The 72089-nt window shown below is 41.5% G+C and overlaps 1 protein-coding gene across 1 annotated transcript; it reads left to right on the top strand.

Annotated features, from left to right (window-relative positions):
• Positions 1–29601: 29601 nt before the first annotated feature.
• HNRNPLL (heterogeneous nuclear ribonucleoprotein L like) lies at positions 29602–61227 on the top strand (the record flags this gene model as incomplete). Its single annotated transcript, XM_084792391.1, has 13 exons — positions 29602–29961; positions 37948–38066; positions 39384–39621; positions 40537–40624; positions 41404–41498; positions 41585–41657; positions 45687–45758; positions 50776–50993; positions 53936–54057; positions 55222–55423; positions 56969–57026; positions 57114–57212; positions 60204–61227. The coding sequence occupies 13 exons, from the start codon at positions 29602–29604 to the stop codon at positions 60257–60259; spliced, it is 1800 nt and encodes a 599-aa protein (XP_084648517.1). The 3' UTR covers positions 60260–61227.
• Positions 61228–72089: the final 10862 nt, after the last annotated feature.

The raw sequence follows: 72089 nt of genomic DNA, 5'->3' as shown, positions 1-72089 counted from the left end.
TCAGTAATAAATTGTGTTATAAACACTAAATTACATGTCTCTAAACTGTGTTTCTACCCACAAACGAAATGTCTCTTAAAATGAGATTGTTCCTCATAGCTGTGGCACCATTTTAAATTAATTCTTCCATGGATTTGTCAGCTTTGCTGAGAAGTTCAAGGCAAAATCTCTTGCAGATTTCTTAAGTTGTCAGCTACTGCATGTCCTTGGTAGATCCTTTTCCTATTTTAGCCAAACCACATTCTGCTTTGAGAAAGATCAAGCTCAAAGCAAGGACACAGCTTCTTCAGTGTCTTTCATGAGGTTGTCACCTGGTGCAAGTCAAAGGGATCATTTGAGATCTCAGGACTCTTTACAATTCCTTTTTTTTTTTTAATTAAAAAAACTGTATTTATTTTATGTGCACTGGTGTTTTTCTTGCATGTGTGTTTGTGTGAGAGTGCCACATCTTGGAGTTACAGACAGTAGTGAACTGTCATGTGGGTACTGGGAACCTGGGTCAGACCACTGAGCCATCTCTCCAGCCCCAATTTTTTTAAATTCTGTCTCAAAGATTCTAATCCTCTAGGGCAGTCTTTCTTATATTGATGTTACTTTATTAATGTTAAGTTGATGTGAAATCTTACTACTTTGAAAAGATATTGATTATTCTGAAATTAATTTTTTTTCTTTGAACTGAGCATGGTGGCACATGCCTTCAACTCCAGCACTCAGGGAACACTTGAACTCATAGAGATCTACCTGCCTCTGCCTCCGCCTCCGAGTGTGTACCACCACCGCTGCCATCACAGCCACCCGCTAACTTACAAACTGATTTTACTTTCAGTTGTTTGTGATAAATGTAACATAGAGGTTTCTTCCCCCAAGTCTTTGTGTGTTTTGATTGTGAGGCTGTGATCCTTGGAGCACTGGAATATTTTTCTTTTTCTTTTGATGCTGGGGACTGCATGAGCCTTTGTGCATATGAGACAAGGGGTCTACCTTTGAAGTATATCCCCACTCTTCTTATTTTAACTTTTATTTTGAGAAAAAGTTGCCTAGGCTGGCCATGAATTCACCCTGTAGCACAGACTGACCTTGAACTTGCTATCCTTCTACTCCGATGCCCTCTCCCTACCAGGTGAGATTAAAAGCCTGGGTTGTGACTTTCGTGGTCCATCATGGAAATTTTTGAAGGCTGGCTGGATTTATGGTGCAGCAATTAAAAAAAATTGTGTTTGTCACATGCTTGGAAGTGGCTAATCTAGACCCACTTAGGCTAACTTTATAGGTTGGGAGGCTTTATAGATTCTAGGCCCTGTAAGTGGTGTGAACATATTGAAGTCACTACCAGTCTGTGGTTTGTTTAGGGTTTCTTAGAGCCAAGGAATATGTGGGTCTCTCCAGTTTTCTCTGCTAGGTTACTCTTTTTTTCTTTCTTTCTTTCTTAGATTATCTGTGTATTTGGTTTTGGTTACTGTGATAGACTCCTAGGGATGGGGAATCACCTAAGAGAGGTAAGATTTATTTTGGAACTTTTTTTGTTTTATTTTGCTTTTTGAGACAGGATTTCTCTGTGTAGCCTTGGCTGTCTTGGACTCGCTTTGTAGACCAGGCTGGCCTTAAACTCACAGCGATCTGCCTGCCTCTGCCTCCCGAGTGCTGGGATTACAGGTGTGCAGCACTGCCTGACTTGGAACATGGTTTTATAGGTTTCTGTCCATAGTTGTTTCTTGGTTCAAGCTTAGGCTGAACACCAAGGAGAGAGAGAGAGAGAGAGGGGGGGGGGGGAAGGGCAGAGGGAGAGGGGGGGAGAACAGGAGGAATGAGCACATAAGAACAAGGTATGACTTCTCAGAGTATTCAGTGACTGTGGCACCAAACCTGTGGGGGACATTTCAAAATCAAGCTGTAATAATCCGTTTAGCGGAGTCTTGTTTTGTAGGGCTAGGGGTAGAACCCAGGGCCTCCCGTGCGTGCTGCTACTCTGCTCGGTAGCTCTACTACTGAACTTCAGTCCCATGCCGCACGTCCCAGCTTGGTCATCTTTATAGCATTCCAGCTGTGGGTGGAGATTTCTCTTTTTCTTGTTTTATTGTTGCTATTTGTTTGCTTGTTTTTGTGCTGGAGACTGAGCTAAGGGCTTCAATCATGCTACACACGGCTCTACCCTTGAGCCAGATCCACAGCCCCGGGGAATCATCCCTGCTTTGGTGGAAACACTCTAGCTTTTCTTCTGCTGCGGGAAGATTTATGTGCAGATGCTGAGACACCAGGGACCAGCAGATGCCCCCAGCTAAACACGTAAAGCCTTATTTATCTAGTTGTTTATGCCTCATCCCTAGCTGAATTTCCTTTCTGTCCTTCCTGCGGGCCAGACAAGTGCTCAAAACTCTGTCCCAGGCATGGAAAGATTTTAATTGTTCTTCATTGAGAGTTGCTCTGAGCAGACAGGCTCCTGCGACTCTAGAGAGGAAAGGCCTCATCCCTATTTAAACTTTCTTCTAAAAAGTCAATGTTTCCTGGTGCTTTCATTCTTTAAAAGTGATACAATCAGCTTAAACTTTTCGCATAACCACAACCCCTCCAATGAGACTGTGGTGACTGTGACTGTGGCTCCTAGCGTGACTGTGGCTCCGCTGCTAACACCAGCTGTCGCATATCAGAAGCCATTTTACTCCTTTTTGATCCTAAGGAGAAATTAGGTTCAAGATCTCAGGCCCCAAGTGCCTGAAACCAGGAAGGTCCAATGCTTGCTGCTTAGAACAAAACAACAGATGATAAATGCATGTTCTGCTTGGGTTAGAAATAAATGATGTTCTATTAGAGTTGAGACCACAACCTGCTGCTATGTTCCTTACTCCCAGAGAGCTGGAAAGCCCCCAAGAGCTCGCCTACCCTAAGTCCCAGCCAATCAGCTTAAAATGCCTTGTCTAGCCACATTATGCTCAGAACATAGTCGATTCTCCTTATGTTTAGCTAATCAAAATGATGTGAGGCTACCCTCCACCTGGCTTCCCACCTGGTTACTTGGTTGTTACCTGGTTACTGGTTTTTTTTTTTTTATATAAAAAGCCTGCCTTAGGCCGGATGTGGTGGCGCAGGCCTTTAATCCCAGGACTTGGGAGGCAGAGGCAGGCGCATCATTGTGAGTTCGAGGCCAGCCTGGTCTACAAAGTGAGTCCAGGACAGCTAATGCAACACAGAGAGACCCTGTCTCGAAAAGCAAAGCAAAGCAAAACAAAACAAAAAGGCCTGCCTTAGAAGCAGACCAATGCCATGATCTGATTACTGAATTTGGACCGTGGGCCTGACTGGTCAGTTCTTGTTCAGCGTTCAAATAAACTTCCATCAGTCTGAGTCTGGTGTTCCAATGGTCAGTGTGGCTATTCCTGCACCCTAACAAAAGGTTTCTTTATTTGTAATTACACATAGATATGTGTGGATATATATAGCTCAGTGCAGGTATCTGGGGAGGGGGGGGGGACCAGAAGTGTCAGATTTACTGTGATTGTGACACTTGTGGGTGCTAGCAATTGAACCTGAGTCACTGGGAAGAGCAGCCATCTCTCCAGCCCCAATATGTTCGTATTTTAAATTATGAAACATTTAGGATATACAGAGCTAGAGATATAGCTGAGTGATAGTGTGCTTACATAGCCAGTACAAGGCCCTAGGTTCCATCCGCAGGACCAGAGAGAGAACGGGGTGGGGGGGTGAGGGTGGGGAGGTGGCGGGGAGGGGGGGATGGGAAGAAGGGAGGCAGGGAGGGAGACAGAGAGACAGAGAGACACACAGAGAGAGGTTAAAGGAGGAAGATAAATCCAAACTACAGACTGTTATGACTCACTCTCCAGCTTAATAATTGAAACATCACAAACACGTTGATAGCTACAATGTTTGAACGGAGAAATCAGTAGGTGTTGAGTTGCTTTCTTTCTCCCCCCCCCCCCCCAAAATAACAGGGCGTTCAGAACTCTGGCGTTCAGGCGGAAAGATGTGGATTCTAATCTAATCTGAAGTGCTCAGACACACGGTTTAGGACTCTGCTCACACAGCAGGCCTCTTCATCTTCCAACTGTCTCCAGGAGTGAATCCTGCAACCCTATTTCTGCTGCACACTGTCTGACTGAATATTTGGGTTAGATTAAAAGAAGCAGTGAGATTAAATAGGTTCTGTCTCCTAACACTCAGAACTGGGACCACTTAGAACCAAGAAGTGTGCAAGCTTGGGGGCAACTGTCTGGAGAAGCAGAGTGTGTTGCCTGAAATAGGGAAGAATGAAACAGAGGAAGAGGTGAGAGCCCTTGAGGAAGAGGGAAAGAGAGAGCCGAGAGTGAGGGAAAGAAGAAAGACGAGAGAGACAGAGAGGGCGAATGAGCTCTTAACTACAGAAATACTATGGTGTGTGAACTCTGGGTATTTTATACCTGTTGCTCATGGATGTCCAGTTTCTTTCTTTCTTTCTTTTTTTGTTTTTTTTGTTTTTGTTTTGTTTTTCGAGACAGGGTTTCGCTGTGTAGTCCTGGCTGTCCTGGACTCGCTTTGTAGACCAGGCTGGCCTCGAACTCACAGCAATCCACCTGCCTCTGCCTCCCAAGTGCTGGGATTAAAGGTGTGCACCACTGCGTCCAGCAGATGTTTAGTTTCTATAGAATCCTGGCTGTGGGGATTCTACTGTGTGGAATCCTCAGAGTAGACCAGCCTAGCCTGAGACTCACAGACACCTGCCTGTTTTTGTCTCCTGAGTGTTGAGATGAAAGGTATTTGCCATCATGCCTGGAGATTCTCTTCTTTCTTTCTTTCTTTCTTTTTTTTTTTTTTTTTTTTGACTTACAAAATCAAGTTTATTAAACCTAATTTCAGATGGTAAGAACTTCACAGTATATTTTCATAAATATACCTTGTCCTTGTCCTATTGTATGAGGTATAATTGAAAACACATAGTTATAATTAAATTAGTTTTTGCAGTAAGTGGAGAACTGAGCAATAGTATAAAAAAAAATCTTAGGCCAGACTTAATTCTTTCTTAATGCCTAGAGCTACATCTTTTCCTTTCTGTTCCTTGCAACATTCTTGCATTTTTATCTCCTTGTGTTCTGAAACTCCCTTTTTGCATGGAGGCAGAGCTTGAGAGCACCCAAATGGATTCCTGTTGCTTGGGCTGAAAGAATGTCTGGTCCTAAAGACAATAGTTTCTCTCTCTCTCTCTCTCTCTCTCTGTCTCTCTGTCTCTCTCTGTCTCTGTCTCTCTGTCTCTCTCTGTCTCTCTCTCTCTCTCTCACACACACACACAAACTTTTTTTCCTTAGGCAAGGAAACAAAAACCAGACATCATTATGTTATGACAACATAAATTAAAATCATCAGGGGATTTATTCATAATCTTATCACCCTAAAAAATGAACCATCTTTATTTTTTCATATCCACTCTCTATATCTTTGGTTGAGACTGACATATTCTTTTAAATGACAAACTGCCAATGCAAATTTTTGCCAATCCAAGTTATTTTTGAGCCTTTGAGAGAAATTTACGGCTGGATGTGGTGGTGCATGCCTTTAATCCCAGCATTCGGGTGGCAGAGGCAGGTGGATCGCTGTGAGTTCGAGGCCAGCCTGGTCTACAAAGCAAGTCCAGGACAGCCAAGGCTACACAGACAAACCTTGTCTTGAAAAAAAAAAAAGAAATTTACATACATTTCTGGGGAGACAGAGCCATGTAAGAGTTGTTTTTAAAAATTCTTTGAGAGAAGCCAGGCGGTGGTGGCCCTCACCTTTAATCCCCACTGAGGAGGCAGAGGCAAGAGAATCTCTGAGTTTGAGGCCAGCCTGGTCTACAGAGTGAGTTGCGGGACAGCCAGGGCTACACAGAGATACTCTGGACTTGAGTCTGGTTCCCTGTACTCACACGCTGTTGTTCCTGGCTCTTCGGGGCGTCACGGGCCCTCTACCACAACCAGCAGATCCAGAGAAGGAAAGGGAGGCAGATGTGCCCGATGAGAACAGACTCTTGGGAGACAGGCGTCAGTCTAATTGGGAAGAACAAAAGCTATTTATGCCTTTGGGAAGTTGGTAGTGGCTTTTGGGGAGTGAGTGCACATCATCGTCTGGGGCTGCTGTGCTGGAAATGCCTTATTCGCAGGAAGAGGAATTCCAGGGGCATGTTTGTGACCTTATAAGGCGAGGGGAAGTTTAACCTGCTGGTTCTTCAGCTTCGTCCTAGCTTGGCAAGTGACAGTATTGTATGAGGAGGCTTGTTTGGTACAAGTTGATGGAGTCTCTGTCCACTTCTGGGTGTCCCAGCCTCTCAGCTCTCCCTAGAAAACAGGGCAACAGTACTTGCTTCCCTCTGCTTTTACTTGCTAAGGTTTTAATTCCAGCACTCGGGAGGCAGAGGCTGGTGGATCGCTGTGAGTTCAAGGCCAACCTGGTCTACAAAGCGAGTCCAGAACAGTCAAGGCTACACAGAGAAACCTTGTCTTGAAAAACCAAAAAAAAAAAAAAAAAAAGAACGATCTCATAAGGCTGGAATGTTTGAGTACTTGGTACCAAGTTGGTGGACTTGTTTGGGAAGGGTTAGGAGGTTAGGAGGTGTGGCTTTGTTGAAGGAGGTGTGTCCTCAGGAGGCAGGCCCTGAGGTTTCAAAGGCTTGTGTCATGCCAGGCACGGTCTCAGTGGCCTCCTTAGGGGCTGACTTGTGTGCGCTCAGCTCCTGCTCCTATCCCTGCAGCCTCTGCTCTGTTACCACCTACCCTAGCTCTCTAGGACCCTAAAGGCAAAATAAACTCTTGCCTCTATAAGTTGCCTTAGTCATGGTGTTTGATCACAGCAACAGAAAAGTAAATGATACAGCTGGGAGTGGTGACATGGGCCTTTAGTCACAGCACTGAGGACACAGAGGCAGGCAGATCTCCTGGTTTATGGAGTGAGCTCTATGACAGCCAAGGTTACAAGCAAGAAACCCTGTCTTGAAAAGCCAAAAAAAAAAAAAAGTAACTGCTACAGTTGCTGTGAGAATTACATGAGGAGGATAAATGTAAATTCTTTGTTGTTGTTTTCGAGACAGGTTTTCTCTGTGTAGCCCTGGCTGTCCTGAACTCGCTTTGTAGACCAGGCTGGCCTCGAACTCACAGTGATCTACCTGCCTCTGCCTCCCGAGTGCTGGGATTAAAGGAGTGTAACATTCCCCGCTTCTCCCCTCCCTGCCCCAGGCTTAGGATACTTTTGGAGGCAAAGTTACAAAGCATTACTTGGGGTACATGATAGTTTGCTCAGAAAAGACGGTAAGAAGACCTCAGGGAGCAAAATAATTAACAATCAAATACAAAGCACCAGACCATGCATGCTGTAACAACGCTGGGACAGAGCTTGTGTAGAGAAACCCTCACAACTAAAAGTGCATGGACAAAGCTACTGCCTTCATCAGTGGTGGGGCAGTCCCCCCAAAGAGTCAGGGGTGGGGACTTTTGCACTTAGGGGTCATCATTCTAAGAAGAGCTGTGCAAGTTTATCCCCGGGCCACCATCTTGATCATGTCCCTGGGCATCTGCCCTTATGACTGCAATAGATTCCCAGAGAAATGGCAGGCCACGTGTAGTATGTTTCCGGCTATAAGGTGACACAATGAGGACATATATAGCTGGCATTCAAATGAGGACATATATAGCTGGCATTCAATCTGGCTTCCTGTTTCCCGTCAGGATGTGAGTCCTGAAAATGCAGGAGTCATTTCACACCCTGAGTGGGACAGTGAGACGCTCACAGGAATGCCATGCTGCTGTAATTAGAACATTCAACCAGGTCCTGCAGCTGCGTTCTTCATGTCCTTACTGTGTAGCAACAAAACAAAAACTCGCCCAGCTATTTAAACCATTGTAATCTAGGACTGAAGCTATGCACCACAACCCCTAACCTAGACTCTTTTTTTTGAACCAGGAGATAATTAAGACTATGCTTAACTACAAGTAACAAACATTCTAGGGCAGCCAGGACTACATAAAAACCCTGTCTCAAAAAGACCAAAAAAAAAAAAAAGTAAATAAATAAAAAATAAAATAAAATAAATAAATCTGAGTTCTTCCTCTGGCAGATCTACCTGAAAGATCACAATGCTCCATACCATTGTTCCATCTGCATCTCTCAAGCCTCTGGCCAGGAGACCATGCCCTGGGGTTGCTTTACCTGAAGACAAGCTAAGGAGACGGAAAGGACCAAAGAGATAAGCTTGGAGCTCCAGAAGCCCCTCCCCTGATGCTCTTGTTTGAAGAATTTTAGTGCTAAGCCTGCCAGCTTTTCTGAGTTCGGATTTAAAAAAACGTCATGTGTCCTTCTCCTTTTTTTACATTTCTTTTTCTTCAGTGTGCATTCCCTGACATTCTTTGCTTTCTTGCCTTTTCTCTAAAGACAGGCGTTTCCCCTGCTCCCATCGCTACAGCTGCTTGCCTGATTTAAAGGGCATGATTCTCTTTTCTCCGTCTTCCTCCTCCTCCAGCTCGCCTGTCCTGTGGTTGTTGTTTTCTCTAAAACTCTAATAAAATGGGGGTCGAGAGAGATGGCTCAGCTGCTAAGAGCACTTAGCATTATTGCACAGGGCCTATATTATATGTGGTTCCCAGCACCTGTATCAGGGCTCACAGCCCCCCATAACTCTAGTTCTGGGGGATCCAGTGCCTTCTTCTGGTCTTTACGGTATCTGCATGCACATGGTGCACATAAAGTGCAGAGGTACACGTATACATAAACAGTATGCTTTTGCTAATCATGGTAACAAGCACGATGATGCAAGTCTTTAATCTCACTGTGTAGCTCTGACTGGCCTGAAACTTAATACTTAGCCTGGTTTTGAACGTACAGAGATGCACCTGCCACTGTGTCCTAAGTGCTGGGATTAAAGGCTGCCCCACCACACTGGGCAATAATGTTATAACTAGAGTTCATTCATTACAGAAGCAAGATTGTTTTGACTTCTTTGGGTCTAAATACCACTCATCCTCAAGAATCTGATTTTCATTAACTTTTAAGACTGACTCATGCAAAAGCTGTTTGTAGGATTGTAGGTGAAAAGACTCTTCTGTAAGATGACTGAGTGGTGAATCAGCCTTATTGTTAAAGACCCTCTAATGTTACAATTTGGTGGCTTTGTCTCTGTGACTGTCCAGTTTCCTCCAAGAAGAACCACTATTTGATTGGGTGGGGAGGGCAGGAGTGGAGATATGCTTGGTTGCTGAGATTCTGGAAACAAGAAAAGGACATTACTAAAACCTACCTGGTTCAACAGTTGGACGCAACCTAAGAGTCCAGTTTTCAGCTCTGTGATTTGTGCTAGTCCTGCCTATCCTTAAATGTCAATGTCCAGATATTCATGTTTATTTGTTTGTTTTTTCAGAGTACAGCTGCCTGTTCTCTTGTGTGGAAGGTGAACAGAGAATAGACGATTGGGTTGGATGCTTCGGAGTTGATGAGGAGTCCTGGGTCTGAGGTACAATACTTTGTGTGCTCGTGTGCTCTCTCTCTCTCTCTCTCTCTCTCTCTCTCTCTCTCTCTCTCTCTCTCTCTCTCTCTCACACACACACACACACACAGTCCAACACATCTTTTTAACTCTAGAGTTACATCTTCACTTCTACCTTCTGTGATTCTTCCTATCTTATTTTTAATTATATGTACAAGTGTGTGTGTGTGTGTGTGTGTGTGTGTGTGTGTGTGTGCGTGTGTGTGTGTGTGTATGTGTAGGGGGTTATGTGCCTAGGAGGCCAGAGGCATCAGCTCCCCTAGAACTCTAGGGGGACAGTTGTGGGTCACTCAGTGAGGATGCTGGGAACAGAATGGAACTCAGGACCTCTGCAAGACCAATATGTACTCTTGAGCAGCGAGCCATCTCTCTGGCCTCCCTTTCATGATTTTTGCTTCCTATAAACACTGAAACTTTTACTTCCTAGCCCGTGTCTCACTGAAATTTCTGTGAAGTTTAAGTTTTTCTTTCTTCCCGTTTAGCAGGTCAGTTATCCACTTCTCTATTCATTTACGTCTTCTGTAAATCTGTCAAATGTTCTTTGATTCTGTTTCCTCTGCACTTTCTTGTTGAGTGATAAAACATTTTAAAAAGACATTTGTTGGCTCGATGTGATGGGGCTAGTCTTTAATCCCAGTACTTGGAAATCAGAGGCAGATGACTCCCCATGAGTTCAAGGCCAGCCTAGTCTACATAGTGAGTTCTAGGCCAGTCAGACTTTCACGGTGAACCCTGGTCTCAAAGGAAAAAGAACAAAGGGAGCTGGAGAGACGGCACAGTGGTTTGGGAACACTGGCTGCTCTTCCAAACGACTTGAGTTTGACTCTAAGCACCCACACATGCAGTGGATGCAAACACGGTTTTATTCTGATCCCAAGTGTGGGATGTGAAACACACTTGTGTGAGAGTGCGTGCTGTTTGCCAGCCAGAAGAGGAACTGCCTCTTGTGGGGACATGGTCTTTGCCAGCTGATAAGCATCCTGGTACGGACTCTGAGAGGAAGATATCGACGAGCCTCAAGCCAGAGGCTTGGCTTTTGGCTTTTGTATTGCTTCATATTGCTCGGCTGTTCCTTGCTCTGCTTTGAGATCTCCTAGAGAGAAACGCTCCAGAGGACACTTCGAGGTTCCAGGTTCCAGCTGCTGTGGTTGAGGTCACTTTTGGTGAATTTCTGGTTTGCTGTTTAACAGGTCTTCTGGAATCCTCATGACAAGGAATGAAATGTGCACAAGGAACTGAGTCTAAAAAGGTCTACTCCTCCTGCCCCCATTAACCTCTTTTCTTTCCTATCTAGAATAGGTGGGTTGGAAGAGAGGTATAAGCATTAAAGAATATGTTTTAAATCCCAGCACTTGGCAGGCAGATCACTGTGAGTTCGAGGCCAGCCTGATCTACAAAGTAAGTCTAGGACAGCCAAGGCTACACAAAGAAACCCTATCTCAAAAAACCAAAAAAAGAAAAATAAAAAGAATATGTTTTTAAAGGATCAAAGCCTACACACATGGTGTCTCACAACTGTCTTTAACTATAGTCCCATGAGACCCGTATCCTCTTCATGTAAAATGAATAAATAAAACTAAAATAAAACAACAAAAATTACATTTTTTTTAAATTTATTTGTGTGTGTGTGTGTGTGTGTGTGTGTGTGTGTGTGTGTGTGTGTTGGTACACACGGCACACATGTGGAAGTTAAGGGAGTCAGTTCTCTCCCGCCAGGTAGGTTCCAATGATGAAACTCAGATCCATGGTGCCTTTGCCTACTGAGGTGTCGTGCTGGCCCTTAAACATTAAAGGTATATGTTCTCTTTCTACTATTTTCCTGGTGATTAGGAGGGGGCGTAAGGTGCCACTCCTGTTATTTTTTTCTGTTCCTCTTTTGCCTGTTTGTTTGGGGACAGAGTCTCACTATGTACCCAGACTATCCTGGATCTTAAAATCCTTCTACCTCAACTTCTTGAGTTCAGAAGCTGATGTCATCAACCCCCAGTTTTCCTTCCCTTTTCTGATAACTCTATATGTGACAGGGAAAGAGAATATGTCGCTGATGTATGTGCCATTGCAGTGTGTCTGTAGAGTATGTGTACTGTTGTGTGTGTCTACCAGTCTGTTTATTTATATGTCTGTAGGTGTGTGAAGATATGAGTGTGTCTGTAACTTGTATATGTGTGTGTGTACATGGTGTATGATTTTGTGGTCTTGTTTTTGTTTTTAAGACAGAATTTCTTTTCTGTAGCCCTGGCTGTCCTGGAACACTTTTTGGAGCAGGCTGGCCTGGAACTCACCTAGATCTGGTTGTCTCGGCCTCCTGGGTGCTTTTAAAGGCATGCGCTGCTGCCACCACCACCTGGCTAGTGTGTGACTTTGAATCCCAGGATTTATGGTAGTGAGCATGCCAATAATTGGCCCAAGAAGGGCTGAATAGGTCAGCAGATTGTGGCAGGTACTGGACTCGCTTCTTGGAGAAAGAAACCCTTCCCTAGAAGGGTTAACCAAAGAGGAGTTTATTTGCTCAGAGAAATGGAAGGCTCATGGGGTAGATTTGACAACTTTGGCCAAAAAGAAATCTAAGGAGACCCTATTAAGATGGAGGAAGAAAAGTGTATATGTATGTGAGCTCACAACAAAAGGACCCAGAGTGTGGTGGGAATTTAAGCAGGTGTATATTACCCATCATCTGAGTTGTGTTGTGCTGTTTACTCTTCCTCTACTTCTGGCCAGGAAATCCCTCTTTATGATAATGACAAAGACCACTGAAGTGACATAGCAGTTCCGCCAATGACTCATAGATGAAAGAGCAATATCTTAGTTTGTCTTTATTTGGGGGGGTCAGGGTCTCACTATATAACCTTAGATAGCCTGCAACTCACAACACAGACCAGGCTTCCCCCAAAATCAGAGATCTACCTGCCTCTGCCTCCTGAGTTCTGGAATCAAAGATGTGCATTATTATGCCAAACTTTATCTATCTATCTATCTATCTATCTATCTATCTATCTATCTATCTATCCATCTATCTTCTACTTATTTATAATGTCTTCAAGACAAGGTTTCCCTGTGTAGCCTTGGCTGTCCTAGACTGGCTTTATAAACCGGGCTGGCCTGCAGCTCACAGGGGTCTGCCTACCTCTGCCTCCCTGAGCACTGGAACCCCAGGTGTGTGCCACCTCCCCCTGTAGCCAACTTCATTTTTATTGTTATTATTTTGATAAACGAGTAACATCAAAAAGAAAATGTACGCTGGGCATGGTGGCGCACGTCTTCAATCCCAGCACTTTGGAGGCAGAGAGGCAGGCAGGTCACTGTGAATTCGAGGCCAGCCTGGTCTACAAGGAGAGTTCCAGGGCAGCCAGGGCTATTGCACAGAGAAACCCTGTCTCGAAAAACAAAACAAAGCAAAAAAATGTAGAGGCTGGGGAAGGGGCTCAGAAGTTAAGAGCGCTTGTTCTTGCAGAGGACCTGAGTTCTGTCCAGTGGCCTCATCAAGGCTCACAGCTGCCTGTAACTCCAGTTTCAGGGGATTTCTCCATGCTCCCTCCCCCCGCCCCCCTCCTCTCTCAATTGTACTGAATAAGCAACTGATGATCATCATAGTGTTATGTGTATTTGTAATGCTCGCATTAGCCCACAGTTGGGCATGGTCATCTAAAAATGTGTCATGAGAAAAATACTATTTAGGTCAGCCTTGTCAAACTACTTCTTAATATTTATGTTTATATCTATAGTTTTGAACTGTCATTAATCTTGGTCAGAAGTGCTTCTTTTTGCAATGTCCAGTGGACATGTCAGTGCAGAGACACAAAACTGGTCACAGTCCTGAGAGTAAATGACAGTGAACGCTCAGCCATAGGCGGGTCATCTAGATTGACTTTTCCCCATCCATGGCTCAGGGAACGTAGTGAAAAGAGTGGATGGGGAAAATATAAAAGGCAGGTATGCAAAAAAGACCATGAAATGCTATTTTCTGATTATGGCATGGCTGATGTACACATTACCTCACAGCAGCTGGGGTTGCCTGCATAAGACCTGTTCAGGATCAAGCCATTCAGACTCCCAGCAGAGATGGGAGGGGCTTCTAAAGCCGCAGCCCTGGCTAAGGATTGGCTGGCAGTTGAAGGCTGCTGAGAGAGGATAAATCATTCTTTGGGGGGGACGGAGCTGTGGGGTAGGTTGCTCATAACTCCCGTGGATGGTCTCATGTTCATTAGTACAGTCACTACTAATTGGACTCACGGTGCTATTAATAATGATAATAATAATGATGGTGACAATAAAAGGAACATAAAGTCTAGAGGGAGATGTGTCAGTGGGCCCTGGGAGGAGTCACAGGGAGATAGTAGGGTGGGGTGGAAAAGCACAAAATAATATTGTTTACATGTATCAAATTTTCAAAGAATAAATAAAAATATTATTAAGTTTTACTCAGTTCTAAGTGCTGTACTTTTGAGAGTGACTGTTGGTACCTCCAATCTGCTGTCTTTCTGAGCTTTGATCAAAATGAACAAAAATAACGAACCATGTGCTTTTATCTTCTTATGATCTTACTAGCTATTCCGATGGCATCACTACTGGCCTGGTAGAAACCCCGAATGGGGAAATGGTGGTGCTTTGTTTTATTTTGGCTTTCAGTTTTCAAAAACTTCTGCTGGCTTTCATAAAATGGAGCCCTCTGTTCTTGGGTGGATGATGGCAGGAAAATAAAATGAAGGGTTGTAGGGATCAGGATTCAGGTCCCAGGGGCTCAAGACAGTGTCAGAGCTCTTATCTCTGAGCTCTGGAAGCCTCGCTCAGCTCCATCCCGGGTTTACCTCCGCAGCTTAGCAGGAGTGCAGTTGCAGTTTTTCTCAATAACTGACTAGCAACATCTTGTGTGTGTGTGGGGGGGGTGTCGTCAACGTGCTCTGCTAGCTCACATGTGTGTCTCTGAGGAAATCACTGTGAGTAGGAGGGGGTGCAGCTGGATTGAGTGGGTCGCTTGCTCACTCTTGTAAAGATTGTCTTATGGTCCCAGGAGAGAGTTCAGCCTCAGCTGGGATGTATGACTTGGGTTTCTCATAGAAAAAAGACTTCTTTTGTAAGGGGAGGGGGAACAGATAGGTTTTTTTTTTAAGCAGTTATTTATTACAAATTCACTTAGCGAGGATGAACTAGAGACTGTCACTCTAATACTGGCTAGCATAGTCTAACCGATTGTGGCATTCAATACAAGACACGCTAAACTTTCAGAATGAATGTATGAATTTATTCTATGTAGTTTTATGTAAATTGTAATTGGGAGTAATGATCATAGTTCCTGAAGAAGTGGTGCCATCAGAGGCTTGCTCTTTATGCTTTATAAACACAAGGTTAAAAATATAATAGCTGAGCCAGGCATGGTGGCACATGCCTTTAATCCCAGCACTCGGGAGACAGAGGCTGGCGGACCTCTCTGAGTTCGAGGCCAGCCTGGTCTACAGACTGAGTCCCAGCATAGCCAGGGCGCCACAGAGAAACCCTGTTTGAGAAAAGGAAGAAAGAAACAAAGAAAGAAAAAAAAATAGCTGTAGTGTTGTTTATAGCTTATTTTATTTAATAGAAAGGGGGAGATGAAGGAGAGATAAATATGTTTTTTGTTTAGATTACAAGTGGGGGATAAGAAAAAGACTTGTGAGAGAGCAGGTGATGTTTATCCCTTAGAGGTCAAACCACCATGTGGGGGAGATTGGTTGTTAGCCAGCTGAAAAACATCCTTGAACAAATTTTAACAGGAGGTATAAATGTGAGCCTAAAACAAGAGGTGGGGCCTTTGGAGACTTGGGATAGTTTGTTTTGGCTGTTCATTGCTCTGCTTCGAGAGGCTTCTAGAGAGAACCACTAGAGGGAAGGCTTCGGGGCTCTGGGCTCCGGCTGAGGTTCCGGATTCTGGTTGCTCCAGGTTCCAGCAGAAGAAATCCTGTTGATTACGCCAGGAGATTTGTTCCTCGGAACTGATATCTTTACAGTTTTGTTATTGTATTCTTTAATCTTCTTTTCCTGTTGTTTAGGTTAGTCAGGTTATAAGTGAGGTACTCTTGGTTAATAAGTTCTTAATAAAATATATTTGCTAAGAAAATTGAGCCTACACTGTAGGACTGAGGATTTAGCTCAGTGGAAGAACACTGGCTAAGAAAGGCCAAGAGCCTGGGTTCAATATCCAGCGCATGCAAAGAATAAAAAATAAAAAATAAAAAATCCGGGAGCTCGGAGATGTCAGCGGCTAATGGTAGAGAGAGAGTTTAAAGATAGGAAATTTGTCCCCGTTGGCTTGAGTGCCCAGCCTGTTCTGAGCTGGCCTTCACCTAAATGCCCTTTGTTATCAGACTCTTCTACTCCAGTTTGTAGAAAGGTTTTGTGCACTAGAAAATAACTTAATGGTGTCTGCTTACATAAGCTATAAATAGGGATGGACTTGTATTTTACTTACAGTGATGCAGTATTCCTAGGCAGCTTTTCTGGAAAGCCTCTCAAGGTATATGAACTGTATGGGATCTAGAAGTGGGGGTTGGTGAGGGTTTTTTTTTTAGTGAATCAGATAGAATCGGCCTGTTCCCACACTTAGTCAAAATATAGGAACCTCTAAAGTCCCATAGAAAACAGGCGTGGTGGTGCAGGTCTTTAATCCCTGCACTCAGGGAGGCAGAGGCAGGCAATCATTGTGATTTCCAGGCCAGCCTGGTCTACAAAGTGAGTCCAGGACAGCCAAGGCTACACAGAGAAATCCTGTCTTCAGCATCTGTTCCCTGGCTCTCCGCGGGGAATCAGGGAGCTGGTTTCTTGCATGCTCTTTGGAGCAGGAGCAGGTCTGTTCGTGTCCCTGTGCTTTCTCAGTTCCCTGAAGATGTTCCAAAGAGGCATTGAGCCCATCACTTTATCACATTATTGAAACAATGGGCCTCCAGTCCCATACCACTGGAATTTTTCTAGAACATCTGCTGAGAGCCAGCTGTGCTGTTACTCCACACTGTGTAAAGCTGCTGTTGCTGTTTTGTTTTTGTTTTTGTTTTTTGACACAGGGTTTCTCTGTGTAATAGCCCTGGCTGTCCTGGACTCTCTTTGTAGACCAGGCTGGCCTTGAAATCACAGAGAGCCTCCTGCCTCTGCCTCCTGAGTGCTGGGATTAAAGGTATGTGCCACCACACCTGGAGGCTGCTGATGCTGTTTTTAATCACACTGTTCATCACCCTAGAAGGCTCCATTTTAAGCTGATGCACGTGCTACCGTGCATCACAGACTGTTTCCTGGGAATAGGAAAGGAGCCACCCTTTAGGTTGGATGGGGTAAGTTGTGACTGTAGGGGCACGTGGGCATATCGAGAAAACCAGGCCCAAGTACTCATCAGACACCCCAGACCCAGGGAAGACTAACTCCAGGCTGGTCTCCAACTCACTGAGCAGCCAAGAATGGCCTCGAACCCCTGATCTTCCTCTTGCTGGGGCGAGAGATGTGTGCCTTCACATCCAGCTTATGCAACTCTGGGAACTGAACCCGGGCTGCGTTAATGCTAGACAAACAGTATACCAACTGAGCTGTGTCACCCCTCCCCCGACCCTTCAGACTTTTTGATTAATTAATACTAGGTCTTAGAGCTCAGGCGTTATGGATGCTAAGGAAGTGTTCTACCCAGATCTCCAGATTGTTTATAACCTCCATTTTCCCTTCATCCTCAGTTTCTGAATCCTCAAGCCTCGAGGCACACAGGCACCACACACCCGTATACCTGCTTACTGACTCGAACACCTGACTGAAGAGAGGGTGTGCCAACTACTTAGCCCATCTCCCCATCAAGATTTAGGCTAGCCTGGCATGGTGGCACACATCTGGAATCCCAGCAGAGGCAGATCTCTGTGAGTTCGAGGCCAGGACAGTCAAGGCTACACAGAGAAACTCTGTCTGGAAAAAAAAAATTTATGCTCACAACTACCTGCTTCTCAGCCGGGCAGTGGTGGCACACGCCTTTAATCCCAGCACTGGGTAAGCAGAGGAAGGCGGATCTTTGTAAGTTCGAAGCCAGCCTGGTCTACAAAGTTAGTCCAGGACAGCCAAGGCTACACAGAGAAACCTTGTCTCGAAAAACCAAAAAAACAAAATAAAAAAAACAAAAACTACCTGTTTCTCATAATAACACTATAAAGATTTTGAAAATGGTTAATCATGTGGAACAAGGGACAAATGGCTCTATGAAGGTTGACAGTGGGTTTGTACTTTCTCATTCCTACTGTATTAGAGCCTACATCCTTTATTTCTGTGTTATATACTTGTATTGCTCAGCGCCTATTCATAACTGAAGTTTTGTTTCTTGTTTTCACATCCATTAGATGGGAAAATGAACACTGTGTTCTGCAAATGTTACAGGCTGTAATCCTTAACACTTGAAAAAAAATGAAATTAGAAATTGTCAATATGTTTTAAGTAACTTTCCAGTTGAAGCCAAACATATGTTATGTTCTAACTTGCATCCAGTGATTAAAAATCAAAAATTTAGTTTTCTTTCTTTTACATAATTCTCTTAGAAATCAGTGGCAAATCTGAATTTGGGGGTTCTCCAGGAAATATTCCTCAGAAAGAGGAGTTCAGTTCACATGAGTCAGTCTACCCTTCTTCAGCTGAGTCACACAACAGTTTGGGTTTTATGGCTTTTCTTAAAAATGATTTTGCAATCATCTAAATCAAGTTTTTTTGTTTGTTCGTTTGGTTTTGTTTTTGATGGTATCATGGTGGAAAGATAAAGATGACTTACAGAAGTGAAAAAAATATTTTTTAACTCTTTTAAACTCCTCAGAGATGTGATCATGGCAGTACTTGAATTTTATTTTAACCCTAATATTAAAATATTAAAGAGAATGTTTTAAAGCTTTAACTTCATAATCTTACGAAAATCTTTTTTATGTGGAGGAATGTTAATTCAGAACACGGCTGCTCTGGCAAGAGATCACATCCAAAGACCTTCTATGTTTGTGTGATCTGGCTGGAATACAAACAGGCCATTAATCTAGGAGACAGAGGCAAACGAGTCTGAGTTCAAGGCCAGGCAAGTGTCAGGTAAAGAAAAGCTTAGGCCCAGGTGTGGGGGTACATGCCTTTAATTCCAAACAGTGAAGGTAAAGTTAGTTTCTAGAAGGAAGCAGCCATGTTTGAAAGTGATATTTAATTGAGTGGCATAAAAAGTGATTAATCAGAGAAAGGTTTGGCAGTATAGGACATGCCCAACTCTTATGAGAAAGAGAGGAAAGGGAAGCTACTTAAGGGGCAATGCAGTGGGTGGAGCGAGCAGTTTTACTGGAACAGTAATAGAGAGACAGGTTGCAGAGAGAGAACTCAGGTGAAGACTGGATGAGCCAGAGAATGAAAAATAGCCAGGGCAGTAAAGCAGATTGCCGGAGTTCGTTTGAGGCCAAGCAGAGGCCGAGAGAAAAGCCAGATTGAAAAAAAATTAGAAGCCCAAATAAAGTAGGTTTGTAAAAGTTCACAGCCTACCTCCCACTAAACATTCTATAAGTGTAGCTCTCTAGCGGCAAAGATTGAACTCATCCCCAGTGTCAGTGTGCCAAGGTTAAGAAACCCTAGTCCACACACATGCACCTGTGCCTGCATGTGCACACACACACACACACACACACACACACACACACACACACAGACTCAAACACACTCACTGACTCACACACACATATTCACAGACACACACACAGATAATTTTGAATTCTACTTAATTTTTTCCATTAAATAGCATGGCATGAATACACCTGTGTATCTGTGACCTGTGACCTGAAATGTAGCCCAGGTTGTCTTTTAATCCACGGCCCCCACATTCGGGGATTACAGGCATAAGCCACCACACCTGGCCTGTGGTAGGCTCAGCTGTAAAGATGAACACGGCAGCCTCTGTGGCTATCTGTATCCATCCCATGTGTCGGTATCTTTTTTTCTTTTTCTTTTTTTTCAAGACAGGGTTTTTCTCTGTGTAGCCTTGGCTGTCCTGGACTCACTCTGTAAACCAGGCTGGCCTCGAACTCACAGAGATCTGCCTGCCTCTGTCTCCCGAGTGCTGGGCTTAAAGGCGTGCGCCACCACACCCGGCCCAAGTGTCCGTATCTTGAAGAAGACTTAGACAACCATCGTGCTGTTTGTGCTCCGCCACTTAGGTGCTAGTTCAGACACAGTGGGAAACAGAAATGAGGGTGATGAAATCTCTCCCTGAAGTCACACTGTCTACTCAAAAAGCCCAAATGCTTGAGCGACACTCTTCCCCATCACCATTGCTTCCCACTTAGAAAATCATAGCACTCCAAACTCTAGTCAAAATGTGCCCTTTGTTTTAGAAGCTACTTACCGTGAATGCTTTTTGTTAAACTTAATGCTTATTAGGTCTCTACTGGATACAGTACAGGAGACTTACTTTTGTCAAAGTACATTTTACTGAGGGGAAATTTTTAAGGATTTATTTGTTTTGTTTCATTATGTATGAGCATTTTGTCTGCACACATGTATGTGTGTCACTCACACACCTGGTGCCTACAGAGGTCAGAAGAGGCCATCAAATTCCCTAGAACTGATTTATGTATTGTCGTTAAGTTACCATGTGGGTGACACAGTCCCTACAAGAGCAACACATATTTTTAACTACTTTTAACCATTTACCTAGGAAGACAAATGAAAAAACATTTTTTTTTCTGAGACAGAGTCTTTAACTATAATGACCTGGCTGGTCTGTAGCTCTTTCTATAGGCCAGACTGGCCTTGAACTCACAGGGATTCACCTGCCTCTGCCTCCTGAGTTCTGGGATTAAAGCATTGCTGTGTTACTACTATACTTGGCAAAATTGGCTTTCATTTGACAGGGGCACATAGGTACTAACAGATTAATAACTGATTAATATATTTTAAATAGTTAGACAGTACATGTTCAAACAGCATACAAAGACACCAGCCTGTAGCTCCAAGCAATCTAATTCCCTTCCCTTAGGCTCACCATAGATATATGCCTGGTAAAGACTAAACTTATCAAAACTAGGCTGGAGAGATGGCCCAGCCACCAAAGGCTGGGGTCCAGCCAAACTATAACTGGGAGATCTCAGAATAAACTACATTGGCAAAATAGTGTGTCCCTCCCATGTAACATGAACTGTGCGGGCTAAGTGAGGTATGAAGCTACTCATAAAAATCATCCAGACACCTGACGCTTCCAGCCCCGCTACTCAGCCATCTCTTACAGTGCTGTGTATGGTAGATACTAACTCGGAGCAGATCTGTATTCTAGAAGACAGAAGACAGAGAAGACATCAAGGACTGTTCAAACAAATGATGCAGATATTCCAATGGCCCTGAACTTTGTCATGTGCCATATCTAGCTGGAAGGGAGGCTGGCAAACACAGTCTCAAGCTAGGAAGTCCTATCCCTAGAAGGATCTAGCAGCACAACAGAATGGGAGACATGATTTCACAGATGAGGGGAGGGTTGTCTAAGAACCAGTTAATTTATAGGAGCGAGAGAGTTTGAGAACACAGACTACATCAACTAACTAGGGCTCCCAGCAGCTCACAGAGACTGAAGTGGCAACTATGAAGCCTGCATAGACACTCTGCAATTATGTTACGGTTGTTACCTTGGTGCTTTTGAGTAACTCCAAACAGTGGTTGTGAGGGGGTCTTTGATTCATTTGCCTGCTCTTAGGACCCTTTTCTTCCTCCTGGGTTGCCTTGCCCAGCCCTGACAAGAGGACTTGTGCCTAATCTTACTGAAGTTGTTATGCTGTGCTCAATTGCTATCCCTGGGAGGCATGCTTTTTTTTTTTTCTCAAGGGAAACAGGAGGAGGCGTGGATCTGGGGGAGAGGAGAAGTGTGGTACTGAGAGGAAGAGAGGGAAGGGATACTGCAGTTGGGATGTATTATAAAAGAAGGAAAACCAAATCAATTCTTAGTGGCGCAGAGTGGCACATGCCTATAATCAGGCATTTGGGAGGCAGGAGGATTAGGAATTCAAGGCCAGTCTTGGCTATATAGGGAGTTTGAGGCCCGTTTGGGCTATGTGGGACCCTGTCTCAAAACCAAACCAAACCAAACTTACCAACCACCACCACCACCACCAAACTTAATTCACAAGGCATCAGTGATGTTAATTGGATTATGAGTCATTACATCTGTCTCAGTAACAAACTGTTATCCCTGTATCTCCAAAGTGTCAGAAGGTAAGTAAACAGCTATTAGCGGAGACCTGAGTTCCAGCCGTCTTATTTCTAGAAATTTCTTGAATGCATTCTCTGCTTTAAAGTTGAGTTTTTAAGATTGAGGTTGGCAGTCTGGCAGTCATTAGGCAATCTATCCTTTCACTGTAACACTGGGCTGAAGTAATCTAAAGCTGAAAAATAGGTAAAATTGTCTTTGACAATGTCTGCTTTCTTCACTCAACACTTGGTGCTTCTATGTGTCTACTGATGGGGTGTGGCTGCAGATGTGTTCTCTCTCTAGCTTTGTGCCTCTCAGAAGCATCTACAGTGTGCCCATCATGTTTGTTGGGCCACATGGTATGATTCTGCAGCTCCCTGATCAAGGACAGTGTCTTTCAGGACTGTGTCCAGATGATTCTAGGTACAGAAGCTTTGCTTTCTTAGTAATCCTACTTTTCTAATTCAGAGGTTACTACATCAGTATTCTTAATTGTTGTTGTTGCTGTTGTTTTGAGATGGGGGTCTCACTGTGTAGCCCTTGTTGGCCTAGAACTCGCTGTGTAGGCTAAGCTAACCTTGAACTCACAGAAATCTTCCTGCCTCTGCCCCCTGAGTGCTGGAAGTACAGGTGTGTACCACCTCACCAGGCTGTATTGTAATGAACTTCCCTCCCTCCTCTCTTTCTTTCTTTCCTTCTTTTCTTCTTTCTTTGAGGCAGCGTCTCTCTACATAACCCTAGATGTCCTGAAACTCTCTATGTAGACCAGGCTGTCCTTCAACTCAGAGATCTGCCTGCCTGTTTCTGGCTCCTGAGTGCTGGGATTAAATAAAAGCATGTGTCTGGCCTGACGTGGTAGCACACGCCTTTTTAATCCCAGCACTCGGGAGGCAGAAGCAGGCACATTGCTGTGAGTTCCAGGCCAGCCTGGTCTACAGAGTGAGCCCAGGACAGCCAAGGCTACACAGAGAAACCTTGTCTGGAAAAACAAAATAAATAAATAAAAAACAAATAAGCCTTGTGCCTCTATGACCAAGTCTCCAGTCAGCGTTCTTATTCTCTGAGTGCTTCGCTACTCTAATTTAAAACAGCTGAAATGATTCCTGTTAAACTGCACTTGGCCTGAAACAGTTGACTTTGTATTCTATCAAGACTGCTCATGCCCCATTGTGGTGACTCCCACCCGTAACCCTAGCACTCACTCAGGAGACAGAGGCAGGAAAAATGCCACAAATTGGAGGTCAGCCCAGCACAAAGAGACCCCAGGCCAGCCTGGGTTGCAGAGTAAGACCCTGTCTCAACTAACAATGACAGCAACCCAACACAACTTCAAAAACAAACAAACAAAGTGGTTTATCTTTGGCTGGATAAGGACTGTTAAGATTGTTTCTGAAAGTGTGTGTGTGTGTGTGTGTGTGTGTTCCTGCTCACACACGATTACATGTGTGGATATTAGAGGACAGTTTGGTTGGCTTTCTTCTTCCACCATATGGTCCATGGGTCAGGTGGTCAGGCCTGATGAAAAGCACCTTTACCCAATGAATCACTGGCCCTAAAAGACTTTTTTTAAAACTCTAATCTCCTGTCTGTCTATCTACGTATCTATGTATGTATGCATCTATCATAATCTATATCTATCATATCTATGTATCTATCATCTATCTATCTCGATAGATAACTAGATATCTATTAGTTTTTCAAGACAGAGTTCTGTGTACTCCTGGCTATCCTGGACTCACTCTGTAGACCAGGCTGGCCTCAAACTCACATGAATTCGCATGCCTCTGCCTCCCAAGTACTGGGATTAAAGGCGTAATCCATGGTTTGCAGCTGAGACAGGGTTTCTCTGGGTAGCCCTCAAACTCTGAGGTCTGCCTTGAACTCAAATCCCTCTTGAGTGTTGGGATTAAAGGCTAATGACACCACTATTAGACAAGGGCTTTTTACTTTTGAGAACATTCATAACTGGCTTTTTATTTTTATTTTTATTTTTTATTTTTTCGAGACAGGGTTTCTCTGTGTACCTCTGGCTGTCCTGGACTCACTTTGTAGATCAGGCTGGCCTCAAAATCATAGCGATCCACCTGCCTCTGCCTCCCCAGTGGTGGGATTAAAGGTGTGTGCCACCATGCCCAACCTGGCTTTTTTTTTTTTTAATAATGCTTCTTGTGGGGCTGGGAAGATGGCTCAGCGGTTAAGAGCACTGACTAGGAGCTGAGAATGGTGGCACATCCTTTAATCCCAACACTTGGGAGGCAGAGGCAGGTCAATTGCTGTGAGTTCAAGGCCAGCCCGGTCTACAAAGTGAATCCAAGACAGCCAAGCAGCCAAGGCTTCATAGAGAAACCTTGTCTTGAACAGCACCCCCCCCCCAACAAAAAGAGCACTGGCTGGTCTTTCAAAGGACCTAGGTTCAATTTCCAGCACGCACATGAGAGCTCACAATTGTTTATAACTCCAATATCAAAGCACTTGGTGCTCTTTTGGCCTCTGTAGGCCCCAGGCTTGATTGTGGGGCACAGATGTACATGCAGGCAAAACACTCACAGACATAAAAATGAAAAAACAAACAAACAAAAACTGCCTCTTATATGCTTAATTCCAATTGTTTTACTGATTTAAGTCATACACACTTTAATCTACCTAGAGCACAAAAGGAACCATGTCTGTTTAGTTATTTAAATAAATGAGTACTTTCACATAACTTATGTTGAATATTGTTACCTAAGAAACTATGTTTCAGTCTTTGAGATATCTAAACACACATAATTTTCATCCCTTTCGTGTAATTTGGGATGTTGGGGGCAAGGTCTTGTACAGCCCAGGCTGGCCCCTAAGTCTCTCTGTAGCCAAAGTGTGATGGCTGAAAGAAACTCCATTTTATGGTAGGCATCCTTCTTGGTAGTGGTTATCCGTTTGTCTCTGAAGCCGGTCTCTGAGAAGTAAGTTCCCAGTAACGCTGACTCTCTGACCCCACCCAAAAATATACAGCTGTGACTATCTACTCGTTAAGCTAGGACTAACTGTTTTTTTTTTCCTTCTGTAATTTGCTTTTGCAGATTTATTGATTTAAAGAGCAAATATGACCACTCGTTGTGATATTGGGCAACAAGAGTCGAGGGCAAATCTAATAGCTCACTGGTGTTACTAAAATATAATTGTTTTAAATTAAAGGTGGCCTATTATACTCTGGTTTGTGGGTGAGGAAAGTATTGTAACTGTTGGAGTTGGGGGAAGAAAACTGCGATAAAAGAAACAACTACATAATTCTGATTGGAGTCTGTACTGTTGGGCCTGGAAAGATGGCTCACTGGTAAAGAACACTGGGTACTTTTTCAGAAGACCCCAGGTCAATTCCCAGCACCTACACGGTGGCAGCTCACACTTCTCTGTAACTCCAATCCCAGGGATTCTGACACCTTCCTATAGGTACACATTCAGGCAAAACACCAATCAATCATTTCTGTTTTGATTTAAGTGATCTTTATCATATTCTGAATTGCCCAACCAGGAGATTCAAAGACAGCAAGAACCAAAAAGAGAGCTATAAAAACCTAAGTCAAAAAAAAAAAAAAAAAAAAAAAAGATGGAAAGCTGGGTGTGATGGCCTCTGTGAGTTCGAGGCCAGCCTGGTCTACAAAACAAGTCTAGGACACCCAAAGCTACACAGCGAAACCTTGTCTCGAAAAACCAAAACCAAATCAAACCAAATGAAAACAAAACAAAACAAAACAAAACCTTCGGTTACCACCTGCCCTTTGCTATGTAGCCTAGGATGTCTTTGAACTATTGATCCCCTGCCCTGCTTTACCTCCCAAGTGCTTCTGTACCATTCTTGGCTATAAAATTATCTTTCTAACATTTAAAGTACTCCCAAATTGACACGTCAGAGGGAAAAGTAGAAATAATTTAAATATTATTTCTAAAGTTAAGGGGAAATGTCTATAATGTATTCCGAAAACCTGAATTTTATCATCTGGCATATGAGTGAGCAGTTTTAAAGGCAATTTCATTTTTTTGAAGATTTATCACAGACTCTCCCCTCCGGTGAGAGAGTCTCATTATGTAGAAGAGGCTGACCTCAAACTCTGGATTCAGACTCCTGAGTGCTGGCATTCTGGCTTTCATCGCCACGGCCCCCCTCAGTTTGTTTGTGCTCCCACATACTCTAGGCAAACACTCTAGCATTGAGTTTTATCTCCAGCATGTTCAGTTTTTTTTTTTTTGAGAGAGGGTTTTACCTTATAGCCTTGGACAACTAGAACTTACAACGTAGACCAGCAGTTCTCAACTTGTGCGTCTCGATCCCTTTGAGGGTCAAATGACCCTTTGACAGGGGTGGGATATCAGATAGCTGCATATCAGATTCCTTATGACTCATAGCAGTGGCAAAATTACAGTTATCAAGTAGCAACAAAAATAATTTCATGGTTGGGGTCACCACATCATGAGGAACTGTAGTAAAGGGTCGCAGCATTAGGAGAGTTGCTATTCGTTGTTGTAGACCAACGAGGCTGGCCTTGAACTCAGGGGTCCATTTGCCTTTGCTTCCTGAATCCGGGCATTAAAGATGTGCGCCACCATCTCAGCCCCAGACCTTTTCTTTTAATCCATCCAAATACTGTGGCAGAAGTGGAGCCCCCACACAGATGTGCACAACTCTCGAAAGCGTATACCACTGTGGTTACACTTGATTACCCTTAGAGTTAATATTGCCTCAGGCACTTCCTGTATGGTGCAGTCTTCTTGAACAGCAACTTTTCCCCATAACTAACCAAAGTCTGATTGAGTAAAAGGGACAAGTTGCAATACTTGTTCCAAGTGACTTGTGTCAAAGTAAGAGAAAGGTCCCAGAAACAGAGTGCTCTGGATTCAATAGCATTTTGCAGAAGTGGATGTTCTGAATAGCTAGGTTTCATGTAAAACACGTGGCCTTGCCCTAAAACTTCTCTCCTGCTCCAGTCTTCTGGAAAGTTGCTTGAAGGCTTATTGAAGTTTTACAGGAGCTCAGGCATCAAGCGAAGAGTTTTGTGTATTCAATGAAATAGCCACAATGTTGAAAATGGAGTTTGGGTATGAAAATCCCACAATTTGTAGCTCCATCTCAAATGATGTAGGGATCAGACAGTGGTGATGCTCTTCAACAAAATGCTATGTGGTATCAGGTGTTTGACCATTCAGCAGTGTTTCAGCTTGTAGACAGGTCATTCAGCAACAGGACTCAGGTGGAAGAGGCAAGCACATCTCTGAGTTCTAAGGCAGGCTGGTCTACAAAGTGAGTCCAGTACAACCAAGGTGATACAGAAAAACCCTGTTTGGAAAAAAAAATGCAAAAAAACAAAAACAAAAACAACAAAATTCAGGGCTTTGAAAATTTAAAATGTTCTAAGAGGTATTTAGAATATTGTATAGCCAAATGCGGTGGTGCATGCCTTTGATCTCAGCACTTGGGGAGGTGGGGGCAGGCGGATTGCTGTTGAGTTTGAGGCCAGCCTGGTTTTCAAAGAGAGTTCCAGGATAGCCAGGGCTATTACATAGATAAACCCTGTCTTGAAAAACAAAACAAAGCAAAGCAAAACAAAACAAGCAAACAAACAAACAAAAAACCACCTCCACCAACCCCACAAAAAGAGAAAGAAATGCTTTCCAATTGGGTCTAAAAGCTCATCAAAGTATCTACCCTTAGCCAGGCCATTGGTGGTACATGCTTTTAATCCCAGCACTCAGGAAGCAAAGGCAGGCTCTTGAGTCCGAGGCCAGCCTGGTCTACAGAGTGAATTCCAGGACAGCCCATCTCAGAAAAAATTGTATAAGTAAGTTCCAGTAAACCTACAATTAAATGTGAATATAGTTTGCTAAGTTCGCCTTCTGAATGAAAATATAAAACAGCCAGGTATGGTAGGTAGTACAGGTGAAGCAAATAGTCAGAATGTCTTCAAAACAAATGAAATACTATCTTTTTTTATTTGTTTGTTCGTTTGCTTGTTTCAGACAGGGTCTTTCTAAATAGCCCTGGCTATGCTGGACTCACTTTGCAGACCAGGCTGGCCTTGAACTAACAGAGCCTGCCACTGGCTCCAAAGTGCTAGGATTAAGGAATGCACCCACAACACTCAGTTTTTTATTTTATCTTAAAGAAAAATAATTTAAAAAGTTAATTTCCTGGGGACTGGCGAGATGGCTCAGAGGTTGAGAGCACTGGCTGAGTTCAATTCCCAGCAACCATATCCACCTATACACCATCTCACAACCATCTATAATGAGATCTGGTGCGCTCTTCTGGTGTACAGGCACACATGCAGGCAGAACACTGTATACATAATAAATCAATCTTTAAAATTAATTTCCCAATTCTACAATTCCATCTTTACTTAAAAAAAAAAACTATTTTGGTGCTGGGCATTCAACCCAAGGAGCTCAACTTCCAGTGAGCTGTGTTTGTAGCTCTCTCTACTTTAAAAATATGTTGGAAACTACTCACTTAACAGGAAGAAAGTTTTCCTGGCAAAGAAGGTACAATCTATCCCTCTTTCTGGGTCTTTGTTGCTACTATAAAAATGGCAAAGAGCCAGGAGTAGTGGTGATTACTTTTACGCCCAGAATGAGGGCAGCAGGGACAGCCAGATTGCTGTGAGTTTGAGGGCAGCCTGGACGACGTAGAAAGTTCCAGGGGCGGGGCGGGGCGGGGTGTAGTGTACTTGAACTGGATTACCAAGATGAAAGTACACACTTCCCATCCTTAAGCACACTAATTTTTAACATCTAGAGATAGGTATTAAAAGGCCTTTCCGAAAACCAAACAACTAAAACCTTCCAACAGTCCTCAGGCTTCACAGAGGAAGTGAGTGAGCTGTGGGCCGGGAACCAACAGAACTGTGACACACCGTTTGTTTCCTATTTCGGAGAACTAAGGACAGTGAAATGGATCATGCAGAACAGTGGCAATGAGGGGTTTTAGCTGAAGGTTGAGAACGGGTTAACTGCGGCCAGGTACTTGGATAAATAAGTGTACATCTGCGGCCAAGAGTCCGGCTTGCAGATAACCTATGCCACACGCGGGGGGGGGGGGTCTGCGTGGCTCATCTCGCTGACTCGCCACCTTCAGTAATGGCTAACAGCCGTTGTCCAATATTTTGTTAGTGCGCAGAGCCCACGCACTTTGATAACATTTTGCACGCGCACTTTTAGGGCCCTGCCGGGTAGGTGTGCGGAGATTCTCGCGGTTCCCCTCGTCTTTGTAAAAGATGAAGAGAAGCATTCAAATTAGCGGGAAGGCGGTTAACACCCACAGCCCCGATTCTGCAGAACGCACCGCCGCTCGCCAGATTTACCGGGTACGCACGTCGCCGAGGCGAGGGCCTAACAGCGCTAACTGCCGCGGGCCCCGGCCCCGCCCCCCCGCTCAACCGCTGCAGAGCCGCGCGCAGCAGGCGTTGCGCTACCGGGAGCGAAGCCCGGCGAGGGTCCAGGCTGGATTTTTGACGAACAGCTCCTTCAGCCAATTGGAAGCCAGATGGACTTTCCCCTCTGCCAATAGGAAGCGGAACTTCGGCTCGGGGGGGCGGGAACGCTTGGGCTGAGGATTCGATCCCGCCCGGCGGCAGTCGAGGCGGGGGTGGAGGCTCCGCCTGAGCGGCGGGGAGCGGATTAGGGAGGAGGGAAGACCGGAAGCTACGGCTCCGGCCCCATCCATACTTTCGCGTTCCCCCTGAGGCTGGGAGCCGAGAAGCTGGCTGAGGGAGAGGCTGGGGCCCGGCTGGGAGATAAAGGGAAGCGTCCCCTCAGCCCGCGCTCCCTCCTCAGCCACGGGCTCCTGGAGCGCGCCGCGGAGGACTCCGGGGCCGCACAGACCCGCGCTGAGGAGGCGCAGCCCGCGGCGGGGACCGAGCGACGACATCTGAGGCCCGTATCCCACGCCGTCTCCAGCGCCGCCATGTCCTCCACCTCCTCCTCCTCCCCCAAGGAGGAGACGTACGACGAGGACCGGGAGTTCGAGAGCCAGGCCAAGCGCCTCAAGACCGAGGAGGGAGAGATCGTCTACTCGGCCGAGGAGAGCGAGAATCGCCAGGAAGCGACGCCTCAGGCGGGGAGCGATAGCGACAGCGGCGGCGGCGGCGAAGGAGGCAGCGGCGGCGGCCGCGGCGACGGAGAAGAAGGCGACGGCGGAGAAGAAGGCGAAGGCGACGAAGGCGACGGCGAGGAAGGCGACGAAGGCGACGGCGATGAAGGCGGCAGCGGAGGCGGCGGCGAAGGCGGCAGCGGCGGCGGCCCTCGAAGCATGCCCCAGTCCTCGGTAACAAAGCGCGCGCCCCGTCCCCTCCCGCAGGGCCGGGCGGCCGGGTTCGACCTGGCTGCACCCCACCCCACCCCACCCCACCCCACCGTCTTCCCCTCTTCTGCTGCGTGGACGCCGAGCGTGTCGTTGCGGGGACTCGGGTTTTACTGTTTGCTTATTGCATAAGTTTCCCGAAATCCTGACGGCGAATGCCGGCTTGGAATTGGGGGTGTCGGGCCTCTCGGAGCCGGCAGCGGGGCCCTGAATTTAGGGAGGGTCGCGGGTGGGGCGGGGGCGGGGGCGGGTGTCGCTTCCGCCCCGGGAGGCAGTGCCGCGCGCCCTCGGCGGGACCAGCTCTTTGTTAGGTGAGCGGCTCTGGCTCGGGGGCTGTGCTGGGACCCAGGCTGGTTACAGCATCCTCACGCTGGCCACCATCCCGGGAAGGCTTTCAAGGGCCTGGTCTCCAGGAAAGCAGCTACTAAATGGCGAATTACGCCTCCATGCCCTCCCTAAAACTCTAGCTCCCTTGCTAGATTAACTTTTTCTTTCTTTTAAAAAGTAAAAAGTCTTGGTGGGCATGGAGTCCATACACGCTGGGCTACCCCACCCCACCCCCCCTTTTTGGGTGGTGGTGGTGGCGGCTCAAGATAGTTTTAACTTACGAAATGTTGCAAATATGTGGGCAGGTGTTACAAATATGTGTCCGTGTTTTCAAGTAAAACGTTTTCAGATGTCTTGAGTTCTTCATTGGTAGTGTCCTTGTTCATTCAAGTTTGTCCCCACAGAAGAAGGAAATGAATTCAGAGCTGTATTAAACCCATTCTTTGAATCATCCTTTATCAGTAATGTTAGCTAGAGACCTAAGGAATGTCGACAGTGTAACCCACTGCCTCAGTTTCATGGAGAGTTTAAGGAAACAAAGTGATCCGAATGGTTTTGTCCCCTTTGGAGCCCTTAAACTGTCTTGGTGACTTAAAGATAGTCTTTAAACACAATACGTTTGACAGAAAATCTTATCGCACGTTTACCAAGTTATACACATCTTCCAACATTAAGATGTTTCAACCTTTTTAATCAGAGGCAACTTATTTGTTTGAATTTTTACTGGTTCCGCTTAAATTAAAAAGAAAAACAATTTAAAAGTTAAATGTGTTGGTATATAACAAGTGCCCATGTCAGCCTCATAATTTGGATCTGTTGGTCAGTTTACAAGTAGTTAGATTGTGAGTCAGAGTCTGGCCCTCCACTCAAGAGCACTGTGTGGATGAGCCCTTTCTTCGACCGTGTGCATCAGAGCATGTTCGTGTGGAGATCAGAGCACAGCTATATTTCCATCATGTGAGTCCTGGAGGTTGAACCTCGGTCATTGGCAGCAGTGACCACCTGAGCCATCTCACTCTCCCAGTTTGAATTTTTATGTAAAAATTCTGACAATTAGATGTGATGGTAAATGTGACTCTTGTTTTTGTTTGATTTTTGAGACAGAATTCCTCTGTAACTAAGCCCTGGCTGTCCTTGTAGACCAGGCTGGGCTCCAACTCGCAGAGATACACTTGATTCTGCCTCCTGAGTGCTGGGATTACAGGCATGTACCACCCGACAGGATTTTTTTTTTTCTTTCTTGCTGTAGCTGTTCTAACAACGGATTCTTAGCCTTTTGGCCAGGATCAGGTATAATTTCTTTGCATTTAGTTGGTATTTTTAGATCTTTTTTTTTTCTTTCTTATTTTGGTATTTCAAAAAAAGTTACATAAGTCAAGCAGTGAAAACAGCATTGGACAAAGGCTTGAGGTAGTAGATCAGGAGTCTAGTCTTAGCATACAATTTTTGTGACCTTGAGAAAGTCAGTTAACCCTTGAGTTTTTTTAGTCTGTAAAATATGAAAGTTGAACTGTACATGCTTTCCTTACTTGAATCTGTAGTTAATTAATACAGCTTTTAAATGACCAAGGCAGGAGCTAATGTATGTAGTTATAAATTCAAGTTCATCTTTCTGTGGTCAGGGTGAGCTGCTTTCATTTAACTGCCTAACTGGAGCTAGGGTTGTAGGTTGATGTCAGCAGTGGTTCACCTGACTAGCATGTGCAACTTTCTTTCTTTTTTTTTTTTTTAAGACAGAGTTTCTATGTTATCTTGGCTGTCCTGGACTCGTTTTGTAAACCAGGCTGGCCTCAAACTCACAGCGATCCCCCTGCCTCTGCCTCCAGAGTGCTGGGATTAAAGGTGTTCACCACCACTAGGCCCAGCTCACAGGTGTAACTTTTTGACCCTACTGACACTCCTCTCCAATAAATTAATTTGTAAATTTAACACTAGGATTGATAGGCTAATGTGAAGTTTAATGAAAACTAATTTTTTTCCATTATCAAATTTTAAAAAATGACTTATGTGGGACTGGAGAGATAGCTCAGTGGTTAAGAGCACTGGCTGCTTATCTGAAGGTCCTAAGTTCAATTCCCAGCAACCACATAGTGGCTTACAACCATCTATAATGGAATCTGATGCCCTTTTCTGTCAGATGCTCTCTTCTGTCCTGTAGGCATACATGCAATAGAGTTATTATGTACATAAATACATAAATTAAAAAATATGACTTAATGTGTATTTGTGTTTTGCCTGCATGTATGCTTGTGTAAAGGTGTCAGATCACTTGGAGCTGTATTACAGGCAGTTGTGAGCTACCATATGGGTGATGGGAATTGGTCCTGGGTCCTCTGGAAGAGCAGCCAGTGCTCTTAATCTCTGAACCATCTTGTGAGCTCCCCTTTTCAATTTTTTTTCTTGCAATTTTCAGTACTATCTTGAAACATTGCAGTTATGAAACTTGTACATAATGAAGGTAGTGAGTGCAGTGCTCCATCATGTTGAAATGTGGTTTTCGTTCAACCGAAGAGTTCAGCCTAACTTCAGTGGTCCTTGGTCTATAGAAGAGATAATCTGTGGTCAAACTGTTAGAGTAAATGCAGATAGGTACAGGATGAACTGTCTTTTCAACTCTAGCTGGAAATTTGTGAAATGAAAAATAAGTTTTAAAGGATTTATTACTGTTTGACTTTTCATGATTTAATAACTAAGTTTAAAAAAGAAAGTGAATAAGAGGAACAGTTAGAGGTTGATCGTTAGCAGCGGTGCCAGTGTTTGAAGGCAGAGAAGTATGGCAGCTGGGTGTGTACCTGCCTGTAACCCAGTTCCCAGCGAGGTAGAGGTGGGGAACTTTGTGTGCAGCCCACTCGAACTATCTGGTGAGTTCTAGAGCAAGACTCTGGAGGAAGGGGAGGAAGGCGAGACTGAGAGATGGGGCCGGATTGAGATTGGTTGATTTGAACAGTTTGCATTAGATAAGGTACTACTCAGTGTTTACTGGTACTTTTCATAGAGCAAAAACTCCCAGGGGTTTTGATTCATTTCATTCCTGAACAAAGCTTTATTATGGAAGTTTATGCCATGTATTATACTTTATTCTTATGGAATAAATAGCATATGATTTTTAAAATCTGTTTTTGAGACAGGGTTTCACTGTATATCCCTGACTGGCCTGGAACTCAATAGAGATCCACCTTCCTCTGCCTCTGTGTGCTGGGATTAAAGGTGTGTGCCACTGTACCTGACCAGTTTATTATTTATTATATATTTGTCTGCAAGTTGTCACTGTGTGTATGCTTAGTGCCCATGAAGATCAGAAGAAGGCTTCAGATCTCCTGGAGCTGGAGTTACAGATGGTTGTCAGCCACCATGTGGTACTGGAAACTCAACCTGGGGCCTCTTCAGAAGCAACAAACGCTAAGCCATGTCTCTAGTTCCCATAAGTAGCATTCTTAAATTTAGCAGGCATAATCTTCAAGTTCATTACTTTTTATATCTTTTTAATTTTAAGAAAAAAACTAGACCGTCACATATCAGGACATCACTTACCAAAACCAGTTTATTTATCAAAAATGAATTGAAATGGAGCGCCAGTTTATTTTGAAGATCAAGTATTTCAAGTATTTACACCAGTGAGTAAACGGATAAATCAAGGATTGAGTGATAGGCAAGCAGTTATAGTTCAGCTATTCAGGAGATTAAGAGTCTGGAGGATAACTGGAGCCTAGGCGATCTAGACCAGGCTGGACAATGTGGTGAAACCGAGTCCAGAAACAAAGCTAAGAGCCAGGTATAGTGGCACATATTTGTAATCTCAGCAGTTCTAATATTCTAAGTGGACATAGGCTGGAGGTTAACCTGAGCTACAGACTCTGTCTCAGAAAACCAAGAAAGGTCAGGGATGTGGTAGCAGTTGGGAAGAGGCAGGATAATTGGTAGTTAATTATCCTCTGGCTTTTTTTTTTTTTTAAAGATTTATTTATTTACTAAGTATACAGTGTTTTGTCTGCATGTATGCCTGCAGGCCAGAAGAGAGCACCAGATCTCATGATAGATGGTTGTGAGCCACCATGTGGTTGCTGGAAATTGAACTCAGGACATTTAGAAGAGCAGCCAGTGCTCTTAACCTCTGAGTCATCTCTTCAGCACTCCAGGATACTTTTAAAATAACAGTAGCAAGAAAATTGCCCAAACAGAAAGCCCCAAAAGGAAAGTAAAAAAAATGCCCAAATAGCCAGAAATCATATAAGTTAGGTAATTTGTTTGCTAATAAGGCAACTATTTAGGGTTTTCAAATTTTAATAAGTAGACTTGTAAGGTAGTTGAACAGTAAGATTGTTGCCCCTAAGACTTCCAAATGAAAGATTACAGCCATATAGAAAAAAGTTTGATTGGCTTGTGAGAATTGTCCTTGAGTGGCTGTTTATTAGCGTGGTTCTGACCAGACAAGCCTCCAGCCTGTAAGTGGGGACCCATTGAGCTTCTATTATACTTTGACCCAATTTGCCTAAAGAAACGATTAAAAAAATGTAAAAGCATGTGCATATTGAAAAGATGTTATTGCTGGGTATATGCACCTGGAATACTACTTTGAGATTGGGAAATAATAGATACAAAAGAAGAGAGCCTAGCTATCAAAACATTGAAATGGAAAAGACTGCTGTAGAAAAAAAGATTTTAAGAAATGATTCCTTAAGCTGGAGAAGACATGATAAAAGTACCTATTAGGTACATAGTCTGGCCTTGAACCATAGATGCTGATGATGTGAGTGATAGAACTGTGGGTATTTGCTACCATATCCAGTTTAGTTGGTATGTAGGTAGGGATTTTCAGTACTGATTTACACTAGTTCTAGGGTGATGTTCTAAGGCTCAGTAGTGGAGTGCTTGTGTAGCATGAGAGAAGCATTGTATTTCTTGATACCACAGCTACATACATACATACCTGATTTTTAGGGTGGGTAAAAGGCTGTGTTGCAGAAGAGTTCAGAAAATGGTAACTTAAGAGTGTTTATGGAGCCATAGAGTATGGTGGCGCACGCCTTAAATCCCCGCACTCTCACTCTGAGATCTGAGTTCAAGGCCAGCCTGGTCTACGAAGTAAGTTCTAGGACAGCCAGGTACACAGAAAAACCCTTTCTCAAAAAACAAAACCAAATCAACCAACCAAATAAACAAACAAAAAAGAAGAGTGTTACTGGTTTGGATATAGATAAATCTGTGTTTGTGAAACTGGGTTTGATTTCCTGCACTGCATAAACAGGGCATTTTGGTCCATATCTATAATCTTAGCAGGAAGATCAGAAGTTCAAGGTCATTTTCTGCTACATAGCATGTTTTGAAGCTTGCCTTGGATGTATGAGAGTTTGTCTTTTACTTATTCATTGTCTTTTTAAAAAATTAATATTTTGGGAGAGAAGAGAGGAGAGAAAAACTATGCCTTGGAGGAAGTGGTAAACTATAGTTTGAAAAGATGAGATCATCAGCTTTTCAATTGGGAGTAACTGGAATTTTAATTTTTTTCTCATTAAAAAGTTTTTTATAAAAAAAAAGTTTTTTATTTCATGTGCATTGGTATTTGCCTGCACATATGTTTGAGGGTGTCAGATCCCCTTGTGTAGGAATTACAGACAGTTATGAGCTGTCATGTGGGTGCTGGGAGTTGAATCTCGTTCCTCTGGGAGAGCAGCTAGTGCTCTTAGCTACTGAGCCATCTTTCCATCCCCTGGAATTTTGATTTTTAAAAAGTGAATGATAGGCCAGGCGGTAGTGGCGCACGCCTTTAATCCCAGTACTTGGGGAGGCAGAGGTAGGTGGGTCGCTGTGAGTTCGAGGCCAGCCTGGTCTACAAGAGTCCAGGACAGCCAAGGCTACACAGAGAGACCCTGTCTGGGGGGGGGGGGGAGGAAAGGTGAATGATAGAAAAGGTTTTGTATTGAAAAGATGATTATGACAGAGTAACATCCTCCTCAGAAATAAGGAGGTTAGTGAGTTCTGGGTTCACCAGGCTACATATTGAGACCCTGTAGACTATATGGGACTATAATTAAAGTTGGAGAAATACCAAGGTAGATAATTTTAAGAATCATAGATTGAGTTGGGAGTAAGGAAGCACAAGGGGTTTGAGAGAAATCACCTTCCCCCCATACATTCTATTTAACATCTAGCTTTTCTAAGTTCTTTTTAAACATTTTTCCTTGACACAATAATAGAGCATACTTATGCAGTACAATTTTCATGTCCCTTGGTGTTTAGGGAATGACTTTGGTGTAGATAATAAGGAATTCTTTTGAGGGATTTTAAAAAGACTGGACTATAATCTATTTTTTGTGAGAAAGACCAGTTTGAAAACTAGCCCCCCCCACTGTATATATCATAGTCATTATCCATGATGGGCAATTCTTAGAGAAAAACTGGCAAAGGTAAAGGCCTCTTCAAAAGTTACTGCCAAGATACAGAAAGAGAGGAGACTCTAGAGACACAAAACTGAATTCGGAACCTGAATTTTATAATAGCCTAAAAAGTGCAGTTAGAAGCCATATGATAGACAGTTGGAGAAATATGAAATAGACAGACCGATAGGTTTACCTCACCAAATTATTTTTGTCTTAGGAAAATGTGAAAGGTTGTGTAAAAGATGATCATTATTGTTAGGAATGTTGAGCTATTTGGGGATGAAAGAGGAAGATGCCCACAACCCTGTTTCTTGTAGTTTAAGGGGAAAATGTCTATCTATCCAGATATAAAATGCAGGGGGACAAATAATATTGAGGGTTTTTTGTTTGTTTTTTGGTTTTTTGAGACAGAATTTCTGTATGTAGCAGTTCTCGCTGTCCTGGACTCACATTGTAGACCAGGCTGGCTTCAAACTCACAGAGACCCACCTGCTTCTGCCTCCTGAGTGCTGGGAGTAAAGGACTGTGCCATCACACCCTGCCAATGTTGAGTTTTATGAATTAGAAAGCTGCAAAATGATTTAATATAGAGTGTGTAAGACAAACAAAAAGATATACCCTCCCAAAATCACCAAAACCAAAACAACAAAAAGAAACCCAAACAAACAACAAAACCAGAAACCACACATAAGCCCTCTACCTACTTCAGTAAATAAAACATTGCTCATCACCACAACTCCCTTTCTGGCTTGAACATCATTTAAAGAAACTTATTTTGTGCACACAAACAATTCCCTCCTTCCACTATTAGGGTTTTGGGTGTTGGACTTTGGTGTCAGGTGTGGTGGCAGGTGCCTGTTTAGTCACTGAGCCGACCTGCTGGTCTTTTTTTTTTTGACCTGCTGGTCTTAAGATTACTCTTTTTTTAGAAATAAAAGTTTCAGTGGCAGGCATATCCCTGAGTTTGAGACCAGCCTAGTCTATACAGAGAAACCCTGTCTTGAAAAACTTAAGCTAAGAGGGAGGGAAAAAAGAAAGGAAAAAAAAGGGGGGGTGGGAAATAAAAATTTCAAATCAAATATATTTTCATTCATTTTATTTTATTTTCAGGTCCCTTTGCTAACTTGTGAGTTGTAGTTTGGTTTGTCTTTCTTGTGTGTGTTTGTTTTACAATGTAGAGTTGAATTTATTGAAAGATGCAGTTTAGACTTTTGAAATTAACTGACAATTCTTTTCTCTTCCCTAGGAGGGAGGTGGAAGTCATCATAAAGTTTCTGTTTCCCCTGTTGTTCATGTTCGAGGGCTCTGTGAATCTGTGGTGGAAGCAGACCTTGTGGAAGCACTGGAGAAATTTGGGACAATATGGTAAGGACAGCAGGGACTTAGTAGGCATTGAAAGTAATGATAGAGCAAGACTTGCTTGATTGCTTGAGTTGATATTTAGCATTGTAAATATTGTTTGCCTGTGTATATCTTTCTATGGAAAAAACTTTTACCTCTCTTTTTTGAGAGTGGGATCTCCCAGGAAAACTTTTTTTTTTTAAAGAGACAGGGTCTCTCCACATAGCCCTGGCTGTCCTGGAACTGGCTGTGTAGACCAGGATGGCCTGGAACTCACAAAGATTAGTCTGCTTCTGCCTCCTGAGTTCTGGGATCAAAGGTGTGGGATTGATTTTGTCCTTATAGTTGATAATAGCTTTAAATCCAAGACCTTATTGTTTCACTGCTTAATTTTTAGTGATGTGTGTGGGAATAGCTAATTAGCCTCCTAGGTCAACATATACTTATTAGCCTGCTGTGTTTTTCTGAGATAAAAAGTTGGATGAGGCAAGTTCTGAAGAAAATAGAGTAATAGTTACCTATTGAGATCCTATAGTATACAAGGCTGCTTGCTAGGCGATTTGAGTGTAGTAACTGTAATCTTGATAATAACTGGAGTTTTATAAATGAAGATAGTAATTTATGAAATGATGTAGAGTTTTTTGTTTGTTTTCACTCACACTGCACTATTTGTTACTTTTTAACATGAATGAAGCTGTGGGTCTTGGATGTCTGTTATGTAAGCAGAGTGGTTTGAGTACCTGACTTAATGTGTTTGGTTTTTTATACTGATTAAACCATGTGGATTATATTTTAAGACAGTTGAAAGTTCTTATTCCTGTCAGTTGAGAATATGTTGCTTCTTCTGTTGTAGTTATAAAACATACACTGCGATTTTTCTTTTTCTTCCTATTTTTAGGCAAGGTCTTATACTGTAGCCCAGGTTGTCCAGGAACTCACTGTGTAGACCAGGCTGACTTCAAATCCAGAGATAATCCTGGCTCTGCCTCTTGAGTGCTAGGATCAATAAGATAATATAGAAGTGGTTAATTCTTAGTTATTGTTGTGTGGCTATTTCTTTTCTTTTTTGAGACAGGCTGGCTTTGAACTTGGAGTCCCCTTCTGCCTTCACTTTCATGTGCTGAGATTACAGCTGTGCCACCATGCTCAGCTAGTGTCTGCTGTTTAACTACAGATTATCTTGATGTTTTCTAATTACTAAGAGGGCTGGGTATTAGTGATTGATAATGGAACTGGGCTTGAGTGGGGCATGCGCTGAATAAGCTTTCATTGGGGGGTTAAAGTTTGCTTTTATTGACTGAGAATAAGTAATGTTGTATTTTGGTATTTCTTCCTTTTCAGCTATGTGATGATGATGCCATTTAAACGACAGGCTCTAGTGGAGTTTGAAAATATAGACAGTGCCAAAGAATGTGTGACATTTGCTGCAGATGTACCTGTGTACATTGCTGGCCAACAGGCTTTCTTCAATTATTCTACAAGTAAAAGAATTACTCGACCAGGAAATACTGATGATCCATCAGGGGGCAACAAAGTTCTCCTGCTCTCTATTCAGAATCCTCTTTATCCAATTACCGTGGTATGTATTTTAGTAGAACAAACTACCTCTATTAATCTGCCAACTAGTTTTTGTTGTCATTGTTTTCCTTTGTTTGAGACATGGTTTCATTAGGCAGCCCAGTTTGGCCTGGAACTTTCAGAGATCTACCTGTCTCTGCCTCTCAAATAGTAGTATTTAAGACGTGCAACCCCATGCTTAGATACTTTTTTTAAAAAAGATTTATTTCTATTGTGTGCTTATGCGTGTTTTGCTTTCATGTATGTTTGTCTGCTCACCATATATGTCCATTCCCCTTGGAGGCCAGAAGAGAGCCTCATAAATCCCTTGGAACTGGAGTTACAGGTGGTTAGCTGCTGTGTTGCTGGAAACCTAATTTAGGGGCTGAGCTTCCACTAGCCCAGCAGTTCTGTGAGTCCTTTGGGGTTGACTGACCCTTTTACAGGAGTCATAAGTCAGGTATCTTGCTTACCAGATATTTACAGTATGATTCATAACAGTAACAAAATTACAGTTATGAAATAGCAATGAAATAATTTTATGGTTGGGGTCAACACAACATGAGGAACTGTAGTAAAGGGTCACAGCATTAAAAATGTTGAGAACCACTGGTCTAGCTCTACTCTTTACCTTTTTAAAAAGTGGTTAATAGCTGAGTATGGTGAAACATGTCTCTGATTCCAGCACTCAGGAGGAAAAAGTGGGTAGACTTTTGTTTTTGAGAAAAGGTTTCTCTGTGTAGCCTTGGCTGTCCTGGACTCACTTTGTAGACCAGGCTGGCCTCGAACGCACAGAGATCTGCCTGCCTCTGCCTCGCAAGTGCTGGGATTAAAGGTGTGTGCCATGCCGCCACCACCCGGCTATATAGTTTTAATGTTTTTCTAAATATAAAAAATGAACTAAAAATACTTTTGGGTTTTTTTTTTCTCTATATAGGATGTTCTATATACAGTATGCAACCCTGTTGGAAAAGTACAGCGTATTGTTATATTCAAGAGAAATGGGATACAAGCAATGGTTGAATATCCTTTATTTGTAAATGTGTTACTGATATATAGAAGTGTTTGTAATTCATATTGATAATTTTTTTCTGCTAAAGCATTTCTAGGAAAGTGATACTTTTTCCTCTTAGAGCAATCTTGACTTAAATTTATTTTGTGTTTTTGATAGGGTCTTGTTAACTCTGTCTGGCCATCAGTTCAGACACATGCTATTTCTGAGTGTTGAGATTAAAGGTGTGTACCTCCACACCCTGCTTGCTTAAATTAAAAAAAAATTACAGTACTTAAAGGGAATTTTTACTGTTTTGATAACTTTGTTCCATAAAATAGTCCATTAAAGTAATAGGGCATTGAACCCAGGGGCTCCATATGCTAGGCCAAGTACTCTTAACACCGTGTTACCTACTTGGCCCCTTTCTCATTTTAAGAATAAAATAATTTTCTGTTTCAAGGTTGTAGATTACCAGTCACTAGGGGATATAATCTACTCCATTCTCTACTTTGTAGTACTTCTAATGACTTGAAAGGATTATTGTAGGGAATGCTGTCCTGGACTCACTTTGTAGACCAGGCTGGCTTCGAACTCACAGCGATATGCCTGCCTCTGCCTCCCTGAGTGCTGGGATCACAGGTGTGCGCCACGTTGCCTGGCACATTATTTTCAATCTTTAAGTAAAGACTTACTTAGAAATTTTACTTGGGAAGACACAGTTAGTTTGGGTTATCTTTTTAGTTCCTTGGGAACGAAGAACAACTAAATTTAGGAAGCCATCAACCACATTTCCTTAATAGAGCTTTACATTTGAGTCAGTCCTTTGCGCCCAGAAAGCTAAAGCAGCACTCAATGGAGCTGATATATATGCCGGATGCTGCACACTAAAAATTGAATATGCAAGGGTAAGTACTTCTTTTCAACACTCTACCAAAAAAATATTTATACTTTGGGTACTCAATTTAAATTTACTTGTCTTCACTTTCAACAGCCAACTCGTCTAAATGTTATCAGGAATGACAATGACAGTTGGGACTACACTAAACCTTATTTGGGAAGACGAGGTAGGTATTTTGCACGTTTTAGAATGTACTGGGATCTGCTGAGAAAATTTTACAAGCAGTTACATTCTTTTTTTCTGATGAGCTAGTTAATTAAAATGAAAACCTTGTTGCTGAATGCTTCTGTTGCCAAAGTCGGTGTGATGCTGGAAATTAACCTTGGACATTAGTGCCCCCTACTGGTATCTGCTGAGCTTATTTATATTTAGTTCAACAAGGAGCCCTCACATACAGGCACGCCCGCAGTTCAAGGACTTGCATTTCTCCAAGCAGCTCTCTCTCTTTGGAGGAGAGGAAACTGACTCAGAATATTCCTTACAAACTGCAAACTTGCACACTGCTTCTCTATGGAAAGGACTTTTCCCCCAAGCTGGACGAGGCATTAAGAAGGCTAGAGGACTCCGGCAGGCTGACTCTACACCTCATCATGCACAACATCGGCATCAGCAAAAGCCCTCTGAAAAACTCAGACTCGCAATTCACCTTGACTGCATACTACATGCACCATCACCCCAAGTTTTAAAGGACGACATTTAACTACTTCAGACTTGCATGGGATGACCACCATGATAGACTGTGCCCATTTATTCAAGTTGTATGTATACTGATCTGATTTCCCTTAAGGTTTCAGTTGTAGATTTTTCGTTTATGAAAACTAGGCTTTTTGCACTGTTGTAAAGTTCACTGCCCATTGATGTAACTGTTTCAGCTTAGATTTAAATTGTTAATTGGCGTTTAACCAGGGGCCAGTTTATCTACAGGCCTTGGGAATTGAAAATGCTCAACCAATCATTAAACATTAAAGATATGTGGATTAGAAAGGTGTGCATTTGGCTGGGGATAAACAGGTCAGTGGTAGAGCATGTGCTTAGCATGCGTATACCCTGTGTTTGATCCTCAGCACAAAAAAAGTGCACATTCATTGCATTTAAGTTTACTTTGGTTTTGTTTTTTCCTAATTATGAACACTGAACAGAGATTCTAACAAAATGAAAAGGTGCATTATGTGTAAAAGATGTTTTTCTGTGTGGTTTGATTTTTGTAAAGTGGCTGTTTATAAGTTGTCACATTTTGTAACAATTTAAGGTTTTTATTCATGTTAATTTGTGTAACCAGAAAATTTGACATACCAAATACAGATGAAAGTAACATCCTTTTCAAGGTAGAATATATTTAAACTTGATACATCTGAAAATTAAGAGTATTTCATTTGAAATTCATTTTTACCAATAGCCTATAAATGCTAAATTTCATAAGTATAGATTTTACTGATAATTGTTCAAGTAACTGTGGTAATTCTGGAATATACAAATTAAAATGTCAATCTTGTAAAAACAAGGGGGCTTCAGTATTGGCTACATCTCAACTACAATATTGTTTGGACAACATGTTAGAAAAACTCAAGATGAATGTGTCTGACAAGTTAGCTAGAAAACCTTTTATGTCACCCAAGATAACTGAGCAGCGGGTATTCAATGGTGCGTATACTTCAGCCAAAAGAAAGTAAAGCACAGTGTGGTCCTTCTTGTCCGGATACTTAGGACTTTAGATCAGCTTCTTTAGTTCTCAGTTTCCAGGAAATCAATTAATTGTATGAATGGAATTGTAAATAGGTTTGTTTTGTAAAATGTAGCTTTGTTAGACCCCCAATTTTTTGATACAGAAATTTGCTTGGTCTGTATGGTGCAGTTGAATCCAATACTGGAAACTAAATCCTTAGGAACTCAAACAATAGGACAAATGGTTGATGAGAAATCTCTCACTTCTGTCCACTTACAGTTACTGAAAACTTAAATTTTCAATACAAACTTTGGTTTTTACTCATTTGAAATAGTTTTGGTTGCATTTGTGTTAATATTTATAGGTATCTTTTTTTTTTTTTCAGGGTGGGGTCGGGTGGGGTGCTCATGCTTTCAAGGGAGGGTTTTTCTGTATAGCCCTGACTGTCTTGGAACTCACTCTGTAGACCAGAGTGGCCTCCAACTGTAGGCCCCTGCCTTCTGAGTGCTGGAATTAAGGTGTTTGCACCATCACACCCAGCAAAACATTATTTGTGTATTTTTCTAAAAGGTCTGAGCTTTATACAAAGCCATCTTAATTTTTTCTTGCAATTCTAATTAGATAATCTACTTAGAAATGTGTAAGGTAGCTATTTAAATAATAAAACATAATTAAAGGAAGTAAAATAATTTATATTTATGCTTTTATGGAAAAATACTCTTGTTCTGTTTTTTAAATGACAGGTAGCTTTCTGGCTAGACTTATAGCTTATAAACATTTCTGTAGGGATCTAAGCTTGACTCAAGTTGACAGGTCATTAAAATTACTTACCTGCTTTGCTCAAAGACCTTCATGGGGAGCCAGAGCTGATGGTCCATGCCTTTAATCCCAGCACTTGGAATTAGAGGCAAAGAATCAGGAGTTTGAAGTCAACCTGAGACCCTGTCTCAAAAACAAAACAATAAATAAAAGGAAGACAAAAAGATCTTCATATATCTTTACTATAAAACAAATCCTTATTAAAATACAATTTTATCTTTTAAAATGTGATTACATTTTATTACAGAGAATCCTTAGTCTAAGCAGTTAAGTTCATGAAAACATGGTTTTTATAAGAGATAAGAACTTGATTTTCAGTGTTTGGTGGTATCTGCTTAAGCAGACAGTAACTGAGGGACCAGCAGATTGGATTAATTTAAGAGGATTGAGACAAATACTGGGAAATGCTGCAAACCATGTAAGAAAAACTTTTTTTCAGCCCGGAGAAGAATGATTGAGGAGATGAGGTCAAGAATGGTTAAGTCCTAAGTTAAGATTTTAAACACATTAGAACGTGGAAGAGCAGTTTCTATTCTGTATAAAAAGTAATTTTCTTTAAATTTATGTTATCTATAAATATAAAGGAAGATAGTGAATGCCTTATTGCTGGTATTGGTTAAACATTAGCCAAAAAGGATGCTTAAAAGGTTTTTGTTTTGTTTTTATTGAATAAAAGTTGAACTAGATGCCCCTCTTGAATTCCTTTCAGTGGTATTATAAGTTGGTTAAAATAGGTAATTGAAAATAGACTTCTCCAGACTGATGTGAAAGTTAAAGCATTTCTCATCTTCCATAATCCTCGCTTGTTTAGGTGACTAAGGATGTTTTGCACACTGTAATTCAATAAGCAAACTTCTAAAAGTATTATATGATTTGACATTTGCTAATCGACACTAGAAATTCAATTTGGAAAACTGGAAGTAATTAAAAAAAATCTCTCAAATAAGATTTGAAGAAATTGGCATGGCGTTTTTGAAAATATAGCTAGAATAAAAACTATAGAGTATTGTAGTATTCTCATCCAATAATGTAGCCCCCTTGGTTAGGTTTATCTTGGCATATTTAAACTCTGGAGATTGCTCATACTTCTGCTTGATGTTATTATGGTCAATAGAAAATGACCTATCTATGATACAACATAAGCCAGTGATGTACAAAATTTCAGCTCTCAAGTCAGTAGGTGTTTGTAAATATGTGTATGTACATATAAAATACTCTGTGTTTACTGATTGTGAAACCATGTAATACAGGTTGTTGTTGGCTTATGCTGAAACTTCTTGAAAGAAGCCCACTTTGAAAATGTGTTGCTGTTGAAGCTAATAGTATGATTCAGGTACTGTCTTTCAAAGTACTGCACTTACAAGCTTGTTTTAAAGACATGTATTGGTAAAAACTTCTGTACAGTGTCAAGCTCTAGCAGTGTGTACATTCACTTCCTGCAAAGCATCTAATCTTTTAAACTTGAAAGTGTGATTGTATTTGGTATTTATCAAGAACATAATTTCCAGTGGAATTTGTTAGTTAGAATTGTTTGTTTTCTTAAACTTTTGGTGTTTGTATTTAAATTGGTTATGAATGGATGTTTAAAATTAACCAGGAGTCCTATTTCTTTTATGAAGTATATGGATGTTTTGTATGGGTATTTCCCATGTGAAAACTTTGTTACATACTTGGATCAAAATTGTTAAAACCATGTTTCTACTTTTGTGTCAGATAGAGGAAAGGGTCGCCAGAGACAAGCCATTTTGGGAGATCATCCTTCTTCGTTTAGACATGATGGCTATGGTAAGTTTGTCAAGGCAGAAGGAAGGTAGTACAGATCAGCCACTGGGATAGTTGTGTTTCTGATGAAGAATGCCCTTTTTCTTGTCTGTGTATTTTTCCTGAGCTCCTAACTAACTGCCTGTTAGGATGAAATGAACTGTTGTAGTTCATTTCCAAGAAGTTGTTCAAAGCTTTTGTTTTCTTAGGATAGTGACACATTAAATAACCCATGAAATAAATTGAGAGCTATTGTTTGGGGGACTGAACACGTTTGTTTGTTTATGCTGTTCTTTGGTTTGGTTTTGATTTGTAAGGGACTCTGACGTGGAGGACCAGAAAGGGGCGTCATTGATAAGTAGGTTTATTTTCATTCAGCAATTGAAAGAAGCATGGTTTTATTTATATTAGAGATGCTTAGTTTTACAGTTGGTATTTTGGCTTCCGTTAAATTTGTTTATGGTCTTTTTGTTGTTGTTGTTGTTGTTGTTGATGTTGTTGGTTTTTGGAGACAGGATTTCTCTGTGTAGCTTGGCTGTCCTGGACTGCTTTTGTAGACCAGGCTGGCCTCAAACTCAGAGATCCACCTGCCTCTGCTTTCCAGAGTGCTGGGATTACAGGCTTGCGCCACCACGTAGGGATCTTAAATTTGTATTTAATTCTACTTTGAAACCTCTCACTTTGCTAGGTTGGAAATTTCATATTATGAAATTCAGAGGAATAGTTTTCTTTGAGAAAAAGCTAGGCTTCAGATTATTCTTGAAAGTAGAAGTTGAGAGTTATCATTAAGCAGTCTTAAGTGACTATACATTGTTTTAAAATATTTCTTAATTTTTAGAGGGTAATTAACTTTACCTAGTCTGTGCTTCAAAGTGGGAAAAGTTCCATTTATTTTTAAGTGGAAGAAAGTTGAACTTTATGACAAACCTAAACACTACATAAAACATATAAAGTCTGTTGTTCTAAGTGTTTGCAAAGTATTTCCACATTTAATGACTATTCTTCTAGTTTTAGCTTACTGGTTATGTATTTTTTAAAATTAAATTTTATTTTATTTTTTATGTGATGAGTGTTCAGCTTGTATGTATATCTATGCATAATGTATAAGCCTGGTGCCTGAGGAGGCCAGAAGAGTGCATTGGACCTCCCGGAACTGGAGGCAGATAGTTGTGATGTAGTGCTGAAAATTAAATTCAGGTCCTCTGGGTTAACCACTGATCCACATCTTTCCACTGTCGTCTTCTTTTAATTGAAAATTTCATTTCTTACACCTGATAAAAATTTTTAGTATTCTGTATGGCAGGAAAGTTAAAACATTTTTCTTATTAAAACAGTAAGTGTTGTGCCATTTTTTACATTTTTATTTTTGTGGGCATGCTAGTGTGTCAGAGGACTTGGTTCTTTTCCACCATGTAGGACCCAGGAATTGAATTCAGGTTGTTATATTTGGAAGCATGTGCCTTTTACCCACAGAGCTATCTTGCTGGCTTGGCATGATTTTTCTTGTTTCTATAACGTAGAAGTGTATGTAGTTTTGTTTCTGCAGTAAAGAAAAACTGAGTAGGAACCTGTTATACTATACATTACAGAAGGCTCTCATTATTTATGATGTTAAATGTGTTAATGATAGTCACATGAAGGCTAAAACCTGGTTAAATATTTGCTAAAGGAACTAGAAATTTCAAAAGAATAAATAGGAAACAAGGAACTCTCCTGTAGTAGTAGTATTGAAACTATTTCCTTTGCATAGGTTTTGAGGAATAGTATTCTATTATCAGATATATTTTACTGAAGGAATTAGGTAGACAAATAAGCTATATATCATACTACAACTTTTTACTTTAAAAAGGCCTATTGTGCAATTCTTTGATACTTGATTTTATTATGTGTGTGAGTAAAATTTTAAATACAGATTTGATGAACTGCTGTAAATATGTGAAACATTAGGGGCTTTTTTTGTTTGTTTTTGTGTTTTTGGTTTTTTGAGACAGGGTTTCTCTGTGTAGCTTTGGCTGTCCTGGAGTCTCTTTGTAGACCAGGCCGGCATAGAACTCACAGTGATCCACCTGCCTCTGCCTCCAGAGTGCTAGGATTAAAGGTGTGCGCCACCACTGCCCAGCTGAAACATTAGTTTTTTAAAGCATCAAGACTTGCATGCACTATTTAGGCCTGATAGCTATACACAATCATCTAAATGATATAGATAATTCAATTCTGGTGGCTAATATCATAGTTAAAATCATCACAGAATTTATTCTCTTGTGCTGGTAGTGGCTGTTACTTGTATTTCATCAACATTTATGGATTTTGTCCAACTCAAGCTCAGTAGAAGTTTCTACTGCATGTCTGCTGCAGTTTGTGTGTTTGTTTTAACTGCCCATGGGGAAAAGGGATAGTGATTTTAGTGAATATTGTTGTGACATAAGCAAATGCTTGTGGCAGGGAGGCAGTATAATAAGAGTAATGACAAAGTCCTTGAGTTCTATAAAAAAAAAAGTGATACAACAGTTTCTTCTTAAAACAAGGAAAAAGCTTGAGATTTGGTGTTTATTGCACCTCAGGCGGATGTTTGTGTACATTCTAGATATGCTTCTGAAGCCACACCTTCGGGAGCACCCTAAATGGTTAGAGTTCATGTTTTTATTTTATTTATTCACTTATTACATGGGATTAGTTTGTTTTGAGACATGGTGTCTCTGTGTAGCCTTGGCTGTCCTGGACTCACTTTGTAGACCAGGCTGGCCTCGAACTCACAGAGATCCACCTGCTTCTGCCTTCCAAGTGCTGGGATTAAAGGCGTGCGCCACCATCTCCCGGCTACAGGAGAAAAAATTTTTTTAATGTATATGTGTGTGTGTGCTTGTATGGGTTTATGTACATTACATGTGCGGGTACCTGAGGAGGCCTGAAGGTATCAGACCCCCTGGAACTGAAGTTATAGGCAGTTGTGCAGTGCCTGACATGGGTACTGGGAACTGACAACCCTGAAAGAGCAGTGAGCTCTCTTGACTATTGACCTCTCTTCAGCCCCTGGGTTTATGTTTGCACTGTAGGTCTCCATCTTAGTTGCTGTTTCTAGGTTCTTCTTAATTGCTGTTAATGTAGTCTCTGCCTACTTTTAGTGCCCCACTTTCTGCACAATTAATTGTTCCATTCTATTACATACTCAAGAAAAAGCATGAAAATAAAGTCATAGATACAAAAACTATAAGGTTTACAACTCTTAAATTTAGCAAGCTGATTCTGAAATGAAGGTTCCCAGAGATGTAGTGGAGAGATTTTCCATTAGAATTTTAGATATTTTCTGTTGGGTTCTCCATTGGTTTGTTGTTTCGTTTGTTCATGTGTATTTAAAAATGTGTTTTACCTTTGTGTATATCTATAAGGGTGTTGGATTCCTTGGAACCGGAATTACAGACAGCTGTGCGCTGTCATGTGGCTTTTTTTTTTTTTGAAGAGGATTCAGTGCTCCTAACCACTGAGCCATTTCTCTACACACACACCCCCCCCCCCATTTTTTAAAGGTGGCTTTTAGAAAATTGAAGTACCCACATTATTTAGACTGTTGCATATAGCTATCAGGTCTGAATAGTCGATGGGAATCTCTGAGATGGCTCAGGGGTAAAGGCACGTTCCCACATGGTAGGATGAGGGAACAGATTCCTCTAAGTTGACCTCCTCCTCCACCTCCACCATGGCGCGCACATCACAGACACCACCAAATGTAGTATTAATGTGGAGGAAGATAGAGGCCTGTGTATAGATGAAGTGCTAACTAATGAATCCTAGCCTTTACTTTTTTTGAAAGTACATTATAGTACAATTTTATAAACACTCTACTACAAGTGTGTAAACGTTATAGAGACAACTTTTTGTAGAGCTGAAAATGTTTTTTTCTTTTGTGGGAGCTTGTTTGAAGCAGGCTTCACTTTGTAACTGAGAGATCCATTTGACTCTGCCTCCTTAGTGTTAGTCTTATTAGCAGGCACCAACACACTGGATTGAAAATATTTTTTCTTCTATTTATATAAAAGTAATTTCTTCCATTTCATTATTTCTTATTCCTCTAAGAGATTGGTTATAATTTATTAGTGTGTATCTGGTGGGTCTTTTATTCCTTTTTCCTTTCTTTTAAGAAGGATTACTTATTTATTTTACATATGAGCACTCTATTTGCATGTATGCCTGCATGCCAGAAGAGGCCATCAGATCACATTATAGATGGATGTGACCCACCAGGAATTGAACTCTGGACCTCTGAAAGAGTAGACAGTACGCTTAATCACTGAGCCATCTCTCCAGCCCCTTAAGAAGAATCTTATAATGTAGGCTGATCTTCAGTTCTAGATCCTCTTGCCTTACCTAAATACTCTGATTATATGTGTGTGATACCATGTTTGGCTGAATTATAGCATCATACATACATACATACATACATACATACATACATGCATACTTATATATCCCAAAATTTTACACTGGCTCCCTTAATCCTGTAGCCTCGTCATAAACCTTGTGAAAATATAAATTTAGAGCATTGTGTACATAGGTATAGCCATCATATCTTCTGCCATATAAGATGACCCCTAACTTTAACAACTTTTCCAGTTTTAAAATATAGAGTTTGCGGCCTGAGTCTGCTGCACAGAGTATGCATTGGAAGAGTATATGCCAAACTCTACATTTTTTTTCTGTTTTTTAAAAAGTATTTATTGCAAAGGATGATAGACACAGTGCAGTGTACAACTGAAATCCAATATCATACATTCTAGGTAAAGCAGGATTTCCTAGGGAAGCTGATTTGCTTCCTGTATTTATATTTTAAGTGTTCATATCTTGAGGGTTTTTGGTTGGTGTTTTTGTTTGATGTACATGAAACTAATTTTGAGGATTTGTGGGGGTGAGGTTACCGCTTAATGGCAGTATGCTTGTTTAGATTACACAGTGTCCTGGGCTTTTATATGGTAAAGTACACCTAATAATTTTTGTAAATGGAAATATGTACATGTTTTACTTATTTATCTTTTGGTTGTTTTTACAGGGTCTCATGGTCCGTTATTGCCTTTACCAAGCCGTTACAGAATGGGCTCTAGAGACACACCTGAGCTTGTTGCTTACCCATTGCCACAGGCCTCTTCCTCCTACATGCATGGGGGAAGTCCCTCTGGTTCCGTCGTGATGGTGAGTGGGCTACATCAGCTCAAAATGAATTGCTCAAGAGTCTTCAACCTGTTCTGCTTGTATGGAAATATTGAAAAGGTAAGTTTTATTTTGTTAGTTTATTTAGGTGGATTATCTATTAGTAGTTCAGAAACTGCTACACATGCTTTTAGCAGGAGCATCTATATTCTTTCAGTAATGACTCATAAGCTTTAAAAAATGTGTGAACTATAGAAATGATCATTTGTTTGCTGGTAACTGATCAGTATAGATGATTAGTAATAAAAATTGTTTTAGATTACCAATATAAAGAGCCAGGTCCAAAGCAGCAGTTTACTCCTCTACTAGTGTTCTAAAGGCAGAATGCTTGTATAGACTAGTGTTTTTTAGCACTGGTTTTTCTATTTTGTTATAAATGTGATACATTTAATAAAAATCATACTCTAAATTTAAATTTTGCCATACCAGCAATATGAATAATATTCTTTTTGTAATCCTAAGAAGCAGCAATAGCCTAGACTTTTCAGTTACATGATCACATGAGCAAGAAGCTGATACTGATACTCTGCAGGTTACTATGTCAACCAAGTTGGGTAGACCAGGTATATTTAAGTGTATTTTCAACCTAGGATGTTTTTACTTTCTTTCTTTCTTTTTTTTTTTTTAATTGTATTTTAGTTTTTAGTTTTTTGAGACAGGGTTTCTCTGTAGACTTGGCTGTCCTGTACTAGCTTTGTGGATCAGGCTGGCCTGGAACTCACAGCGATCCGCCTGCCTCTGCCTCTTGAGTGCTGAGATTAAAGGCGTGCGCCACCGTGCCCAGGTGGAAAGTTTTACTTTAATAGTCAAAGAAAGTCGCCTATAGTTTTGATGGCTACAAACAGATTATAGCGTTTAACATGTTAAACTATAGAATTTGAAAGCAGTTATACTCATGGAACTAGCTATTTGTGAATGTGTCTCAGCTTGACTTGCTTAGGAGGGGAGCGGCTTTCATACACTTGCTTTCTAAATGCCACGTAATAAACATCATTTTTATTTATATATTTTTTATTTTATAATATTTTTATTTTTTATGTTTGAGTGTTTTGTTTGCATGTCTGTGCATTACGTGTGTGCCTGGTGTCCATGGACATCAGAAGATGGTGTTGGATCTCCTGAAACTGGAGTTAGGAATAGTATGAGACACCGTGTAGGTACTAGAACTAAATCCAAGTTCTTCTTAGAAGCAACAAGTACTCTTAGCTGCCTAGCCAACCTTAATAATCTCATGAGGAACACTTTGAAAGAGTGTTTTAATACTTTAATATTATTTTCCTCTGAGTGATTTTAATGTTCCTTTTCCAAGTGATAAGAAAGTATCAACATACATGTGAGTCACTGCTGTGGGAGCATGGCTTAAAAACTTGGTATTCCTAGTTCTTGGCTCATTAATTCTAAAGCCTTGATAAGTAGCTCTTTAGAGTCCTAAAACAAGTTACCTTCATTATTTCATCATACTAAAAAGAGGAAGAAAAGAGAAAATATGCTTTGTATTTGGTCTAAGGGTAGGTAGACAACTAAATTCAGGAAGATTAATCTGTGTCTTTTGTGTTTAAGAATTGTCTCATTTAGTTTTTAGTATGTTATTTGACTAATTTTACTGTTTCATTTCACATTACCTCATACTTTTTGAACTCTGTTTATTGTATTTTATGTGTGTGGGTGTTTTGCCTATGAGTGTATATGCACCACTTGCGTTCCCGGTACCCAAGGAGGCCAGAAGAGGGCTTTAATCTTCTGGAACTGGAGTTACAGAAAGTTGTGTGCTACCATATGGGTACTGGGAATTAAACCTGGATCCTCTAGAAGAGCAGCCAGTGAGTGAGTGCTTTTAACTGCTGAGCCCTCTTTTCCGCTTCCATGTTTTTAATAATGTTAAACAATGGATTGTGATATATAAAACGCAAACCATCATAATCCCTTAAATTTAAGGGATTTGTATTTAAACTTTTCCAATGATTTGATTTTTTAGAGATTTATGTGTATAACTGTTGGCTGCATATGTATATGTTGTGGCATGTGTGTGCTTGGTGCCTATGGAGTTCACAAGATGGCATTTGATCCCCAGAGCTGCAGTTCTGGGTGGTTGTGAGCCACTATGTAGAAGCTAGGAATCAGACCTGGGTATTCTGTAAGAGCAACATGTACGCTTAACCACTGACCCAACTCTCTGTCCTCTTTTCATTTTTTTTTTTTTTTTTTGTGTGTGTGTGGGGGGGAATGGGATTTATAAGTATAAGGACCACATTAATTTATACCTAAATATTAATAACTTAGATTTTTAGGATATTACTGAATTAAATCAAGGGATAAAGTGTTGCCTACAGCCAAACAACTGATTGCAAGTAAAAGTGGAAATTTCTGGTACTACCAAGTTTTTTTCAAGTACAGGTATGATATAGAGTGGTGCTAAGGCGTCCTTTTAAAACTGGAAACGATAGAGATAAATAGGTAGTGATTGCATATGTTCTCTGTGTTCCCATGAGGCTAACAGGTAAGAAGAAAAGTGTTCAAATTGTCCTGCTGTTTGGTTTAGTAGTTTTAAGTGCCCAGTATTGCACTTCCTACTACCACTCTATCTTTAGGCCATTTTGCATTTATTTATTTATTGCCTTGATATTTCTGCATTGTTTACCACAATATAAAGGCAAAGATTATTATTATGTTTACCAGTCAGTCGGTAGTGCCTAGCACAGTGCTTATCAAAACATACCAGATAATCACATATTTGTTGAATACTGATGAAATAGGCTGAGTAGCTAGGGGTTCTGTCATTATCTTCATTTTATAGTGACAGTCAGGCATAGAGGGATTAAGTAGGTTACCTTTAGATCACACAGATGAAGCCTTGGGGTAACCTGGGCTCTATATTCTGTAGACAATTACAGTCTCCCCTTCCAACTTCACTCAGTTTAGGAAGAGCTAAGTCTATCTCATAAATGACAGAATAAGGTTAAGATTCTAAGAAATGATTTTTGGGGGGATTTTTGTGTTTGCAGGTAAAATTTATGAAGACCATTCCTGGCACAGCACTCGTAGAAATGGGTGACGAGTATGCTGTGGAAAGAGCTGTCACACACCTTAATAATGTCAAACTGTTTGGGAAAAGACTTAATGTTTGGTAATTACTTGTCTTAAGTTAAAACTGTTAAGAATGTTTTGAAATTCTTGTTAACTTTAGAGAATTTGTAGTTACAAATAGCTGAAGGGAACAACATTAGCATTGTTACTGAAAAGTTTAAGGGTTATGTAATTGTTCTAATTTTCTGGTTGGTTTTTGTTTGTTTTTTAATTTAAAAAGTAAGAAAAGACAGCTGGGAGGTGGTGGTGCATGCCTTTAATCTTAGCACTTGAGAGACAGAGGTAGGCAGATCTCTTGGAGTTCTAGGACAGCCCTAGAGTATATATAAGTGTATATATATGAGTGCAAGTGCCCAAAGAGTCCAGGAGAGGGCATCATATGGGAACTGAGCTTAGGTCCTCTGCAATGGCAGTAAGCACTCTTAGCCACTGAACCATCTATTCTAGAGCCCCTGGTTTTTAGTTTTATTATCACAAAACAATGTTAAAACAGATGAGTTCTTAACATGAGACTATATCTTCTAAGTGATATCTAAAGTATAAGAATGATTGATTAGCCAGCCTGGTCTACAAAGCAAGTCCAGGACAGCTGGGGCTATACAGAGAAACCTTGTCTTGAAAAACAAAACAAAACAAACAATAAAACAAAAAAGAATGGTGGATTGATTATTCAACCAACCATAGTTGAGGAAAGTTTATGAGAAAAAATTATACAGAATGTAAACATACTATTTCTTAAATAATATATTAACTGTATATTTACCATTTATACTGTTAGTTATCAGGAGTTTATAGAGGTAATTTGCATTATAAAGAAGGCAATAAAATCAGATATAGTGGCATATGCCTTGATTCCAGCACTTGGGAAGTGGAGGAAGGAGGATCAGAAATGCCCAGCCATCCTCTCTTACATACTGAATTCCAGGCCAGCCTGTCTTAAAAAATGCAGAAGGTTGTGCATAGTCATGTGTAAATACTATAGCACTTGATAGATAAACTTGTATATTTTCTTTTTCTTGTTTGTTTTCCTTGACAGAGGATAGGGCTGGGGTTCCTGGACCAATCCCCTTGGATGCCAGTGGCTACCTGTATTGCGTTTAAATAACTATATACACCTTCTTTTGTTGATTTATAGAAGTATTTGTGACTTCTTGCTGTTTTTTGTCTAATAAGATATATTGTATTTTTCTTTTTTAATCTTCAGTGTATCTAAACAGCATTCGGTTGTTCCAAGTCAAATATTTGAGCTAGAGGATGGTACAAGTAGCTACAAAGATTTTGCCATGAGCAAAAATAATCGCTTTACAAGTGCTGGCCAAGCATCTAAAAATATAATTCAGCCACCCTCATGTGTGCTGCATTATTATAATGTTCCACTGTGTGTCACAGAAGAGACCTTCACAAAGGTAGGCACTGAAGAAAAGTGTGTATACAATGTTGCTCTTTGTGTTTTAAGTTTATATAATGTTTCATAGTTCATCCTCATTTTAAAGTTTTTCTAAAATCCTGGTTTTTCATTTTTAGTTTGGTTTGGGGTTTGTGTGTGTGGAGGCTAAGAAGTTAGTGGTGTTGGATGTTTTCCTCTATTGATCTCCACTTTGTTTATATTAATTAAATTTGCTTTTAACATTTTATAGGTGGTGGTGCATGTTTTTAATCCCATCACTTGGGAGGCAGAAGCAGTTAGATCTCTGAGTTTGAGACTAGCCTGGTATACAAAGCAAGTTCCAAGACAGCCAAGTCTACACAGAGAAACCCTGTCTCAAAAATTAAAATAAATAAGTGAACAAATAAAATATGACCATTTTATCAATTTGTGTGTCATTCTTGGGCTATGCTCTTTATATCCAGTTTTAGCATGCACAGTGCCAAAATGAGCATTACATACACACTCCCCTCTCCCTCTGTCTCTCAAAAAGTCTTTTTTTTTTTTTAATGGTTTTTCGATACATGGTTTCTCTGTATAGCCTTGGCTGTGCTAGACTCACTTGTAAATCACGCTGGCCTCCAACTCACAGCAATCTGCCTGCTTCTGCCTCCTGAATGCTGGGATTACAGGTGTGCGTCACTGTGCCCGGCTCAAAAACAGTCTTACTGGACCTAGAGCTTTCCATTTGGCTAGACTGCTTAACCAGAAGTTTCTAGGATCTTGTCTGCCTCCCAGCAGCCTTTATGTTTCGTTGGTCTTTGTTGCCTTACAGATCAATCATTTGGGGACTTGGAAACAAGTACCTAAAATAGCTCAGTTGAGAGAAAGTAGATTGCAGAAGTTAATTTAGCTGAGTTTGGTGTGTAGTCCTACACTTTGAAAGCTGAAAGTCAGGATTGACAATGAGTTTAAGGCTGTTTTGGGTTACATAGCAGGATCTTGGCTTAAAAAAATAAATAAAATAAAATAAAAAACAGCAGAAAGCTTATAAATCTCACCAATAATAAAATTTTATATTCCCCTCCTGCTATAACCTTTTCTGTTCTTGTTTTTGTTTTGTTTTTTTTGCAGACAGGGTTTCTCTGTAGTCTTGGCTGTCCTGGACTTGCTTTGTAGACCAGGCTGGCCTTGAATTCACAGAGATCCACCTGCCTCTGTCTCTGAGTGATGGAATTACAGGTGTGTGCCACCACACCTGGCCTGCTGCAACTCTTAACACTGTAGGAGAACATCAGGAATAGAAGACTTTCTGGAACTGAACTTCTTTTCTTCAGTATTTAGATAACTTTTCATAAAGTCTGAGGAAATGTATTATAACTTAACTTTTTAAAAAATCTGTTGTTTTATTGTATACAAAATTATTTACATAGTTTTGAATTTTACTAGTTTTCTTCTCATAGAATGTGATGTTAACCTGAACATACATTAATTCATGTTATACTAAAGGCGTAAATAAAACTAGATTTTTCAAGATAATTTTATTTAGCTATATTTTTTATAAAGTTTTATCTTTCCTTGGCAGTTGTGTAATGACCATGAAGTTCTTCCATTCATCAAATATAAAGTATTTGATGCGAAAGGTAAGTGAACATCTCTTGAAAAGTTTTTGAGTTTTGCAGCAAGATAGCTGACAAGTAACAATTGTGTTTGTGTTTGTTTTGTTTTAGCTTCTGCTAAAACTCTGTCTGGGCTGTTGGAGTGGAAATGCAAAACTGATGCGGTAGAAGCGCTTACTGCACTCAATCACTACCAGATACGCGTCCCAAGTAAGAGATTCAGTAGGCATTGCCTTCAGAAGTACTGCCTTATATGCGGGACGCGGGTCTAAGAGGAGAGTGAAGGAGGTGCTCAGGGAGAAAGTAATGAGCTTTACAGAGAATCAACACTGTACTTGACTGACAACAGTCACAAAAATTCAGTGGTGTTTGAAGATATTTATCTCCAAAGGGCTGTTTAGGAACCTAAGTGAAACTGCAGGGCCAGGCATGGTGGTGCACGCCTTTAATCCCGGCACTCAGGGAGGCAGAGGCAGGTGGATCGCTGTGAGTTCGAGGCTAACCAGTTCTACATAGTGAGTCTAGGACAGCCAAGGCTACACAGAGAAACCCTGTCTTGAAAAACCAAAAATAAATAAATAAATAAATAAATAAATAAATAAATAAATAAATAAATAAATGAAACAAACTACAGGGAGGTTCTTGAAGGCTTTAGTCAAGATTACAGCACAAATCTTTAGGATGTGAAGTTGTTTTCACTGTAAATAAAGCTTAAATAGTATTGTTTGAGATTGCCTGTATGTGATTGCAGAAGAAACGAGACCCTTCCCAAAGTTATATAAATATCAACCTTCTGCATGGTTCATTGCTGTCATAGCATAGTATGTGAAAGAAATTTTTTTAAAAGATTAATTTATTATGTACACAGTGTTTGTCTGCATGAATGCCTGCACACCAGAAGAGGGCACCAGATTGCATTATAGATGGTTGTGAGCCCCCATGTGGTTGTTGGGAGTTGAATTCAGGACCTCTGGAAGAGCAGCTAGTGCTCTAAACCTCTGAGTCGGCTCTCCAGCCCCATGTGAAAGGAATTATCTCTTGTTAGTAATCTTCCCAGCAAATACTGATTGTGCTGGAATTCTTGTTTCTCAGCTGGCTGGCTTCAGTGAAACTCTGCAATGAGGGACTCAGCACAGGTTTTTAGTGTTTCTCTGGGGTCTGGAACTCATATGCACCCAGCTGTGAGGAGCTCTTTTCCCTTCCATCAAAAGCTTGAGCTAATAGCTGGCATTTTTAATGTGTATAGATTACTTTCCTTAGTACAGGACGTTGATATATATATATAGATAGATAGATAGATAGATAGGCAAAATGTTCCTAGATTATCCTTTTAAGAAGGTTGTTGTGGTTACACAACTACCTGATACATTAAAATGCCCATTGCCCAGCATTTTTACAACATTGAGTCACATACCTTCAGCTTTTGCCAGTATGATAGCTGAAAAATAATATTCCATTGTTTTAGTTTGTCTCTAAAGGGTAAATGGCCTTTTTTTCATATACAATAAACAGGTGCTATAAACAGATGAGACTTTTATAACTTACTTTGATCCTGGATCTAAAGGGTATTTAAACTTCATCTTTTAAAAGTACTAGCTAGATGTGGTACACTTGTAATTTTAACATTCAGTAGGAGACCAGCCTAGGCTATATGAGACACTGTTTTCAAAAAAAAAAAAAAAGGATATAAAAAGTATATGGGGAAAATGAATGTTATTGAGTGTGATGATGGGGGGGTGGGGGCGGAGCGGAGGAGAAGGCTGGAGAGATGGCTCAAAGGTCAAGAGCACCAAAGGTCCTGAGTTCAATTTCCAGCAGCCACATGGTGGCTCACAACCATCTATAATGAGATCTGGTGCCCTCTTCTGGCCTTCAGGCACACATACAGGCAGAGTGCTGTATAAATAATAAAGATTTTTGTTTGTTTTGTTTTTTTAAAAGGGGGGGGAAACAAAAACACTGCAGGATTAGTGGTATTTGCCTGTAGTTTTAGATACTCAGGACATTGGGTGGGAATGCCATTTGAGCTGATGAGTTCCAGGACCAGCCTGGGCAACATAAACAGCAAGACCCTCATTCCAATAAAAAGGAGGGACACACACAGCTGGTTGTGGTGGCTCAGGCTTGTAATCCCAGCACTCAGGGAGGCAGAGGCAGGCGGATGGATCTCTGTGAGTTTGAGGGCAAAGTGAGTCCAGAACAGCTGGGACTATACAGAGAAACCTTGTTTGGAAAAACAAAACCAAACAACAACAAAAAAAGTGTGGGCAGGGGAGAAGCACACAAATCATAGCCGGGCGTGGTGGCGCACGCCTTTAATGCCAGCACTCGGGAGGCAGAGGCAGGCGGATTGCTGTGGGTTTGAGGCCAACCTGGTCGGCAAAGTGAGTCCAGGACAGCCAAGGCTACACAGAGAGACCCTGTCTCGAAAAAAACAAAACAAAACAAATTTTAAAAATCACATGAAGATTTTATGTGTGGAGACATGCTTTAAATATAGCACCCAAAATGTCTGTGGAGGGCCAGGCAGAAAATAATAATGCCAAATGTTGAAAATTATAGAAGGATATTGGTAAGTTTCTGGGGCTTCATTAATCTGTACATTGTATGTTTGAAAATTACCTAAAATATTAAGAGAAATACCTCCTTGAAATAAATACACAGAAGTAATGTTAAATTTGAAAGTTTTAAGCTTTAAAGTTACTATCAAGATACTGTGCCATTGGTAATATGCTCTATGAAAGTGAACTCTGATATGACAGCTGTTTAATCCTGGTAGAATTGATCTTTAATGGTGAATTAAGGTTCTTAATGCTTAGAGCAGTAGGAATGTAGTAACAGACTGTTATATGGAGCTTACTGTCTCTTAAGTAGAGGCAGTTAATCTTTACATAAAGAATTTCTTTCCTGGGACTGGAGAGATTACTTTTGTGGTTAAGAGCACTGACGCTCCTTTAGTGGCCATAGTTGCTCCCTGTAACTGCAGAGCAGGCAGTCTGGCACGCTCTAATAGCATCTGGGGGTACCAGGCATGCAAATGGTATAACTACAGACAAAACACTCATGAACATAAATAGATATTTAAAAGTTGTCCTTTGTATTCTTGTTTCCAATGGTATACAATGGTAGAATAATTTGCTAATTCAAAGTAATTTTGAAATGTTGATGGATTATTAACTTTAGTTTTTTCAATTTTTACAGATGGCTCCAACCCCTATACATTGAAGCTTTGCTTTTCTACATCATCCCATTTATGAGAAGAGCATGTTAGGATTTATGTTCATCTTTATTACAGTTTTAAAGCTATACTTCATCAAAAATAATCTAAAATGGTTGATTTAATGTTGCCTTGCTTATTATAAGATCCTGTTCTGTAATAAACATATTTTGCCTCAAGTAAATTTGTTGTTAACTTAAATATTTGTTTTCACCTTAACTTAGAGTACCATAATGTAGACCGTCTACAGCTTCATTGTAGATTATGCAAATGTATGATTTCTAACATTATTACAAGTTTTGTTCCATGGTAAAAACTATTTGCATTCTTAATGGTAATTATCTGCAAGTGTTTTTGCATTGTGTATGAGATAAATGCAGGTGAACGTATTGCATTTAATACAGAATTCCTACAATAGATGACTTGAGTCTGTTACAGTTACTCATAATAAAAATAATTTGTATTATTTTAGTCAAATTTGAGAATGACATTGCACATGTTGAATTTCAAGAACTACAGATTTAGCTGGTTTTGATTTCTAAAAGGTTTAGTAGACACAAACACACTTGTATGGTATGCACTCAAATGCAAACTGGTGTGTTTCTTTTAAAAGTCATTATCCATTTGTATTGACATGCTTTTGTTCCTAGTTCCAGTTTGGAGGTTTTATAAAGTTATAATAATAAGTTAATGTGTTCATCTTCATTATTTTGCATGTGACATAATCTTAAAAGTACATGTAGTATTTGACATTGATATTTTACTACTATAGAAGTTTAACAGTTCCTCTTCTATATAATCTGGGTTCCATGAATGGGTTTCAGAGAACTTGTCAGCCCTTCCCAAATTGTGTGTAGAATTTGGGATATTTGCATTTTTATTTCTTAATATTTGATCCATCATAATATATGTATTTTTCTATATGGTGTAAGATTTAAGAACTGATTTTATTTTTGATCAAAACAGCTATTTGTCTCAACACCATTTATTAAACATTCTCCCTCTGGATTTGTTTCTTTCTCTTTTTAAGTAATCTTATACTAAGGTTTATGAAGTTCACACCTTTTCAATAATTAGAAAATGGAGGGCTGGAGAGATGGCTCAGCATTTAAGAGCACTGTCTGTTTTTCCAGAGGTCCTGAGTTCAATTCTCAGCAACAACTTGGTGGCTTAAAACCATCTATACTGGGGTCTGATGCCCTCTTTTCGCACACAGGTGTACATGCAGATAGAGCAATCATATATAAAATAAAAATAGATAAATAAAAATGTATTAAGAAAATAATTAGAAAATGGATGTTGCCATCTTATTTTTATCTTAAAGGAGACTGTTTCATATTAGTAGGCTCTGGGTGGCCCATAATTAGCAACAGTTTGGTGACTTTTAGATAATTAAGATTTTTCAAGTTTCATTTAGGTCTTATAAAAGACTTTTTCTTTTGAGATAGGGTTTCCAACATAGTCTGGCTGTCCTGAAACTTGTCCTGGAACTCACTCTGTAGACCAGGCTCGTATCAAACAGAAATACACCTGTTTCTGCCTTCCAAGTGCTGGGATTAAAGGTGTGTGCTACCACACCTGGCCCTTTATTTTTAATTTTAAGAAAAATCCTGGATTATTTTAGAATTGAGTCAAAGGCTTAAAATTGGAAAATCTATTGATTTTTTTTTTTAGTTGTTTTATTGTTTTACATGTATGGCTGCTTTGCCTGCATGTGTATATGTGCATCACATGTGATTAGTGCCCACAGAGACCAGAAAGGGGCATTAGATTTTCTGGAATTGGAGGTACAGTTTTGAGCTGCCATGTGGTTTCTGGGAATTGAACTTGGATCCTCTGGAAAAGCAGCCAGGGTTTTTATTTTTGAAGACAGGGTTTCTGTGTGTATAGCTGAGTGTATGGTGTGCACATGTGTGCATAGTGCCTACAGTCCCCATGAGAGCTCTGAATCACTTGGAACTGGAATCAATAAGCAGCTATGGGCCATCCAGTGTGAGAGCTGGGAAGTGTAGGATACTAGGTCGTATGTTTTCATCATTCATCAGTTTAATACCCAACCCAAGTCACTTTCTTCCTTGAAAACTCTGTTTTAAATGTTGTGGATTTGTGTGTGTGTGTGTGTGTGTGTGTGTGTGTGTGTGTGTGTGTGTGTACATGTAGCTAAAGGCAGTTTAATTTTAATTCACATGAAGTGGTATTGAATGGTCTCTTGTCTTTATTGATTTCTTCTCACCCAGGTGACAAGTGGATTTGGGGGCCAGGGTGTGAACTGGAATTTCTGATAAATGCTCAGCTGTCTAAAGCCATGCATTTCTCTTGTCATTAATGTTGCTTGAGCATCCTTGCCCTGCTTAAAATGTCAGAGGCAGCACAAGCCTGTATTCCAGCTGTGGCCAGGGCCTGACTCTGGCTGGGCTGGAGGTGGGAATCAGAGTCATTAGATCTTTGATCATCTCCATTTCTCCACTCCCCAAGTCATATGTGTTTTGAGAAATATCTAAGTTGAAGATTGGTTGTCAATAAAATCTCAGACATTGGTCATATAGTGGCAAGTGGGAGTCCAGGGCAAGAGGGATCATTAAAACATCGAGTTTGAAACAAAAACATTGACACCAGTAGACAAGAGACAGAGCTGAGGAGACTTAAAAGTATGATCGACTATCTGGAATACAGTAATCTAAGCCAAAAATTAAACTTTGGTCATGTGTACCATTCTTGTGTTGGCAGAGTGGACAGGACATACCGTAGGACAATGGTGTTTTGAGTCCGGGGGTTCTCTGTGTAGCCCTGGCTGTTGTAGAACTCATTGTGTAAACCAGGCAGGCTGACCTCAAAGAGATCTGCTTGCCTCCTAGGTGCTGGGGCAAAGGGTGTGTGCCACCACTGCTGCCTATATACTTTTTAAGATTTAAAAAATATATGTATACAGTACTCTGCCTGCATGTACACCTACAGACCAGAAGAGGGCATCAGATCACATTATAGATGGTTATGAGCCACCATATGGTTGCTGGGAATTAAACTCAGGACCTCTGGAAGAGCAGCCAATGCTCTTAATCTCTGTGCTGTCTCTCCAGCCCCCTGGCTATATACTTTTAATGAATAGAAACATCAAGCAAGTAGCTGAAGGTTGAACAAATGGGTGGTGCTAGGACTTGAACCTGGCAGTTTGTTTTCTAAAGTTGTGTTTCTCTAATTGCTTTGTTTTTTGTTTTTCAAGACACAGTTTCTCTGTGTAGTCGTGGCTGTCCTAGACTTGCTTTGTAGACCAGGCTGGCCTCGAACTCAGAGATCTGTCTGCCTCTGCCTCTCAAGTGCTGGGATTAAAAATGTGCACCACCATGCCCAGCTTCTAATTGCTTTTAAAAGAATAATGTGAAAGTGGTTTCTTGGATTTTCCCAAATAGAGAAAAGTAAGACACGTTTACTACAAATGGATGGTGTGGCTCAGTGGTAGAGCGCTCACCTAAGCATACATAAGAAGTCCTGGGTTCAAGCGTAAGCACTACAATAAATATAAAGCAGAAACAAAAGAACAGCCAAAATAAAAAGCTATAAACTAGCTGGGCCTGGTACTCCCAGCTACTTGAGAGCCTGAGGCAGGAGAATGAAAAGTAGAGTCTGAGTTCGGGGTAATCCTGGGAAATTGAGCAAGACTTGTCTTTAGGGATGAGACGGGGGCTCTAACCACTTAGGAATTGGCACCATGTAAATGATGCTAATTTATAACCAGACTTTCTTGTACGACCAGCTCCCAAAAATGCACAGAGACTCTTGGCCTTAGCTTAGGCTTGATCCCAACTAGGTCTTACCTTAAATTATCTCATTTATACTAACCTACATTCTGCCACGTGGCCCATTACCGCTCAGTCTCAGTCCAGGCACGGTTTCTTCCTGTCTGATTCCCATATTTCCGATCTCTGGCCAGAAGTCCTGCCTTCCCCTCCTGCCTTTGCTATAGGCTCTTAAGTTCTTTATTAAGCCAATCAGAAGGTGTTAGAGGGAGTGTTTATAAAATGTGATGCAGCCAAAGAATAACCGTACCAAAGTCTGGCCTGTAATCAGATCTCTGCTGGTCACTCCAACAGGACAAAACCACTTATGTCATTTGCAGATGCTCCAGAGATCAAAGCCCTCTGCTTGATGACCTGTAGATACTATTATTAGTTCATGGCAGAGTTCTGGCACCAGGGGTGAAAGTCATATATGTTGTGCACCTGAAGGACATGGCACCCTTTACCCATCATTTCACTAGTTTTCTCTGTTCTATAACCATATAAAAGCATACAGTCCTTGGGGGCTGGAGAGATGGCTCAGAGGTTAAATGCACTGACTGCTCCTCCAGAGGCCCCGAGTTCAATTCCCAGCAGCCACATGGTGGCTCACAACCATCTATAATGTGATCTGATGCCCTCTTCTGGCCTGCAGGTGTACATGCAGGTAGAGCACTGTATACATAATAAATAAATCTTTTTTAAAAAAAGCATACAGTCCTTGCTGCTTGCCTCATATCCTTACTTGAAACCCTCTCTGGGCACACCCCTCCCTCCCCCCAATAAATGTGCTGGTTGAGTCCTCTGCCTCTGGAGTCTGAGGGCTTACAAAGTATTACAGATAAAAGAGGACTGAGGCTGGGTGGCCCAGTGGTAAGCACACGCAAGGCCCTGGGTTCCGTCCCCAGCATGACAGGAAAAGCATAAACACAAGGAAAGTAGTTCTTCACTTTGGCTGTCCATTGCGTGATGGGCTGGGAACTGATTGAACCTCACGCTGATGGGTTTCTAGTATGACATTTAAATCATCCATTATAGACTCCCCCTAATCCTTGAACAGAACTGTCTGCCAAAAAATATATATACATTTCCAAATCTGATGAACTGCCAACTAAATTTTCTTTCCTATCCAATGTTAAGTCTTAGATGGTGAGACCTGCTTAGCAGCATACTTACTGCTACCTGGTAGGGGAAATATTTCCCTTCCAAAGCTGCCTTTTGCTTTCCTCAGCAGGTGGAAGCACCAGCGCTGCTCAGCTGTGCAATGCCTTTCTGCTTCTCATTCTGAGAGAATGAAACACAACTTTATAGTTTCATCCCTAGTTTTTGTTTTTTGTTTTGAGACAAGATTTTTCTACATATTTCTGACTATCCTGGACTCACTCTGTAGACCAGGCTGGCCCTGAACTGACAGAGATCTATGTGCCTATGCCTCCTGAGATTAAAGATGTGCGCTACCACTGTCCTCTCTCCCTCCCTCTCTCCCTCCCTCCCTCTCCCCTCCCTCCCTCTCTCTCTCTCTCTCTCTCTCTCTCTCTCTCTCTCTGTCTCTCTGTCTCTGTCTCTGTCTCTGTCTCTGTCTCTGTCTCTGTCTCTCTCTCTCTCTCTCTCTCTCTCTCTCTCTCTCTCCCCCTTCAGTCTTTTGACATATTTTGAAAAGTCAAGATGTATCATTTCATACATGATCCAATGACGGACTGTCCTGAAAAATTGGGCACTTGATAGACACACAGAGGGGTCCAAACAGCTCTGTTCAGCATTTCTTCTTGCTGTTTTACTCAGAAGCAGGAGGAGATTAACCTTCAGTGCCCTTCAATTGTCAGAGCCAAGGTTTTTTGGTTTGTTTTGTTTTTTCATGACAGGGTCTCTCTGTGTAGTCTTAGCTGTCTTGGACTCACTTTGTAGACCAGGCTGGCCTCGAACTCACAGCGATCCACCTGCCTCTGCCTCCCAAGTGCTGGGATTAAAGGCGTGCACCACCACACCTGGCTGAGCCAAGCTCTTTTTAAAACTTAGAGTTCAGGGAGGCAGAGGCAGGTGGATCTCGAGTTCAAGGTCAGCCTGGCCCACAAAGGGAGTCCAGGACAGCCAAAGACACACAGAAACTGTGTCTTGAAAAACAAAACAAATGAACAGACCTAGGGGAAGGGCAAGACAATGTGTTTGGATAATTTTACATAAGGCAAAGAACAGGCTTTTCTTTTACTTCTCTCAGTTTTTATGATCTTTAGGTCCTGCAAACCTAGGGAAGCCACGCCTGATGAATTCCACCTTATATAACCGTTAGTCAGCAGCCCGGATCCATGCTGGAGTGCCAAGGACTGTGCAGGAAAGAGGAGCTCTACAAATCAGCAGCTGGGGGAAGAGAAAACTGCAAGCTAGGGCAAGAACAGAGCTCAGAGGAAAACGAACCCAGCAGGAAGTTCTCTCACAGTGCTGAGAACTCCCGTGGCAGCAATCAGTTGCTCATTTTGGTGTCTTTCAGATTTAATTCTCCTCAAAGAAAAGCACCACTGCCCACACACTGCGCCCCAACCTTTTCCAGTGCCTCAAGAGCTGTGCCCAGTAGAGGAGAGCACCCTGCCTGGGTCTAGGTCCAGCTAATGTAATTCTTACAAACCTCACTTTGATCATCTTTAAAATGAAATAGTTAAAGGCAGTGAGATGGCTCGGCCGGCCAAAGTCCCTGCTGCCAAGCCTGACAGCCTGAGTTGCATCCCCTGGACCCGGGACCCACATGGTGGAGGGACAGTGTTGACTTCCGTGTGTTCTCCCCACCAGTACTCGGTGGCGCATGTATGCTCCTGCCTCAGACAAAGTAAACGTAATTAAAATAAGTTTAAAAATATTGGACTAGTCAGATTCACTTTGAAACTTAAATAATTATATAGCACAGAGGTAAAATTGGCTTTGGCAGTGGTACAAGGGTGTTGATTTGGGAAAATATGATTCACATGTTGGGAGGGAGGTTGGCATATGAAGAGTAACTGGACCATATGGGATCAGGAAATGTAAGAAAGTATCTCCTCTGCTCGGTGAATGTGTCAAATATTTGCCTCTCGTCATTTTAGCAAATGAGAAGACAGTTATAAACATTTCCAAAGTTCCAAAGAGTATTATGTCAAACATGGTATGCAGTGTGCTGGGTTCTAGGAAAGAAATTTGTATGAAAGACAAGTTATGGTCATAATTTAGGAGATTAGAACTAAAACACAAGCCACTGAGAATGAGTGATTAGCAAAGCACAACTCCTGTGATGTGTGTATATATATATATATATATATATATATATATATATATATATATATATATAGTTTGTTTTTGTTTTTGCTTTTTTGTTTTGTTTTTTTTTCAAGACAGGGCCTCTCTGTACTAGCCTTGGCTGTCAGGCTGGCCTCGAACTAACAGAGATCCACCTGCCTCTGCCTCCCGAGTGCTGGGATGTAAGTATAATTCTTAATTTAATGATGGCCATACAATAAAGCCCTTCTGTTCCATGGGATAGTTTGTAGTCATGAATCAGAGCAAGCAATGAATACAATATGAGCTTGGAAAGGTTTAGAAGATATATTGTTGAGTGAAAAATAATAATATGAAGAATATAGTTTTGTGAGGGTTTTGTTGTTGTTATTAAAGAATTTCACAAAGATTATGATACATTAGATAAGACCACTTTGGAGTCTGATGAGTTAAGACAAGACAAGACAAAACAAAGAAAAGCATTCTATGATCATATAGGAACACAAACAGGACTAAGACACTGTCCCACAGATGACCACCAGGACAACCCTGTCCTGGTAATAGGGTCTGTCGCTTCCTTCCCAAGCTCTGCCATCCAGAGAAGAGTTAAGGTACCAGCTGCAGAATCATCCCTGCTTTGTAACAGCATCCGCTCAGCAGCAAAGCTCCACTTGCCTGAAGCCTCTAAATCTCACTTGGCATAAACTCTGCAGTCACACTTGTTCCCAGTACCTGCCTCTCCCTCTAGACAACCGGGAGTGTGCTCCTAGTGTGCGTTTGCTGAGGCACTAACAACAGGCACTAAGATGGACAGAATTGGTACAAGGGTATTGATGTGGGAAAATATGATTCACATGTTGGAAGCGAGGTTTGACATATGGAAACTGTGTGGGATTGAAGACACGGGGGTTTCGCCCTAGCATTTACTTCTCAGTTCTGACGAGAAAGCCATTTACCTCACTGACTGAGCAAGGAACGTGTGGGTCTTTCTGAGAGAGATCTGGCTGTGGCAGAATATTTCTTTGGAACATTTTGGAGGGAGGAGGCACATCGGGAAGGGTTGTTTTTGTTTTTTGGGGGTTTTGGGTTTTGGTTTTTGTTTTTTGTTTTTTCGAGACAGGATTTCTCTGTGTAGCCTTGGCTGTCCTGGATTCACTTTGTAGACCAACCTGGCCTCGAACTCTCAGCAATCCGCCTGCCTCTGCCTCCCGAGTGCTGGGATTAAAGGTGGGTGCCACCACACCCGGCTGAGGGGTTGCAAATAAGGAACTGCTTGAAATGTAGAATGCCTTACCAGTCTGTATTCTGCCCTACATACAACTGTTGTGAGGAGACGTAGACTTTGGGGTTAGTCCTTGCTCTTTTGCTAACTGCATGTATGACTTGGAATGAGTTTCTTACCATCTCTGAGCTATAGAGCTTTCACCTGAGGTGTGCAGATAACACTTAAGTAGTCTTGGCTGTCCTGGAGTTCACTACTATCTAGGCCAGGCTGGCCTAGAACTCACGAAGAGATTCTTCTACTTCCACTTCCAGAGTGCTAGTATTAAAGGTGTGCACCACCATAATGCCAGAATATTAAATTTTTTTGGAGACAAAGTACTATGTAGTCCAGGTTGGCCTAAATATGCTATGTAGCTGAAGCTGGCCTTAAACTCTTGACACTCCTGCGTTTACCTAGTGAGCGCTGGGATTTTAGGTGTATGCCATTACACCAGCTTTGAAGTGTTGAGTTAATGTATGTTGAGGGACATGCCCTCTCTGAGGCTGGACACAGAGGGACTTGAAGCAGGCCCACCTCTGTCTTCAACTAGCAGGAGGCCGTTGAGAGCATCAGCAAGCAGTGCTGTTGTAAGGGCCGTGGAAGTGTGCCCAAGTCCTCTTGGCAGCATGGACAAGGGGCACACTTACACCTTCATGGAAGCACCAAGGTTTCCAAGGACAAAAAAAGGATTTTGAGGAGTCCTTGATCTGAATTTTGGATCAGTGGCCGATAACCACAGACATAATGGTCCATCCTTGGCCCTGTTCTGGAAGTGCTTGAGGGTCCTGGACTTTCTCCTGGACCTTTGTGACTTGGTCTGTTTGCTCGTGCCTCGGTAGAAGGAGGCACCAACCATGTGATTCTCAGCTGCAAGGCGCAGAGACCGTAGGGACTGGAGGCTCGTCTTTGGACCCCTTATTCGCTCTCTGGAAAGAATGATCCAAGACCAGTGTGAGGAGGACACCTGAGCCAGAGAGCTCCTGTGCTGAAAGGGAATGGCGGGGCCCCGTGGTAGGCCCAGACTCTCTGCTTGATGTCACATGATCACACTGTTTCCTGTTTGGAGAGTAAGAGAAAGGTGGGTGTCTAAAGTGTGTGTGAGAGAGAATGACACCAAGACCCCAACATCAATGAGATAATTCGCCATCTCCTGACCTAATAGTGCGGGGTGTGTGTATGTGTATTTCTGGGTCCCCCTTGCATTTTAGTTTTTCTGTCCTCTTGTAAAATGCAGATTTCTAGAGCTGGGAGGCTTAAGCATAGAGCATCATTCTTGTGAGCATGTATTATTATTAGCAGGAGTGTCTTGGAGGCCACCTTTATACTAGAAAAGAGGCAGCTTGAAAATATGCCGATTCTGGTCATGCTGGCGCCATTCATCCATCGGGAAGCAGGCAGTGACATGGTGGGTGTGCCAATTTGAAAAACATAGGGCTGAATGGAGAGGAAACCGCATCTGTTCATTTTCCATGTTTCTCTTTTTCAAGGGGCTCTTATTATTAGGTAGATGTGTGTGTGTGTGTGTGTGTGTGTGTGTGTGTGTGTGTGTGTGTGTGTGTGTATGTGTGTGTGTTCCAGAATTTCCTTGAGGAAAAGAATTTCCATGTGAAAATAATATTGTCATCGAGTGTAAATGCTTTGGGCTGATTTCGGATTACCCCTGCAATACTGAATGCATATCCTAAACTCTGAATTCATGTGTCTAAAGGAATGGATCACGTCCTACTCTGAGCATAGAAATCCCATCCTTTCATGCTATAATCCAGCCTGGGCTGTCACTATGGGCGAAAGAATGTCCTTTGATTCTCACTGGAAGGAAGCCAGGGACAGCTCAGCGTCCCTCTCCTTAGAAAACAGAAGTGGAAACACTTTTCCAGCAAAGGAAATCGTTGCTCCCAGTTCCCATAACCGGTTCACTGTTCAGTTTCAATCTTTGGGTCAAATGCTGGTGTGGGTAAGATTTCTAGTGTCTTGGGAAATCTCCAAATTGGTTTGTAGAACAGATTATGCGAAAAGGCAGTACAAAATAAACACAGCTTAAAAAATACCATAAAATGGAAAAGTGCTCACAAGTGAAATTATGCAAGCGCAGGGATTTGCTTTAAAGCAATTCAGCTGACTGGTGGAGGGAGCCTGGGGAACAGCTGGAATGGAATTGGCCAGGTGTTGATAATTATCAAATCCGAGTGAAAGACTGGGGGGACTCACTATTATTGCCTCAATTTTTATAAATGCCTGAAATTTCCATATAGATGTTAACCCTCCAAATTCCAATGAAATGATTTTCTTTTATAAGAATGAACTATGTTCTTTTCTTTTTCTTTCTTTCTTTCTTTCTTTCTTTCTTCTTCTTCTTCTTCTTCTTCTTCTTCTTCTTCTTCTTTTCTTTTCTTTTCTTTTTCCTGAGACAAGGTTTCTCTATGTAAAAGCCTGGACTCACTTTGTAGACCAGGCTGGCCTCGAACTCACAGTGATCCACCAGCCTCTGCCTCCCGAGTGCTGGGATTAAAAGCGTGCTCGACCATGCCTAGCTATAATATGTTCTTTTTAAAGCTCCCCCCCTCACCCCTTGCCACTTATGCTACTTGTGTACAGGTACCTAGGAGGCCAGAAGAGGATGGAAGATCCCCTGGAGCTGGAGATGCCTGATGAGCAGACTAGGATCCCAGCTCAGATCCCTTCAAGTATGTTCTGACAATTCTGTAGTCTGTGGTGGGGGCTGGAGAGATGGCTCAGCCACAGAGAGCCCTTGTTGCTCATGTGGAGGACCCGGGTTCGGTCCCCAGGCTCATTGGTTGGAACTCCAATCCCAGGGAATCTGACACGATCTTTTGATTTCCCAGGGTACCTGGCACACCTGTGGTGGTACACATACATACCTGTAGGCAAAATGCTCATACAATAAAATATATAAATCTAAAAATTAGTTAAAATGTAAAACTTTATAGGAATTGCATAATTAAATATTAACTATATGCCAGGCATGGTGCACATGCAACCATCTCACTCTGGGAGGTGAAGGCAGGAGCAGATGACGCAAAGGCCGTGGAGGAGGCTTACTAGCCTTCGGGTGCCTGCCCTGCTTGAGTTCCTGCCCTGACTTCCTTCAGTGATGGAATATGATATGGAAGTGTAAACTAAATAAATATGCCCCCCCCAAAACTTGCTGTTAGACATAGTATACCATTATGGCAATAATAACCCTAACAGTGATTTTGGGGCCAGCCTAGACTACATGAGAGCCTGCTTCAAACAAACAAACAAACAAACAAACAAACAAACACCATCCACTAGCCGGGTGGTGGTTGTGCATGACTTTAATCCCAACACTCAGGAGGCAGAGGCAGACGGATCTCTGTGAGTTCCAGGCCAGCCTGGTCTACAGAGCAAGTCCAGGACAGCCAAGGTTGCACAGGGAAACCTTGTCTTAAAAAAAGCTGCTCCCCAAATAAGCCCCCCAAATCATTTTTCTATCCATCCATCCTCTACCATCTATCTAATTGCTACTTATTATATGCTAGGCATTTATTTAGTTGTATGTTGAACTTTAGTATAATATTATACATGCATTATAAAAGGGGAGGAGGTCCCCC

This window comes from Acomys minous, assembly GCF_964271855.1.
Source record: "Acomys minous genome assembly, chromosome: 8".
Taxonomy (NCBI): domain Eukaryota; kingdom Metazoa; phylum Chordata; class Mammalia; order Rodentia; family Muridae; genus Acomys; species Acomys minous.
Note: the sequence above shows the minus strand (reverse complement) of the source record. Positions and strands in the feature narration are given on the sequence as shown.